At 45.2% G+C, this 60,948-nt stretch overlaps 3 protein-coding genes across 4 annotated transcripts; 2 read left to right on the top strand and 1 right to left on the bottom strand.

Annotated features, from left to right (window-relative positions):
• The first annotated feature begins 19,587 nt into the window (after positions 1 to 19,587).
• Positions 19,588 to 22,081, top strand: LOC127347040 (uncharacterized). Its single transcript, XM_051373269.1, has 12 exons — positions 19,588 to 19,596; positions 19,693 to 19,848; positions 19,943 to 20,033; positions 20,130 to 20,170; positions 20,253 to 20,423; positions 20,485 to 20,812; positions 20,891 to 21,111; positions 21,196 to 21,396; positions 21,494 to 21,622; positions 21,702 to 21,814; positions 21,896 to 21,971; positions 22,055 to 22,081. The coding sequence occupies exons 1-12, from the start codon at positions 19,588 to 19,590 to the stop codon at positions 22,079 to 22,081; spliced, it is 1,563 nt and encodes a 520-aa protein (XP_051229229.1).
• Positions 22,082 to 45,603: 23,522 nt separating this feature from the next.
• On the top strand, positions 45,604 to 48,080 carry LOC127322161 (BEL1-like homeodomain protein 11). Of its 2 annotated transcripts, none has more exons than XM_051351109.2 (5): positions 45,604 to 45,821; positions 45,945 to 46,476; positions 46,559 to 46,977; positions 47,394 to 47,454; positions 47,566 to 48,080. In XM_051351109.2, the coding sequence occupies exons 2-5, from the start codon at positions 46,021 to 46,023 to the stop codon at positions 47,680 to 47,682; spliced, it is 1,053 nt and encodes a 350-aa protein (XP_051207069.1). In that variant the 5' UTR covers positions 45,604 to 45,821; positions 45,945 to 46,020; the 3' UTR covers positions 47,683 to 48,080. The 2 variants fall into 2 exon arrangements, with proteins under 2 accessions (XP_051207069.1, XP_051207070.1); XM_051351110.2 differs by having other exon boundaries at positions 45,954 to 46,476.
• Positions 48,081 to 51,179: 3,099 nt separating this feature from the next.
• LOC127322160 (uncharacterized) lies at positions 51,180 to 57,872 on the bottom strand. The gene is made up of 11 exons (XM_051351108.2): positions 57,610 to 57,872; positions 57,266 to 57,427; positions 56,807 to 56,938; positions 56,168 to 56,307; positions 55,206 to 55,316; positions 54,968 to 55,093; positions 54,152 to 54,304; positions 52,802 to 52,900; positions 51,864 to 52,034; positions 51,693 to 51,772; positions 51,180 to 51,478 (listed from the first exon to the last, which is right to left on the bottom strand). The coding sequence occupies exons 1-11, from the start codon at positions 57,752 to 57,754 to the stop codon at positions 51,415 to 51,417; spliced, it is 1,383 nt and encodes a 460-aa protein (XP_051207068.1). The 5' UTR covers positions 57,755 to 57,872; the 3' UTR covers positions 51,180 to 51,414.
• Between the last annotated feature and the right edge of the window lie 3,076 nt (positions 57,873 to 60,948).

The following is a 60,948-nucleotide window of genomic DNA, read 5'->3' on the forward strand; positions in this document are numbered from 1 at the left end:
CAACCACCTTGGATGGGGCCAATATTTGGCACACTTGTCCATGGTGGTGTGCCCCACCCTTCTTGCATTGCTTTTTCTAGGTTGGTTTTTGCATTCATGGTGATCCCATGGTTGGGGGGTGCCGATACAAGGGTTTTAGGGTCAAAATGGGTCTACCCTGCCCTAAAACATACCCAACCACCTTGGATGGGGCCAATATTTGGCACACTTGTCCATGGTGGTGTGCCCCACCCTTCTTGCATTGCTTTTTCTAGGTTGGTTTTTGCATTCATGGTGATCCCATGGTTGGGGGGTGCCGATACAATGGTTTTAGGGTCAAAATGGGTCTACCCAGCCCTAAAACATACCCAACCACCTTGGATGGGGCCAATATTTGGCACACTTGTCCATGGTGGTGTGCCCCACCCTTCTTGCATTGCTTTTTCTAGGTTGGTTTTTTTACATTCATGGTGATCCCATGGTTGGGGGGTGCCGATACAAGGGTTTTAGGGTCAAAATGGGTCTACCCTGCCCTAAAACATACCCAACCACCTTGGATGGGGCCAATATTTGGCACACTTGTCCATGGTGGTGTGACCCACCCTTCTTGCATTGCTTTTTCTAGGTTGGTTTTTACATTCATGGTGATCCCATGGTTGGGGGTGCCGATACAAGGGTTTTAGGGTCAAAATGGGTTTACCCTGCCCTAAAACATTCCCAACCACCTTGGATGGGGCCAATATTTGGCACACTTGTCCATGGTGGTGTGCCCCACCCTTCTTTCATTGCTTTTTCTAGGTTGGTTTTTGCATTCATGGTGATCCCATGGTTGGGGGGTGCCGATACAATGGTTTTAGGGTCAAAATGGGTCTACCCTGCCCTAAAACATACCCAACCACCTTGGATGGGGCCAATATTTGGCACACTTGTCCATGGTGGTGTTCCCCACCCTTCTTGCATTGCTTTTTCTAGGTTGGTTTTTGCATTCATGGTGATCGCATGGTTGGGGGTGCCGATACAAGGCTTTTAGGGTCAAAATGGGTTTACCCTGCCCTAAAACATACCCAACCACCTTGGATGGGGCCAATATTTGGCACACTTGTCCATGGTGGTGTGCCCCACCCTTCTTGCATTGCTTTTTCTAGGTTGGCTTTTACATTCATGGTGATCCCATGGTTGGGGGTTGCCGATACAAGGGTTTTAGGGTCAAAATGGGTCTACCCTGCCCTAAAACATACCCAACCACCTTGGATGGGGCCAATATTTGGCACACTTGTCCATGGTGGTGTGCCCCACCCTTCTTGCATTGCTTTTTCTAGGTTGGTTTTTGCATTCATTGCGATCCCATGGTTGGGGGGTGCCGATACAAGGGTTTTAGGGTCAAAATGGGTCTACCCTGCCCTAAAACATACCCAACCACCTTGGATGGGGCCAATATTTGGCACACTTGTCCATGGTGGTGTGCCCCACCCTTCCTGCATTGCTTTTTCTAGGTTGGTTTTTGCATTCATGGTGATCCCATGGTTGGGGGGTGCCGATACAAGGGTTTTAGGGTCAAAATGGGTCTACCCTGCCCTAAAACATACCCAACCACCTTGGATGGGGCCAATATTTGGCACACTTGTCCATGGTGGTGTGCCCCACCCTTCTTGCATTGCTTTTTCTAGGTTGGTTTTTGCATTCATGGTGATCGCATGGTTGGGGGTGCCGATACAAGGGTTTTAGGGTCAAAATGGGTTTACCCTGCCCTAAAACATACCCAACCACCTTGGATGGGGCCAATATTTGGCACACTTGTCCATGGTGGTGTGCCCCACCCTTCTTGCATTGCTTTTTCTAGGTTGGCTTTTGCATTCATGGTGATCCCATGGTTGGGGGGTGCCGATACAAGGGTTTTAGGGTCAAAATGGGTCTACCCTGCCCTAAAACATACCCAACCACCTTGGATGGGGCCAATATTTGGCACACTTGTCCATGGTGGTGTGCCCCACCCTTCTTGCATTGCTTTTTCTAGGTTGGTTTTTGCATTCATTGCGATCCCATGGTTGGGGGGTGCCGATACAAGGGTTTTAGGGTCAAAATGGGTCTACCCTGCCCTAAAACATACCCAACCACCTTGGATGGGGCCAATATTTGGCACACTTGTCCATGGTGGTGTGCCCCACCCTTCCTGCATTGCTTTTTCTAGGTTGGTTTTTGCATTCATGGTGATCCCATGGTTGGGGGTGCCGATACAAGGGTTTTAGGGTCAAAATGGGTCTACCCTGCCCTAAAACATACCCAACCACCTTGGATGGGGCCAATATTTGGCACACTTGTCCATGGTGGTGTGCCCCACCCTTCTTGCATTGCTTTTTCTAGGTTGGTTTTTGCATTCATTGCGATCCCATGGTTGGGGGGTGCCGATACAAGGGTTTTAGGGTCAAAATGGGTCTACCCTGCCCTAAAACATACCCAACCACCTTGGATGGGGCCAATATTTGGCACACTTGTCCATGGTGGTGTGCCCCACCCTTCCTGCATTGCTTTTTCTAGGTTGGTTTTTGCATTCATGGTGATCCCATGGTTGGGGGTGCCGATACAAGGGTTTTAGGGTCAAAATGGGTCTACCCTGCCCTAAAACATACCCAACCACCTTGGATGGGGCCAATATTTGGCACACTTGTCCATGGTGGTGTGCCCCACCCTTCTTGCATTGCTTTTTCTAGGTTGGTTTTTGCATTCATGGTGATCGCATGGTTGGGGGTGCCGATACAAGGGTTTTAGGGTCAAAATGGGTTTACCCTGCCCTAAAACATACCCAACCACCTTGGATGGGGCCAATATTTGGCACACTTGTCCATGGTGGTGTGCCCCACCCTTCTTGCATTGCTTTTTCTAGGTTGGCTTTTGCATTCATGGTGATCCCATGGTTGGGGGGTGCCGATACAAGGGTTTTAGGGTCAAAATGGGTCTACCCTGCCCTAAAACATACCCAACCACCTTGGATGGGGCCAATATTTGGCACACTTGTCCATGGTGGTGTGCCCCACCCTTCTTGCATTGCTTTTTCTAGGTTGGTTTTTGCATTCATGGTGATCCCATGGTTGGGGGTGCCGATACAAGGGTTTTAGGGTCAAAATGGGTCTACCCTGCCCTAAAACATACCCAACCACCTTGGATGGGGCCAATATTTGGCACACTTGTCCATGGTGGTGTGCCCCACCCTTCCTGCATTGCTTTTTCTAGGTTGGTTTTTGCATTCATGGTGATCCCATGGTTGGGGGTGCCGATACAAGGGTTTTAGGGTCAAAATGGGTCTACCCTGCCCTAAAACATACCCAACCACCTTGGATGGGGCCAATATTTGGCACACTTGTCCATGGTGGTGTGCCCCACCCTTCTTGCATTGCTTTTTCTAGGTTGGTTTTTGCATTCATGGTGATCGCATGGTTGGGGGTGCCGATACAAGGGTTTTAGGGTCAAAATGGGTCTACCCTGCCCTAAAACATACCCAACCACCTTGGATGGGGCCAATATTTGGCACACTTGTCCATGGTGGTGTGCCCCACCCTTCTTGCATTGCTTTTTCTAGGTTGGCTTTTGCATTCATGGTGATCCCATGGTTGGGGGGTGCCGATACAAGGGTTTTAGGGTCAAAATGGGTCTACCCTGCCCTAAAACATACCCAACCACCTTGGATGGGGCCAATATTTGGCACACTTGTCCATGGTGGTGTGCCCCACCCTTCTTGCATTGCTTTTTCTAGGTTGGTTTTTGCATTCATTGCGATCCCATGGTTGGGGGGTGCCGATACAAGGGTTTTAGGGTCAAAATGGGTCTACCCTGCCCTAAAACATACCCAACCACCTTGGATGGGGCCAATATTTGGCACACTTGTCCATGGTGGTGTGCCCCACCCTTCCTGCATTGCTTTTTCTAGGTTGGTTTTTGCATTCATGGTGATCCCATGGTTGGGGGTGCCGATACAAGGGTTTTAGGGTCAAAATGGGTCTACCCTGCCCTAAAACATACCCAACCACCTTTGATGGGGCCAATATTTGGCACACTTGTCCATGGTGGTGTGCCCCACCCTTCTTGCATTGCTTTTTCTAGGTTGGTTTTTGCATTCATTGCGATCCCATGGTTGGGGGGTGCCGATACAAGGGTTTTAGGGTCAAAATGGGTCTACCCTGCCCTAAAACATACCCAACCACCTTGGATGGGGCCAATATTTGGCACACTTGTCCATGGTGGTGTGCCCCACCCTTCCTGCATTGCTTTTTCTAGGTTGGTTTTTGCATTCATGGTGATCCCATGGTTGGGGGGTGCCGATACAAGGGTTTTAGGGTCAAAATGGATCTACCTTGCCCTAAAACATACCCAACCACCTTTGATGGGGCCAATATTTGGCACACTTGTCCATGGTGGTGTGCCCCACCCTTCTTGCATTGCTTTTTCTAGGTTGGTTTTTGCATTCATGGTGATCCCATGGTTGGGGGTGCCGATACAAGGGTTTTAGGGTCAAAATGGGTCTACCCTGCCCTAAAACATACCCAACCACCTTGGATGGGGCCAATATTTGGCACACTTGTCCATGGTGGTGTGCCCCACCCTTCTTGCATTGCTTTTTCTAGGTTGGTTTTTGCATTCATGGTGATCCCATGGTTGGGGGGTGCCGATACAAGGGTTTTAGGGTCAAAATTGGTCTACCCTGCCCTAAAACATACCCAACCACCTTTGATGGGGCCAATATTTGGCACACTTGTCCATGGTGGTGTGTCCCACCCTTCTTGCATTGCTTTTTCTAGGTTGGTTTTTTACATTCATGGTGATCCCATGGTTGGGGGGTGCCGATACAAGGGTTTTAGGGTCAAAATGGGTCTACCCTGCCCTAAAACATACCCAACCACCTTGGATGGGGCCAATATTTGGCACACTTGTCCATGGTGGTGTGCCCCACCCTTCTTGAATTGCTTTTTCTAGGTTGGTTTTTGCATTCATGGTGATCCCATGGTTGGGGGGTGCCGATACAAGGGTTTTAGGGTCAAAATGGGTTTACCCTGCCCTAAAACATACCCAACCACCTTGGATGGGGCTAATATTTGGCACACTTGTCCATGGTGGTGTGACCCACCCTTCTTTCATTGCTTTTTCTAGGTTGGTTTTTACATTCATGGTGATCCCATGGTTGGGGGGTGCCGATACAAGGGTTTTAGGGTCAAAATGGGTCTACCCTGCCCTAAAACATACCCAACCACCTTGGATGGGGCCAATATTTGGCACACTTGTCCATGGTGGTGTGCCCCACCCTTCTTGAATTGCTTTTTCTAGGTTGGTTTTTACATTCATGGTGATCCCATGGTTGGGGGTGCCGATACAAGGGTTTTAGGGTCAAAATGGGTCTACCCTGCCCTAAAACATACCCAACCACCTTGGATGGGGCCAATATTTGGCACACTTGTCCATGGTGGTGTGCCCCACCCTTCTTGCATTGCTTTTTCTAGGTTGGTTTTTGCATTCATGGTGATCCCATGGTTGGGGGTGCCGATACAAGGGTTTTAGGGTCAAAATGGGTCTACCCTGCCCTAAAACATACCCAACCACCTTGGATGGGGCCAATATTTGGCACACTTGTCCATGGTGGTGTGCCCCACCCTTCTTGCATTGCTTTTTCTAGGTTGGTTTTTGCATTCATGGTGATCCCATGGTTGGGGGGTGCCGATACAAGGGTTTTAGGGTCAAAATGGGTTTACCCTGCCCTAAAACATACCCAACCACCTTTGATGGGGCCAATATTTGGCACACTTGTCCATGGTGGTGTGTCCCACCCTTCTTGCATTGCTTTTTCTAGGTTGGTTTTTTACATTCATGGTGATCCCATGGTTGGGGGGTGCCGATACAAGGGTTTTAGGGTCAAAATGGGTCTACCCTGCCCTAAAACATACCCAACCACCTTGGATGGGGCCAATATTTGGCACACTTGTCCATGGTGGTGTGCCCCACCCTTCTTGAATTGCTTTTTCTAGGTTGGTTTTTGCATTCATGGTGATCCCATGGTTGGGGGGTGCCGATACAAGGGTTTTAGGGTCAAAATGGGTTTACCCTGCCCTAAAACATACCCAACCACCTTGGATGGGGCTAATATTTGGCACACTTGTCCATGGTGGTGTGACCCACCCTTCTTTCATTGCTTTTTCTAGGTTGGTTTTTGCATTCATGGTGATCCCATGGTTGGGGGGTGCCGATACAAGGGTTTTAGGGTCAAAATGGGTCTACCCTGCCCTAAAACATACCCAACCACATTTGGTGGGGCCAATATTTGGCACACTTGTCCATGGTGGTGTGCCCCACCCTTCTTGCATTGCTTTTTCTAGGTTGGTTTTTGCATTCATGGTGATCCCATGGTTGGGGGGTGCCGATACAAGGGTTTTATGGTCAAAATGGGTGTACCCTGCCCTAAAACATACCCAACCACCTTGGATGGGGCCAATATTTGGCACACTTGTCCATGGTGGTGTGCCCCACCCTTCTTGCATTGCTTTTTCTAGGTTGGTTTTTTCATTCATGGTGATCCCATGGTTGGGGGGTGCCGATACAAGGGTTTTAGGGTCAAAATGGGTGTACCCTGCCCTAAAACATACCCAACCACCTTGGATGGGGCCAATATTTGGCACACTTGTCCATGGTGGTGTGCCCCACCCTTCTTGCATTGCTTTTTCTAGGTTGGTTTTTGCATTCATGGTGATCCCATGGTTGGGGGTGCCGATACAAGGGTTTTAGGGTCAAAATGGGTCTACCCTGCCCTAAAACATACCCAACCACCTTGGATGGGGCCAATATTTGGCACACTTGTCCATGGTGGTGTGCCCCACCCTTCGTGCATTGCTTTTTCTAGGTTGGTTTTTGCATTCATGGTGATCCCATGGTTGGGGGGTGCCGATACAAGGGTTTTAGGGTCAAAATGGGTCTACCCTGCACTAAAACATACCCAACCACCTTGGATGGGGCCAATATTTGGCACACTTGTCCATGGTGGTGTGCCCCACCCTTCTTGCATTGCTTTTTCTAGGTTGGTTTTTGCATTCATGGTGATCCCATGGTTGGGGGTGCCGATACAAGGGTTTTAGGGTCAAAATGGGTCTACCCTGCCCTAAAACATACCCAACCACCTTGGATGGGGCCAATATTTGGCACACTTGTCCATGGTGGTGTGCCCCACCCTTCCTGCATTGCTTTTTCTAGGTTGGTTTTTGCATTCATGGTGATCCCATGGTTGGGGGGTGCCGATACAAGGGTTTTAGGGTCAAAATGGGTCTACCCAGCCCTAAAACATACCCAACCACATTTGGTGGGGCCAATATTTGGCACACTTGTCCATGGTGGTGTGCCCCACCCTTCTTGCATTGCTTTTTCTAGGTTGGTTTTTGCATTCATGGTGATCCCATGGTTGGGGGGTGCCGATACAAGGGTTTTATGGTCAAAATGGGTCTACCCTGCCCTAAAACATACCCAACCACCTTGGATGGGGCCAATATTTGGCACACTTGTCCATGGTGGTGTGCCCCACCCTTCTTGCATTGCTTTTTCTAGGTTGGTTTTTGCATTCATGGTGATCCCATGGTTGGGGGTGCCGATACAAGGGTTTTAGGGTCAAAATGGGTGTACCCTGCCCTAAAACATACCCAACCACCTTGGATGGGGCCAATATTTGGCACACTTGTCCATGGTGGTGTGCCCCACCCTTATTGCATTGCTTTTTCTAGGTTGGTTTTTACATTCATGGTGATCCCATGGTTGGGGGGTGCCGATACAAGGGTTTTAGGGTCAAAATGGGTCTACCCTGCCCTAAAACATACCCAACCACCTTGGATGGGGCCAGTATTTGGCACACTTGTCCATGGTGGTGTGCCCCACCCTTCTTGCATTGCTTTTTCTAGGTTGGTTTTTGCATTCATGGTGATCCCATGGTTGGGGGGTGCCGATACAAGGGTTTTAGGGTCAAAATGGGTCTACCCTGCCCTAAAACATACCCAACCACCTTGGATGGGGCCAATATTTGGCACACTTGTCCATGGTGGTGTGCCCCACCCTTATTGCATTGCTTTTTCTAGGTTGGTTTTTGCATTCATGGTGATCCCATGGTTGGGGGGTGCCGATACAAGGGTTTTAGGGTCAAAATTGGTCTACCCTGCCCTAAAACATGCCCAACCACCTTTGATGGGGCCAATATTTGGCACACTTGTCCATGGTGGTGTGACCCACCCTTCTTGCATTGCTTTTTCTAGGTTTGTTTTTGCATTCATGGTGATCCCATGGTTGGGGGGTGCCGATACAAGGGTTTTAGGGTCAAAATGGGTCTACCCAGCCCTAAAACATACCCAACCACCTTGGATGGGGCCAATATTTGGCACACTTGTCCATGGTGGTGTGCCCCACCCTTCTTGCATTGCTTTTTCTAGGTTGGTTTTTGCATTCATGGTGATCCCATGGTTGGGGGGTGCCGATACAAGGGTTTTAGGGTCAAAATGGGTCTACCCTGCCCTAAAACATACCCAACCACATTGGATGGGGCCAATATTTGGCACACTTGTCCATGGTGGTGTGCCCCACCCTTCTTGCATTGCTTTTTCTAGGTTGGTTTTTGCATTCATGGTGATCCCATGGTTGGGGGTGCCGATACAAGGGTTTTAGGGTCAAAATGGGTGTACCCTGCCCTAAAACATACCCAACCACCTTGGATGGGGCCAATATTTGGCACACTTGTCCATGGTGGTGTGCCCCACCCTTATTGCATTGCTTTTTCTAGGTTGGTTTTTACATTCATGGTGATCCCATGGTTGGGGGGTGCCGATACAAGGGTTTTAGGGTCAAAATGGGTCTACCCTGCCCTAAAACATACCCAACCACCTTGGATGGGGCCAGTATTTGGCACACTTGTCCATGGTGGTGTGCCCCACCCTTCTTGCATTGCTTTTTCTAGGTTGGTTTTTGCATTCATGGTGATCCCATGGTTGGGGGTGCCGATACAAGGGTTTTAGGGTCAAAATGGGTCTACCCTGCCCTAAAACATACCCAACCACCTTGGATGGGGCCAATATTTGGCACACTTGTCCATGGTGGTGTGCCCCACCCTTATTGCATTGCTTTTTCTAGGTTGGTTTTTGCATTCATGGTGATCCCATGGTTGGGGGGTGCCGATACAAGGGTTTTAGGGTCAAAATTGGTCTACCCTGCCCTAAAACATGCCCAACCACCTTTGATGGGGCCAATATTTGGCACACTTGTCCATGGTGGTGTGACCCACCCTTCTTGCATTGCTTTTTCTAGGTTGGTTTTTACATTCATGGTGATCCCATGGTTGGGGGTGCCGATACAAGGGTTTTAGGGTCAAAATGGGTCTACCCTGCCTAAAACATACCCAACCACCTTGGATGGGGCCAATATTTGGCACACTTGTCCATGGTGGTGTGCCCCACCCTTCTTGCATTGCTTTTTCTAGGTTGGTTTTTGCATTCATGGTGATCCCATGGTTGGGGGTGCCGATACAAGGGTTTTAGGGTCAAAATGGGTCTACCCTGCCCTAAAACATACCCAACCACATTGGATGGGGCCAATATTTGGCACACTTGTCCATGGTGGTGTGCCCCACCCTTCTTGCATTGCTTTTTCTAGGTTGGTTTTTGCATTCATGGTGATCCCATGGTTGGGGGTGCCGATACAAGGGTTTTAGGGTCAAAATGGGTCTACCCTGCCCTAAAACATACCCAACCACCTTGGATGGGGCCAATATTTGGCACACTTGTCCATGGTGGTGTGCCCCACCCTTCTTGCATTGCTTTTTCTAGGTTGGTTTTTGAATTCATGGTGATCCCATGGTTGGGGGTGCCGATACAAGGGTTTTAGGGTCAAAATGGGTCTACCCTGCCCTAAAACATACCCAACCACCTTGGATGGGGCCAATATTTGGCACACTTGTCCATGGTGGTGTGCCCCACCCTTCTTGCATTGCTTTTTCTAGGTTGGTTTTTGCATTCATGGTGATCCCATGGTTGGGGGTGCCGATACAAGGGTTTTAGGGTCAAAATGGGTCTACCCTGCCCTAAAACATACCCAACCACCTTGGATGGGGCCAATATTTGGCACACTTGTCCATGGTGGTGTGCCCCACCCTTCTTGCATTGCTTTTTCTAGGTTGGTTTTTGCATTCATGGTGATCCCATGGTTGGGGGGTGCCGATACAATGGTTTTAGGGTCAAAATGGGTCTACCCAGCCCTAAAACATACCCAACCACCTTGGATGGGGCCAATATTTGGCACACTTGTCCATGGTGGTGTGCCCCACCCTTCTTGCATTGCTTTTTCTAGGTTGGTTTTTTACATTCATGGTGATCCCATGGTTGGGGGGTGCCGATACAAGGGTTTTAGGGTCAAAATGGGTCTACCCTGCCCTAAAACATACCCAACCACCTTGGATGGGGCCAATATTTGGCACACTTGTCCATGGTGGTGTGACCCACCCTTCTTGCATTGCTTTTTCTAGGTTGGTTTTTACATTCATGGTGATCCCATGGTTGGGGGGTGCCGATACAAGGGTTTTAGGGTCAAAATGGGTTTACCCTGCCCTAAAACATTCCCAACCACCTTGGATGGGGCCAATATTTGGCACACTTGTCCATGGTGGTGTGCCCCACCCTTCTTGCATTGCTTTTTCTAGGTTGGTTTTTGCATTCATGGTGATCGCATGGTTGGGGGGTGCCGATACAAGGGTTTTAGGGTCAAAATGGGTCTACCCTGCCCTAAAACATACCCAACCACCTTTGATGGGGCCAATATTTGGCACACTTGTCCATGGTGGTGTGCCCCACCCTTCTTGCATTGCTTTTTCTAGGTTGGTTTTTTACATTCATGGTGATCCCATGGTTGGGGGGTGCCGATACAAGGGTTTTAGGGTCAAAATGGGTCTACCCTGCCCTAAAACATACCCAACCACCTTGGATGGGGCCAATATTTGGCACACTTGTCCATGGTGGTGTGCCCCACCCTTCTTGAATTGCTTTTTCTAGGTTGGTTTTTGCATTCATGGTGATCCCATGGTTGGGGGGTGCCGATACAAGGGTTTTAGGGTCAAAATGGGTTTACCCTGCCCTAAAACATACCCAACCACCTTGGATGGGGCTAATATTTGGCACACTTGTCCATGGTGGTGTGCCCCACCCTTCTTTCATTGCTTTTTCTAGGTTGGTTTTTGCATTCATGGTGATCCCATGGTTGGGGGTGCCGATACAAGGGTTTTAGGGTCAAAATGGGTCTACCCTGCCCTAAAACATACCCAACCACCTTGGATGGGGCCAATATTTGGCACACTTGTCCATGGTGGTGTGCCCCACCCTTCTTGAATTGCTTTTTCTAGGTTGGTTTTTACATTCATGGTGATCCCATGGTTGGGGGGTGCCGATACAAGGGTTTTAGGGTCAAAATGGGTCTACCCTGCCCTAAAACATACCCAACCACCTTGGATGGGGCCAATATTTGGCACACTTGTCCATGGTGGTGTGCCCCACCCTTCTTGCATTGCTTTTTCTAGGTTGGTTTTTACATTCATGGTGATCCCATGGTTGGGGGGTGCCGATACAAGGGTTTTAGGGTCAAAATGGGTCTACCCTGCCCTAAAACATACCCAACCACCTTGGATGGGGCCAATATTTGGCACACTTGTCCATGGTGGTGTTCCCCACCCTTATTGCATTGCTTTTTCTAGGTTGGTTTTTGCATTCATGGTGATCCCATGGTTGGGGGTGCCGATACAAGGGTTTTAGGGTCAAAATGGGTCTACCCTGCCCTAAAACATACCCAACCACCTTGGATGGGGCCAATATTTGGCACACTTGTCCATGGTGGTGTGCCCCACCCTTCTTGCATTGCTTTTTCTAGGTTGGTTTTTACATTCATGGTGATCCCATGGTTGGGGGTGCCGATACAAGGGTTTTAGGGTCAAAATGGGTCTACCCTGCCCTAAAACATACCCAACCACCTTGGATGGGGCCAATATTTGGCACACTTGTCCATGGTGGTGTGCCCCACCCTTCTTGCATTGCTTTTTCTAGGTTGGTTTTTGCATTCATGGTGATCCCATGGTTGGGGGTGCCGATACAAGGGTTTTAGGGTCAAAATGGGTCTACCCTGCCCTAAAACATACCCAACCACCTTGGATGGGGCCAATATTTGGCACACTTGTCCATGGTGGTGTGCCCCACCCTTCCTGCATTGCTTTTTCTAGGTTGGTTTTTGCATTCATGGTGATCCCATGGTTGGGGGTGCCGATACAAGGGTTTTAGGGTCAAAATGGGTCTACCCTGCCCTAAAACATACCCAACCACCTTGGATGGGGCCAATATTTGGCACACTTGTCCATGGTGGTGTGCCCCACCCTTCCTGCATTGCTTTTTCTAGGTTGGTTTTTGCATTCATGGTGATCCCATGGTTGGGGGTGCCGATACAAGGGTTTTAGGGTCAAAATGGGTCTACCCTGCCCTAAAATATACCCAACCACCTTGGATGGGGCCAATATTTGGCACACTTGTCCATGGTGGTGTGCCCCACCCTTCTTGCATTGCTTTTTCTAGGTTGGTTTTTGCATTCATGGTGATCCCATGGTTGGGGGTGCCGATACAAGGGTTTTAGGGTCAAAATGGGTCTACCCTGCCCTAAAACATACCCAACCACCTTGGATGGGGCCAATATTTGGCACACTTGTCCATGGTGGTGTGCCCCACCCTTCTTGCATTGCTTTTTCTAGGTTGGTTTTTGCATTCATGGTGATCCCATGGTTGGGGGTGCCGATACAAGGGTTTTAGGGTCAAAATGGGTCTACCCTGCCCTAAAACATACCCAACCACCTTGGATGGGGCCAATATTTGGCACACTTGTCCATGGTGGTGTGCCCCACCCTTCTTGCATTGCTTTTTCTAGGTTGGTTTTTGCATTCATGGTGATCCCATGGTTGGGGGTGCCGATACAAGGGTTTTAGGGTCAAAATGGGTCTACCCTGCCCTAAAACATACCCAACCACCTTGGATGGGGCCAATATTTGGCACACTTGTCCATGGTGGTGTGCCCCACCCTTCTTGCATTGCTTTTTCTAGGTTGGTTTTTGCATTCATGGTGATCCCATGGTTGGGGGTGCCGATACAAGGGTTTTAGGGTCAAAATGGGTCTACCCTGCCCTAAAACATACCCAACCACCTTGGATGGGGCCAATATTTGGCACACTTGTCCATGGTGGTGTGCCCCACCCTTCTTGCATTGCTTTTTCTAGGTTGGTTTTTGCATTCATGGTGATCCCATGGTTGGGGGTGCCGATACAAGGGTTTTAGGGTCAAAATGGGTCTACCCTGCCCTAAAACATACCCAACCACCTTGGATGGGGCCAATATTTGGCACACTTGTCCATGGTGGTGTGCCCCACCCTTCTTGCATTGCTTTTTCTAGGTTGGTTTTTGCATTCATGGTGATCCCATGGTTGGGGGGTGCCGATACAAGGGTTTTATGGTCAAAATGGGTCTACCCTGCCCTAAAATATACCCAACCACCTTGGATGGGGCCAATATTTGGCACACTTGTCCATGGTGGTGTGCCCCACCCTTCTTGCATTGCTTTTTCTAGGTTGGTTTTTGCATTCATGGTGATCCCATGGTTGGGGGTGCCGATACAAGGGTTTTAGGGTCAAAATGGGTGTACCCTGCCCTAAAACATACCCAACCACCTTGGATGGGGCCAATATTTGGCACACTTGTCCATGGTGGTGTGCCCCACCCTTCTTGCATTGCTTTTTCTAGGTTGGTTTTTGCATTCATGGTGATCCCATGGTTGGGGGTGCCGATACAAGGGTTTTAGGGTCAAAATGGGTCTACCCTGCCCTAAAACATACCCAACCACCTTGGATGGGGCCAATATTTGGCACACTTGTCCATGGTGGTGTTCCCCACCCATATTGCATTGCTTTTTCTAGGTTGGTTTTTGCATTCATGGTGATCGCATGGTTGGGGGGTGCCGATACAAGGGTTTTAGGGTCAAAATGGGTTTACCCTGCCCTAAAACATACCCAACCACCTTGGATGGGGCCAATATTTGGCACACTTGTCCATGGTGGTGTGCCCCACCCTTCTTGCATTGCTTTTTCTAGGTTGGTTTTTGCATTCATGGTGATCCCATGGTTGGGGGTGCCGATACAAGGGTTTTAGGGTCAAAATGGGTCTACCCTGCCCTAAAACATACCCAACCACCTTGGATGGGGCCAATATTTGGCAAACTTGTCCATGGTGGTGTGCCGCACCCTTCTTGGATTGCTTTTTCTAGGTTGGTTTTTGCATTCATGGTGATCCCATGGTTGGGGGGTGCCGATACAAGGGTTTTAGGGTCAAAATGGGTCTACCCTGCCCTAAAACATACCCAACCACCTTGGATGGGGCCAATATTTGGCACACTTGTCCATGGTGGTGTGCCCCACCCTTCCTGCATTGCTTTTTCTAGGTTGGTTTTTGCATTCATGGTGATCCCATGGTTGGGGGGGTGCCGATACAAGGGTTTTAGGGTCAAAATGGGTCTACCCTGCCCTAAAACATACCCAACCACCTTTGATGGGGCCAATATTTGGCACACTTGTCCATGGTGGTGTGCCCCACCCTTCTTGCATTGCTTTTTCTAGGTTGGTTTTTGCATTCATGGTGATCCCATGGTTGGGGGGTGCCGATACAAGGGTTTTATGGTCAAAATGGGTATACCCTGCCCTAAAATATACCCAACCACCTTGGATGGGGCCAATATTTGGCACACTTGTCCATGGTGGTGTGCCCCACCCTTCTTGCATTGCTTTTTCTAGGTTGGTTTTTTCATTCATGGTGATCCCATGGTTGGGGGGTGCCGATACAAGGGTTTTAGGGTCAAAATGGGTGTACCCTGCCCTAAAACATACCCAACCACCTTGGATGGGGCCAATATTTGGCACACTTGTCCATGGTGGTGTGCCCCACCCTTCTTGCATTGCTTTTTCTAGGTTGGTTTTTGCATTCATGGTGATCCCATGGTTGGGGGTGCCGATACAAGGGTTTTAGGGTCAAAATGGGTCTACCCTGCCCTAAAACATACCCAACCACCTTGGATGGGGCCAATATTTGGCACACTTGTCCATGGTGGTGTGCCCCACCCTTCTTGCATTGCTTTTTCTAGGTTGGTTTTTACATTCATGGTGATCCCATGGTTGGGGGGTGCCGATACAAGGGTTTTAGGGTCAAAATGGGTCTACCCTGCCCTAAAACATACCCAACCACCTTGGATGGGGCCAGTATTTGGCACACTTGTCCATGGTGGTGTGCCCCACCCTTCTTGCATTGCTTTTTCTAGGTTGGTTTTTGCATTCATGGTGATCCCATGGTTGGGGGGTGCCGATACAAGGGTTTTAGGGTCAAAATGGGTCTACCCTGCCCTAAAACATACCCAACCACCTTGGATGGGGCCAATATTTGGCACACTTGTCCATGGTGGTGTGACCCACCCATATTGCATTGCTTTTTCTAGGTTGGTTTTTGCATTCATGGTGATCCCATGGTTGGGGGTGCCGATACAAGGGTTTTAGGGTCAAAATTGGCCTACCCTGCCCTAAAACATGCCCAACCACCTTTGATGGGGCCAATATTTGGCACACTTGTCCATGGTGGTGTGCCCCACCCTTCTTGCATTGCTTTTTCTAGGTTGGTTTTTAAATTCATGGTGATCCCATGGTTGGGGGTGCCGATACAAGGGTTTTAGGGTCAAAATGGGTCTACCCTGCCCTAAAACATACCCAACCACCTTGGATGGGGCCATTATTTGGCACACTTGTCCATGGTGGTGTGCCCCACCCTTCTTGCATTGCTTTTTCTAGGTTGGTTTTTGCATTCATGGTGATCCCATGGTTGGGGGGTGCCGATACAAGGGTTTTAGGGTCAAAATGGGTGTACCCTGCCCTAAAACATACCCAACCACCTTGGATGGGGCCAATATTTGGCACACTTGTCCATGGTGGTGTGCCCCACCCTTCTTGAATTGCTTTTTCTAGGTTAGTTTTTACATTCATGGTGATCCCATGGTTGGGGGGTGCCGATACAAGGGTTTTAGGGTCAAAATGGGTCTACCCTGCCCTAAAACATACCCAACCACCTTGGATGGGGCCAATATTTGGCACACTTGTCCATGGTGGTGTGCCCCACCCTTCTTGCATTGCTTTTTCTAGGTTGGTTTTTACATTCATGGTGATCCCATGGTTGGGGGGTGCCGATACAAGGGTTTTAGGGTCAAAATGGGTCTACCCTGCCCTAAAACATACCCAACCACCTTGGATGGGGCCAATATTTGGCACACTTGTCCATGGTGGTATGCCCCACCCTTCTTGCATTGCTTTTTCTAGGTTGGTTTTTGCATTCATGGTGATCCCATGGTTGGGGGGTGCCGATACAAGGGTTTTAGGGTCAAAATGGGTCTACCCTGCCCTAAAACATACCCAACCACCTTGGATGGGGCCAATATTTGGCACACTTGTCCATGGTGGTGTGACCCACCCATATTGCATTGCTTTTTCTAGGTTGGTTTTTGCATTCATGGTGATCCCATGGTTGGGGGTGCCGATACAAGGGTTTTAGGGTCAAAATTGGCCTACCCTGCCCTAAAACATGCCCAACCACCTTTGATGGGGCCAATATTTGGCACACTTGTCCATGGTGGTGTGCCCCACCCTTCTTGCATTGCTTTTTCTAGGTTGGTTTTTAAATTCATGGTGATCCCATGGTTGGGGGGTGCCGATACAAGGGTTTTAGGGTCAAAATGGGTCTACCCTGCCCTAAAACATACCCAACCACCTTGGATGGGGCCATTATTTGGCACACTTGTCCATGGTGGTGTGCCCCACCCTTCTTGCATTGCTTTTTCTAGGTTGGTTTTTGCATTCATGGTGATCCCATGGTTGGGGGGTGCCGATACAAGGGTTTTAGGGTCAAAATGGGTGTACCCTGCCCTAAAACATACCCAACCACCTTGGATGGGGCCAATATTTGGCACACTTGTCCATGGTGGTGTGCCCCACCCTTCTTGAATTGCTTTTTCTAGGTTGGTTTTTACATTCATGGTGATCCCATGGTTGGGGGGTGCCGATACAAGGGTTTTAGGGTCAAAATGGGTCTACCCTGCCCTAAAACATACCCAACCACCTTGGATGGGGCCAATATTTGGCACACTTGTCCATGGTGGTGTGCCCCACCCTTCTTGCATTGCTTTTTCTAGGTTGGTTTTTACATTCATGGTGATCCCATGGTTGGGGGGTGCCGATACAAGGGTTTTAGGGTCAAAATGGGTCTACCCTGCCCTAAAACATACCCAACCACCTTGGATGGGGCCAATATTTGGCACACTTGTCCATGGTGGTATGCCCCACCCTTCTTGCATTGCTTTTTCTAGGTTGGTTTTTACATTCATGGTGATCCCATGGTTGGGGGGTGCCGATACAAGGGTTTTAGGGTCAAAATGGGTCTACCCTGCCCTAAAACATACCCAACCACCTTGGATGGGGCCAATATTTGGCACACTTGTCCATGGTGGTGTGCCCCACCCTTCTTGCATTGCTTTTTCTAGGTTGGTTTTTATTAATATAGACAATTATGTACGAAATAATTAAAAAAATTATTAATGTTGTCCAAATTTACATATCTTTAAGACTTTATTTTGTAATCGCTGGCGAGACCTCGTGTATCTCTACCATGTACTATTTGTTATTATGAATATATGTGGTATTGGTTGTCAAAAAAAAAACATTGTTCATGATAAGTATATATTCTAATTTTGTTGTTTAATTTCGTTGGACCAAAATGCCATATGCAACAATAATGAAAGTGAAAAAATGTAATTAGAAAAAGGCCCAACCCGAAACGGCGGATGGAAACGCACCATTACGATCTTCACGTGCGCCACGATCTTATCGTGAATGGTTTGCGCATGGCATGTTCCGGAAATGACGGACGACGTCGTCGGCCTATAAAAAGGTGTTCGTGCCGCCGTCATTGAGATCGTGCAAACCCTAGCTAGAGCCGCCGCCACCGCCACCGCCCGCGCAGTCGCCCTCTCTATTCTTCTCGCCTCCTCCGTCTCCAAGGCTCTCATCCCTGCCACCGCCGCCATCTGCAAGGCACCCTCACCTGAGACCGTCGTACCCAGGCCCAACACCGTCACGTAGATCTCATCGGAGACAGACACCAAGACGGTTCCAACACTGCCTCGTCAAGTAAGTACACATCAAGACCTTCGTATCTACATCGTATGAAGCAACTAATATTTGTGTAGTTTAGAGTCGCCGCTCCTCTAGAGTCTATTTGCAGTTGTTAGAATAATTCACTTAAGTGTTGACTCTGATTAGGACTTGGATCGAGTTGTTGTGCTTGTTTCGTGCATGCATGTGCACACCTGTAGTCAATTCATTTAGGTTAAGTAAAATTTAACGTGACTTCATGCCCGAGTACGTCGGATCCAGTCGAGCCTTTCTCAGTAGTTCGCCTATATATGCATTGCTCTTGTAACATGAAAATAGCAAACATTGCAAGTATCGGTTTGTAAGATGTAAATTTTATTGAGGGGTTTCATATATAGGGCAGATGTTTGCTCTCAATTTTTTTGTATAAAATTTCACCATGATTTGTCTGTTGAAAGCATGTCATCTCACACAGCGTAGGTAAAATCATGTCATCTCACGCATTGTATGTAAAATCATGTTGTCTTGAAGTCTCCCTCTTGCACATTTAATTTAGTTTTTTGTACGTGACATATTACTTTCTTAATATACTGTTTTTCCTTGATAGAATGGACGAGCTTAGGGGTGAAATTTGCTGCAACATCGAAAAATGGTGTAGGCTCATGGCCCGTCTTACCGTGGATCAACGTGATAGACTAGCTCTAACTAATTTAAGAAGTATGATGATGATTCCTTCTGTGAAGATGCGTACAATATTGATTAGGTACACCTTCTCACATGTATATTACGTAATATTTCATCACATGTTCATATGTCATTTGTATTTCGTGGATTATTTTAGCATAGTACTTATTGAATCATGTTCATTTTTGTTCCAGGTTCATGCTTGATGTTTTTGACCCTGCCACTGGTACATTCGAAATAGGAGAGAACAATGGCGCGATGTCTCTTGGTTTTGTCGATGTTGAGTGTCTCCTTGGTCTGGTTAATGAAGGTTTTTCAGCTGGGGAAATACTTACCGAGGAAGGTGAAGACGTGAAGCATCGCATCCCACCACAGTTCATAAGCAAATCAACCGGTAACATCATTATCGACGAATTAATTGACGACATCATTAAAAGTAAACTTGCCGATGATGACTTCCTGAGGAGGGTAGTGCTAGTGCTTCTAGGAACAGTACTTGCGCCTATGGCGACGAAGATTGTTCCACACAAGTTCTATGCACTAGTAGAAGATGTGAACCGGATATCAAAAATCAATTGGAATGCATTCACTCTTAGGGTTCCGTTTGATAGTATTAGGCTAGGCTGGTAAGAAAAGGTAGACAAATCCGTCAGTGGCCAAAAGGGAACTTAGGAATGTTGCAGGTATGTATGGTCTTATGTCGGAGTGTTGTGCATAGTACATCTCACTGCATTTTTCACGTATGGATAATTAATTTACTCTCCTTTGTTTACATGCAGTACTTGTACTGGAAAAAATGTCAGCCGCTAGAGGGCGACTGTGCATTTAATCCTAAACTGTCCATGCGCCCTCTAATGAGGAACTGGAATGAAGCAGCTGCCACGCGGAGAGACAATTTTGACTATGAGAATGGTCGAGGTCGTGGTAACGTGAAGGTACTAATTTCAGTGTTACGAGTAGGCACACTTAATTTTGTAAATACTCAATTCAAAACTGTAGTACTTAACTCTTGCATTACATAACATGCAGATTGATGAAAATATCACAGAAGAGTATCGGTTGATGGAGCCAGTTGTGCCAGATCCTGTAGCTGCTCCTCAGAATAACGCCAAGCCCGCGAGTGCTGTTCCAAAAAAGAAATAGGCTCCAAAACCCAGTGATAATGGTCAGACGGAAATTCTGATAAATCGTTTAACGGGTTACCTTGATGCACAAGTGCAGAAGATGTTGGCTACCATCCCTGCCTTATGTGCTCAGGTGAAACGCCTAATTGTTGTGTCATTTTCTTTTGTTATTGAAAATGCAATCATTCATGAACTTATATATTTTTGTGTTGCAGAGAACATTGGAGATGTTTAATAAGGAAGGCGTGACTTACAAACCGGCAGCCACACCGGTTTCCGGTAACATGGAGGACCAGGAAGATGTCAACTCTTTCCGGAACGGGCCTCGTGATAAAAAAGAGTTCATGTACAAGGAAGAGAGTGATTCAGCAGGAGGTGGAAATTCTGTTCATATCATTGACATGAACCTGGCTGATGAAGTTGATAAATTGGAAAAAAAAATTAAAGGAGGCTGCTAAGAATGGTACTGCAAAGAATACAAATGATGTTTTGGGCACACCTGCCAAGGCTAGTGGACTGAAAGGTACTCCACCAGAAAAGCCATTTGGCGATGTTGGTAGCACACCGGATAATCCGTTCATCATTGAAAATGCTGATCCGGTGACATCAGATTCAGAAATTGATCTTGACGCAGTAACTATTAGCAAGTTCATATCTAAATCAAAGGAACATGAGTTGGCTGGGAAGAGGAAGCGAACAATTCCCAAAAAAATTCAATCTCCCTATGCTCTAGACAGACGCACCAAGCGTCAAGTCCGTGGTTCATCCACAAAAGGTAGTTTATTTTTCCCATTATTTTTCATATTCTCTATAAGAAATGTTGTATTTGCTAAACCTTTTCGTATGCATGCAGCTCTGAATTTCGATGACAAACCTGGAGCAGATACAAATGCAAAACCGGATGCATCATGTGAGTTGACGCCTGAACTAGTAGATGCAGCTATAGTCTTCCTCGAGCTTGCATCTCGCTCAGACCAACACAAAAAAAAGAATGTCTACCGGAGTGCCAGGGGTGATGAAGTTAACGCTGAACGTCTACGCGTTGTTATCGACGAAAGATGGCTTTCAGATGATGTAAGTGCATAGAGCACGTCTATTCCATACATTTAATATTTACATGTATGTTATTAACATAAAATGTCATTATGTTATTTGCAGGTCATAGATGCTTACATAGGGCATTTGGAACTCCGTGTTGGGGATGATCGATTCTTGTGTCCAGCATGGAGATCCAAATTTCTAGTAGACCGGGCAAATGCGGGAGACAAACCCAAAGAATCCAGCAAGAACATGGATAGCGCGATGGTAAGATCTGGCTCGGTCGGTAGAGTGGTGACGGAATACACCGTCCGTGACAAGGTACATAATATATGATTGTTATAAAATATTGTAGTATTCTGCTAATAAACATGCCGAATGACATCTCATTTTTTTCATATGTTCTAATTTTTTGCAGGTTTATTTTCCACTCAACATTGGCAATACACACTGGACGACCGTTGTCATGCACACACCGAAGCAAGAATTCCAAGTTCTCGACTCGCTTTATCCTCTAGAGTTTACGTTGGAGACTGTTGAGGCACTTGTAAGTGAAAAATAAATTGTCCACATTACTTATAACACACTGAATTGCGCAAATTAGCATAACTGTTATCTCTATACAGCGGCGCCAAATTGCAGACGACATGCACGTGGCCAACGAAGTCACGAGTGGAAATCATCCCGACGTTTCAAAGTGGCCGATATTAGAGTACGACATGCCGCAGCAACATGACGGGTGAGTTAATGTTACACCAATTTAAGTTTATGATCAATACATGGGAGGATTAACCTTATCGAGATTTTGCATGTACAACAGGAACTCTTGTGGATTGTTTGTGATGGAATGCATGGAGCATTGGGATGGGGATCGGATGACTGCAGAGATATCACAGGTTTGTTAAAAATCGTCTGTATGTACACCCTTGGATTAACAAAAATGTGTTACATCTAACCCATATTTCGTAATATTGTATAGATCAAAATTAATGCAAGGCGAAGATGAGTTGTCGCTGAAATCATGTTATCACCTTCGAACAAGTTAGAGATGGTGAAAGAGAGAATTCGGACCATCGCTTCCAGGATCAACAAGAAGACATAGAAAATGGAAGATAAAAGTTTGAGTGGTTAGGTTTTAGTCCCGAAGAAGGTTTCCTGACCATGAATAGCTTTTTTCCTTCTATCAACTATGTTTTGTTTTATAGTGACCATGAATACTTTCTTTGTTTTGTTCAAGACATATGGCTATCCTATTATTTTGTTTGCTTAATCATATATTCTTGTTTGTTGTTTTATTGAGGTGCACATACAGACACACACCTACATATTTGTTGATCATGTTTTCGTGATGATTTTTTAAGTTGCACAGAAACACTGAAAGTAACATTTAAGCTACATACACAAACACAGTACCAACTCGGTATCATTTTCGTTGAAGAATTTTTCAGGTGTAGACACACGCTTTGCATTTGTAAAGGATCATACACCATAGTAGCCTTTTTTCAGCTACACACTCACACACACTTGAATTTTTCACGTACACACAGCAATTTCGTTGAAGATTTTTTCAGGTGCACACACACACTTTGCATTTAGTCAAATAGTTCAACCCATTTACAAAACCCTAGTATCAACATACACACTTCACAGAACATAGATCTATCTAGGGTGTGTTTGGGGCATCACCACTCCAATCTATCTTCGGCTTCTTCTCCTCTGGCCACTCGTCCCAGTGGCCCCCAGGAAAACGAGGAGGGCTTGTTTGATAAAACGTGGGAAATCTCCAGGACGCGGCACTCCAATATTCATGCCCATCAGTGATGCGAGTGTATGTCCACCCTTCATCCCCACTTGGGCGCTTGGTGCCAGCCAATTCTTTTCCTTTGCTGCTGCTCGATGAAGAAGCCTTTGTGCCGCCCATTGAACTGGGTTGCAATGCAGTTGGTGTTGCTTGCGGAGGTAGCCGGTGGCGCTGTCCATAGTTGCATTGACGGATTATATGGTACAGTTTGTACGCCACAAACCCATCTCTGGCTGCATACTCCAGATTAATTTCATTGAGGGGTTTCTTCTCCCAGAACTTGTGCTGGATAGATGGGAATTCTTTCTTCATTCTTTTGTAGCTCATATCGATGAGTGCGGCTGCCATGTCAGCCATCCCAGTCCTGTCGCGTTCAAGCTGGAACAAGTCCTGCAGATCGATGTGGTACTCAATTGGTATCTCAATATTCCAACTTCGCTGCATTGCTATTCTGTCATTTCTGATATCGACGCTAGCAAAGTGGACACCACTGCGTAGGAAATCCATGAGTTTGGGACACCACGGTTGGCTACTGCTCCACCAAAAAAATGGAAAAGATTAACTGGTAAAATATTGTTGGGAAAAAATGCTGAAATTGAGTTGTGAAATGCAATGAAATTATGTGATAATATTTCATTCCTACGTGTCATTTAACATTTTTTGTCTGAACTTGAATGGAAGTAGATATCATGGTTCATAGCAGTACATTCAAATGGATTTAGAAGTTCAGATTTTATCCTTAAAGATGAATGAGTACCACTACTATGTTTGTGAGGGGGATTTACCATAACTACAGGCACATGAGTAACTAAATAACAACTAACTAACCACATCAAAAAGATCAAATCACAGAAATGAACTAGCATGAAGCATCAGATCTAGATGATAGAGGTTATGTAAAACCGGGTTTCATATTTCAAGTTTGCAAGAGCCACTGTAAAAATCAAATATACATACCTTGACCATTGGTAGACCAATACATGATCTTTCATCGCCAGTTGGACGACGGCGATCCGATAGTCACCTTTGTACTCCGGGTCGCAGTACTCGAAGTCCAGGCCCATGAACTTGTATTCATCCTTGCTCAACCACTGCTCGTACATGTCCACAATCTCGGATGCTTTATGGTTGTCGTCGGTGTAGACAACCTCAATCTCAGTTGGATGTGCGACAATCTTCCGGATTTCAGTTTTGTGACTGGTAACCTCCCATTCCTGATCCGTTTCACTGCTCTGATTGCTAACCTCCCTTTCCTGATCCATGTCAGTGCTGTGATTGCTGAACTCTTTTTCCTGATCCATTTGGAGAGGTAGACGAAGAGGGCAGTGTGGAGAAAGTAGGAGAAAGAAGGGGAGGGAAGATGAATCGGTGGGAAATGCACTGCAGAATAAATGGAAAATGAGGAGGAGAAAGAAGGGGAGGGAAGATGACTCGGTGTGAACTGCCCTGCACAAAAAATGGCAACTGCCCAGCCGAAATTAAACCACCTTATGTGGGAACACACCGAAATGGGCTACCTTTTTACGCGGGCCCTGCACAGCTTGATGCTACGCAATATAGCCTAGATTTGGTGCATGATGACGCCACTTTTTATGCAGTGCTTATGTGATCGATTAATAGCAAACACCACTATGTCATGACAATAAAACATGCGTTAATCATTATTGAAACATAATATGTAGCACACACTAATGTCATGACAATAAAACATGTGTTACCAATTATTCAAACATAATATGTAGCACACACTAATGTCCATGTTTCATGACACAGTTGTCATGTGTAAGCATTTAAAATACGTGGTGATTTCATAGTTGATCAACTAGGAGCTTCAGACCACCCTCCTTGCTACCACGAAACCAGAATATGTAGATGTCACCAACTTGCATCTTATTTTGCTTCACAACATCCATCCAATTTGAGGTAATCATGGCAGTTTTCCCTACTTTGCTCAAGACCATCCTAACTTTAGCAACTTTTCTATTCCTGGAAAAGACTTGAATTTCGGATGGTAATTTCAGATTCTTCACAATGTACTCCATGGTGTAGGCCTTTGAGAAGTACTGCAAAAGGAGTCAATGAGCAATCATTTGTTAGCAAAAAAATTTGACATACGCTTGGACAGTAATGATGGCTTATGATTTATTCAAAAATTGATTACCATTTTGGCTTTGCCCTTGATGATGATTGAATTTTTTATGGTGAAGACATAGAGGGGTCTACTTGGGTTGTGCTTACAAACTACACGCTTCAGTCTAGCAAGTTGTTCATCATCCATCTCCACCAGATTGGCAAACACACAGAAGGAGTCAAAATCTGCATTCTCCATAATTCCTGGACCTGAATGCATAATTTTGGATATTAATGAACAATAATATATGTACTGAAACATTATTGTTGGAAGGATCATTCTTACCTCTCATAGTAATTCTTTTCTGCGCATCCCCAGGAGCAACAACTTCAGGTACATGAGCGTCCATGTTCACCTTCATACCATTACGAGTGATCAAACATAGTTATAAAAAATGCATTTAATGTAACATTCATGATGATCTATGACATATGTTACATGAAAACTTCAATAGTATGACCTCAAAATGTACAAGATTCAATCTTTTAGTACTGCATGTTACTGTAGCAGATCTAGGTGTTGTCGACAAATAGATGAGAAACTGATTGCAGTTACTGTAGCAGATCTAGGTGTTGTCGACAAATAGATGAGAAACTGATTGCAGTTACTGTAGCTGATCTTGGTGTTGTCGACAAATAGATGACAAAACTGAATGCATATTAGGCCCGGGACATCAGATGAAAAACAGATCAAACATGGCGCATGTACTGGGCAATAATTATTGCAACTACTGTATGAGATCTATGTGTTGTCGACAATTTGATCAATTTTCAGAAACAACCGCACGGAGAATAGAGGGGAGATAGATGAGCAACAGAGGGGAGATAGATGATCTACTTCCGGACGGATATGCATAGGGTTTTATCATACCTCTCTCCGACGACAGCTCCACAATGGTACGCAGGGTTCTGAGGCGGCGACGGCAAAAAAATGGGAATAATTTATCAGGCACTCCCACGATTAGGGTATAAGAAAGCGTTGAGCTTGTATATAGGTGCGGGATGGGCCGTCAGGCCATTATTTTTTATCTTTTCCATTTGGGTAATACTGGGCCACCGGAACTATTAAGTTATCCTAATGCGGCCCGACTGACTCAACTCATTTATATTTTTATTCTGTAATTTTCTATTACAACATAAAATTGGGACACCTATGCACATTACAGTGCAGACATAGCTAATGTGGAGAGGAGGGCAACCAAGGCGACGCAAAGTGCTCAAACATGCAACCACCAGCATTCCTAAACCATCAGCATTTTTCTCGTCACAATTATGCAGATGACAAGTTGCACCAGATGACGCAAATGGATGTAACATGCAACCACCATCATTCCAAAGGCAAGACATAGCTAAGCATCAGCACACCAATACATACATTATACTTAATTACATATCTTAGTTCCACACATATTCACAAAATAAGACCATCAATATAATAGATGATCACACTAGGTAAATAACTTAGTTATTCACAAAACTAACTTAGTTCAACACTCATTACTGACATAGTTCAACACCATAAGCAAAAGCAACACCATAAACCCTTGTATCGGCACCTTCCAACCATGGGATCACCATGAATGGAAAAACCAACCTAGAAAAAGCAATGCAAGAAGGGTGGGGCACACCACCATGGACAAGTGTGCCAAATATTGGCCCCATCCAAGGTGGTTGGGTCTGGTTTAGGGCATGGTAGACCCATTTTGACCCTAAAACCCTAGTATCGGCACCTCCCAAACATGGGATCACCATGAATGTAAAAACCAACCTAGAAAAAGCAATGCAAAAAGGGTGGGGCACACCACCATGGACAAGTGTGCCAAATATTGGCCCCATCCAAGGTGGTTGGGTATGTTTTAGGCCAGGGTAGACCCATTTTGACCCTAAAACCCTTGTATCGGCACCTCCCAACCATGGGATCACCATGAAAGTAAAAACCAACCTAGAAAAGGCAATGCAAAAATGGTGGGGCACACCACAATGGACAAGTGTGCCAAATATTGGCCCCATCCAAGGTGGTTGGGTATGTTTTAGGGCAGGGTAGACCCATTTTGACCCTAAAACCCTTGTATCGGCACCTTCCAACCATGGGATCACCATGAATGGAAAAACCAACCTAGAAAAAGCAATGCAAGAAGGGTGGGGAACACCACCATGGACAAGTGTGCCAAATATTGGCCCCATCCAAGGTGGTTGGGTCTGGTTTAGGGCATGGTAGACCCATTTTGACCCGAAAACCCTAGTATCGGCACCTCCCAAACATGGGATCACCATGAATGTAAAAACCAACCTAGAAAAAGAAATGCAAAAAGGGTGGGGCACACCACCATGGACAAGTGTGCCAAATATTGGCCCCATCCAAGGTGGTTGGGTATGTTTTAGGCCAGGGTAGACCCATTTTGACCCTAAAACCCTAGTATCGGCTCCTCCCAACCATGGGATCACCATGAAAGTAAAAAACCAACCTAGAAAAGGCAAGGAAAAAATGGTGGGGCACACCACCATGGACAAGTGTGCCAAATATTGGCCCCATCCAAGGTGGTTGGGTATGTTTTAGGGCAGGGTAGACCCAATTTGACCCTAAAACCCTAGTATCGGCACCTCCCAACCATGGGATCACCATGAAAGTAAAAACCAACCTACAAAAAGTAATGCAAAAAGGGTGGGTCACACCACCATGGACAAGTGTGCCAAATAATGGCCCCATCCAAGGTGGTTGGGTCTGGTTTAGGGCATGGTAGACCCATTTTGACCCTAAAACCCTAGTATCGGCACCTCCCAAACATGGGATCACCATGAATGTAAAAACCAACCTAGAAAAAGCAATGCAAAAAGGGTGGGGCACACCACCATGGACAAGTGTGCCAAATATTGGCCCCATCCAAGGTGGTTGGGTATGTTTTAGGCCAGGGTAGACCCATTTTGACCCTAAAACCCTTGTATCGGCACCTCCCAACCATGGGATCACCATGAAAGTAAAAACCAACCTAGAAAAGGCAATGCAAAAATGGTGGGGAACACCACAATGGACAAGTGTGCCAAATATTGGCCCCATCCAAGGTGGTTGGGTATGTTTTAGGGCAGGGTAGACCCATTTTGACCCTAAAACCCTTGTATCGGCACCTTCCAACCATGGGATCACCATGAATGGAAAAACCAACCTAGAAAAAGCAATGCAAGAAGGGTGGGGCACACCACCATGGACAAGTGTGCCAAATATTGGCCCCATCCAAGGTGGTTGGGTCTGGTTTAGGGCATGGTAGACCCATTTTGACCCTAAAACCCTAGTATCGGCACCTCCCAAACATGGGATCACCATGAATGTAAAAACCAACCTAGAAAAATCAATGCAAAAAGGGTGGGGCACACCACCATGGACAAGTGTGCCAAATATTAGCCCCATCCAAGGTGGTTGGGTATGTTTTAGGCCAGGGTAGACCCATTTTGACCCTAAAACCCTAGTATCGGCTCCTCCCAACCATGGGATCACCATGAAAGTAAAAACCAACCTAGAAAAGGCAAGGCAAAAATGGTGGGGCACACCACCATGGACAAGTGTGCCAAATATTGGCCCCATCCAAGGTGGTTGGGTATGTTTTAGGGCAGGTTAGACCCAATTTGACCCTAAAACCCTAGTATCGGCACCTCCCAACCATGGGATCACCATGAAAGTAAAAACCAACCTACAAAAAGCAATGCAAAAAGGATGGGTCACACCACCATGGACAAGTGTGCCAAATATGGGCCCCATCCAAGGTGGTTGGGTCTGGTTTAGGGCATGGTAGACCCATTTTGACCCTAAAACCCTAGTATCGGCACCTCCCAACCATGGAGCATCCACTAGGTCTTCCAAAATATCTAAAAATGAAAAATATCTTCAAATTCCATGATTGTTTGTGTTACATACCATGTCTACAAAATTTTAGGTGATTTGGAGGAGGTCGAAAAAATCACTTGCTTAAAAAATGGGGATAAAGTTATACCAAAAGGTCCGTCGTAGAGCAAGTGATTTTTTTGACCATCTCTAAATCACCTCAAATTTTTTTTATAGGCTCCCATGTTTGTAATATCAATTATTAATAAAAAAACATTTAAAAATAAAGTGTACAACAATATTGTGGGGTACACCATGGTTAGTTGCACCCAGACACCCGAAACATAGGGTTTTAGGCGAAAACATGCATTTTTTGGGCAAATCAGGTAGATGGGCATGCTAGGGTGAGGCCACACACACTAGCATTTTCAGGTACAAACTCACACACACTAGCATTTTTCAGGTACAAACAAAAACACACTTCCATTTCATCTGAAACCACATTTAATTGTTCATCCACACATAGAAACACGCTTGCATGACATTTTGACATGACCACATCATTGGAAATAAAAAAACTATAGTTGTTTGATGATTTTTTCAGCTCCAAACACAGTACCATTTTTTCATCTCGACATTTCCAATTACACACCTGACTAATTTGAATATGTTGCAAATAAAACAACTATTTGAAATGCTTGCATATTATTCCTACTACTAACCCAAACATTGCAACACACATTGTTGCTAGAAAGCAAATAATATTGTCCTTAGACTTCAACACTTTTCTCTGCATTTTCAATTGTATCTTCAAGGAATTTTCTTTGTCTTCATTTTCGTTCTGCACCTTGTTGATCTTCTCGGATAGTTGCCCTATCACATATCTTTCTCTTCCTTTCCATTCACTGTCAACCCACTCTACATACGCGCATGTATGTATTCCCTGAAAGAAAACATATCATATGAAAACATAGCATATAAATAATGTTCACACATGAAATTATATGGTTTGAAAGTATACCTCATATGGACAACCCAAAAACCGTCTTCCAGTGTCGTAATCGTCGTTGCAAACACGGCGAGCAGGGAACACCGAGTGGCCACACCTGTTCTTTGTGTTCTGCTCAATACCGTAGTACAATGGATCAAACTCATACTGCGGCAAAACATCAACAAACTGAACCATGCCTTCGTCATCATCCTATATTTCATCATATCAGATTATGGGTTATGGAAGAATTCTTTTAAAAAACAGCAAATAATCAGGTACTAACCGGCTCAACTAGGGTATGTGCTACCACAGTCTTCATCTTCCCTCTGTTGTAATGCACAACAGATGTAAGCTTCGCCCATCCGTGGTCGCCGTCCATCGGATCCACTCTATCCGATGAGTTCACGAGCGCGTGCAGCCGCCGATCACCCCCGCGGCGAGACATAGGCAACGCAGACGAACCCTAACGGCGAGTTAGGGAACATTTTGTTAAATAGAAACGGCCCATCGAGTTAGGCTTTATATTTAATTGGGCCGCCAACTCTATCGGCCCAAGACATGCTATACCCAACCACCTAAAGCTCAACGTCCACGCATGCAAAAAAAATTGTTGGTTTATTATTTTAACATCATTTAGGAAAGATAATTCTTTGTGTTATCACAAATTTGTAATGGAATCGAAAATATTACGATTTATTGTGAAACATTATAGGAAAGAATAAAACTATAGTACAGAGAACCAACATGAAAGCAAACAATAATATAGAAACACTTGAAGAAAAAAACAGGATACATAAAAGAGAAGCCACCCAGTACAAGTTAGCTTTAGAAGAATTGAGTTAATTGACTCATAAAAAGAGAACATAGTTCAGTACAATTCACTCATAAAAACATAATAAACACAGTAATCCTTCCATGATTATTGAAGTTCAGAAAAGAACATACAATTCCACATAAAAAGAGAGAGGTAGTTCAAATAGTCGCGACGATTACATAGATTAGCACAAAAGACACCAGAGTGAACATATCCACCACTTTACAAACAGTAGGTTCATCGTCTGAAACTTAAACCCCTACATCTTACTGGAAATATATAACAAAGTACGTGAAGTAATCACTCGATCACATCCTCGATCACATCAACAGACATAAAAAGCATGCCCTCCATCTTAAAGAACAAACACAGGACTAATAGGCCAGCCACCAAGTTATTCTTAACACAGAAGTCAATCCAACCCGACTTAAACCTGATTCTGCCATCAACGGATGTGTAGTAGACAGCATGGCTGTCATCATCATCCTCACCCCTCAGAAAGTAGATATCACCACTAGGACGAACGTCAAGAACAGATACAATAGTCTTCGGGATACGCTGTGATATAATAAAAAAAAACACATCAAAAAGACAATCATTCAAAAATGAACAGAAAAAACATATATCAAGGAAATTACCAGTGCATTGGAAGCAACATCATATGTAGATAGGCGATGTACAAAAACACCGCCAAGGCCCAGACCACGGTCGTAAACACGGCTGTTGATATTGATGATCTCAGAATTTTTAAGTTCAACAGTTTTTGAGATAAAGATGGATTTAGCATCTCCTTCAAAATTAAAAACTTCTGCAGGGAAAAACAATGAGAGAAAAATCCATGAGAAAAAGAGCAGTTTGTTAAACACAAAGAACAGATGAACAAAAAAGTGACAGCAAATTACCTTTGAATAATTCCTTGGGGTAATCTTCAATGTCTAGTGCAGTAACAAACACATTTTCTTCTTCCTCTATGATATCAAATCTTATCTTCTCATTCAGATGCATATCATAATAAGTGAGGAATTTCTTGTAGTCAGGACCGAAAATACGAGTCTTCTTGTCCATCTTGTCAAGCAGAAAACTGTAAACACCCCTGTCCCCAGACTCAACAGTCAAGGCATTACCAGTAGACTTGTTGATATACTTCCTAACATAGCAAGGGATGTTCTGCAACAAAGTTCACATTAGTAATCTTCCAAACCTATTTTCCGTGTATAGCATATTTAGCTGCATGGCAAATTAAGATTGTGGATACTAAATAAAAATGCAAATCTGCTGGTTGTGTGAAGTGATCTCATTTCACATTGTCTACAGTACTGTCTACAAGCTAACACCACAATTTCCAGCAAAGAATGAAGCTAGCAAACCTAAAACAGCCAACCACCAAAATTTTCTTTATTCAAATATATGTGCTATAATACAAAACAATCAGTTCTTCTATCCACCAAAATGATACTGATGTATAACAACAACAGTCACACACTTGTGATGTTTCTTCAATCTGAAAATTAAATGGGGAATGGATTCTAAATACACCAGTAACACAACAAGCATATCAAAATAACTTACAGAGTATTCTTCAAAGTTTGTACGCATAGTAATGCAGAAGAACTCTGGTTCCTTCAGCTTCATGTGGCAACCACCATCACGGTTTCCACAGATTGGACACTTCATCTAATATATGAATACAAAATTATTATAAATGATACAAATGGGCATATCTAAATTCATACAAGAAACCATATTCAACAAATGAACAACACTGTTGAGTACACTGGAAAAAAATGAAATAGCATAATTTTTCTGCATACCAAAAAGAGGTGAACAACATCTGAATGCTTAGTTTACTACATTGTTCATATTGTTACTCAAATAAATCCTAAACCATTATGAAGTGCAAAAAATATAAATTAGACTCAAACCCTAAAGTAACAATCTAATTAAGAATTCATGCAGACCATAATTACTAGAAAGAAATGCAGACCACAATTTAAAATGGTTATAAGTGATGCTATAAAAAAATATTCAAACATACATAATCCCATTAAGAGTAAGAGGAAAAGTAAGAGGAGAAGTTTTAGGATTTTTCTCATCTTAAACATACATGCTGCATACAGAGAACAGCTCCATTAGGACCCAGCATAAATAATAGGGATAGAAAAGTAGGGGAAAGTAATACATAGACAAAGACAAAAAAACAAGTACAAAAGGACCACACCAGTAGGACCGCACAGCACGTGCACATACAAAAAAAGGACTTCCAGATCTGGGTGGTGGATAGAAAAGGAAAGAAAAAAGAGGGCTTCCTCTAACAAGGAATTGATGAAAAGCCTCACAGTCACTAGATCGAGTAGTAAAACCGTCAGATCTGCTTGGATTTACCTTGTTCCTTCTCTGCAACCGCCGGTTCAGACGGCCACCTCCACAAGCTCCGACGTTGACCAGGAGAGGAGAAGAACAGTGGACACGAGGGGATGGAGAAGAACCGACCGGTGCAGGGTTGGGAGGCTTGAAGCAGAGTTAAATATGAAAGGCCCAACAAAACGAAAGACAAGGCCCGCCGGTAAAAAAGCCCAGTAAACACGCAGTCACAAAAAAACCCAACCCAAAAGCCTGTCCCCGGAGCCCAACCCACGAGGTAATGATGAAACATTTGTTGAATTAATGTTTATTTTTCATTTCTGTTTTACTTACTGAATAATGGCTAAACCTTGAAAATATTTCAAAAACTTCAGCTCGCCACGTTAACTGTTTACGTGCATAATTAATTAGTAGTGCTGATTGTAGTTACATGTAGACGTGAAAAGCTATTGATTTTATCACAGTGTACATATATGCATGCTCACTGATACGTCTCCGACGTATCGATAATTTCTTATGTTCCATGCCACATTATTGATGTTATCTACATGTTTTATGCACACTTTATGTCATATTCGTGCATTTTCTGGAACTAACCTATTAACAAGATGCCGAAGTGCCAGTTGCTGTTTTCTGCTGTTTTTAGTTTCAGAAATCCTAGTAAGGAAATATTCTCGGAATTGGACGAAATCAAAGCCCAGGGGCCTATTTTCTCACGAAGCTTCCAGAAGTCCGAAGGAGAGACGAAGAGGGGCCACGGAGGGGCCACACTATAGGGCGGCGCGGCCCCCCCCCTTGGCCGCGCCGGCCTGTAGTGTGGGGCCCCCGTGCCGCCTCTTGACCTGCCCTTCCGCCTATAAAAAGTCTCCGTGACGAAAACCCCAGTACCGAGAACCACGATACGGAAAACCTTCCAGAGACGCCGCCGCCGCCGATCCCATCTCGGGGGATCCAGGAGATCGCCTCCGGCACCCTGCCGGAGAGGGGAATCATCTCCCGGAGGACTCTACGCCGCCATGGTCGCCTCCGGTGTGATGTGTGAGTAGTCTACCCCTGGACTATGGGTCCATAGCAGTAGCTAGATGGTTGTCTTCTCCCCATTGTGCTATCATTGTCGGATCTTGTGAGCTGCCTAACATGATCAAGATCATCTATCTGTAATTCTATATGTTGCGTTTGTTGGGATCCGATGAATAGAGAATACTTGTTATGTTGATTATCAAAGTTATATCTATGTGTTGTTTATGATCTTGCATGCTCTCCGTTACTAGTAGATGCTCTGGCCAAGTAGATGCTTGTAACTCCAAGAGGGAGTACTTATGCTCGATAGTGGGTTCATGCCTGCATTGACACCTGGGACAGTGACAGAAAGTTCTAAGGTTGTGTTGTGCTGTTGCCACTAGGGATAAAACATTAGTGCTATGTTCAAGGATGTAGTCACTAGTTACATTACGCACCATACTTAATGCAATTGTCTGTTGTTAGCAACTTAATACTGGAAGGGGTTCGGATGATAACCTGAAGGTGGACTTTTTAGGCATAGATGCAGTTGGATGGCGGTCTATGTACTTTGTTGTAATGCCCAATTAAATCTCACTATACTCATCATGATATGTATGTGCATGGTCATGCTCTCTTTATTTGTCAATTGCCCAACTGTAATTTGTTCACCCAACATGTTGTTCGTCTTATGGGAGAGACACCTCTAGTGAACTGTGGACCCCGGTCCAATTCTCTTTACTGAAATACAATCTACTGCAATACTGTTCTACTGTTTTCTGCAAACAATCATCTTCCACACAATACGGTTAACTCTTTGTTACAGCAAGCCGGTGAGATTGACAACCTCACTGTTTCGTTGGGGCAAAGTATCTTGGTTGTGTTGTGCAGGTTCCACGTTGGCGCCGGAATCACTGGTGTTGCGCCGCACTACATCTCGCCGCCATCAACCTTCAACGTGCTTCTTGACTCCTACTGGTCCGATTAAACCTTGGTTTCTTACTGAGGGAAACTTGCCGCTGTGCGCATCACACCTTCCTCTTGGGGTTCCCAACGGACGTGCCAACCACACGCATCAAGCAAATTTCTGGCGCCGTTGCCGGGGAGATCAAGACACGCTGCAAGGGGAGTCTCCACTTCTCAATCTCTTTACTTTGTTTTTGTCTTGCTTAGTTTTATTTACTACTTTGTTTGCTGCACTAAATCAAAATACAAAAAAATTAGTTGCTAGTTTTACTTTATTTGCTATCTTGTTTGCTATATCAAAAACACAAAAAAATTAGTTACTTGCATTTACTTTACTTGATTCATCATGTTTCCTTTTAATTTTACCACGAAAGACATACTGGTAGGACGTGGGTCTATAGTTGGGAGAAATAATATAGAGGAATTTTTCAACCATGTTAGTACCATTGACGATATTGAGGATAGACACTTGGTAGACCTTGCTCCTACTTATGAAATTGCTGCTGCTGCTTTAGTTCGCATGTTGGAAACTAAATTCGTTAATCTCAATCCTATAATCCAACACATGTTTCTCACACTTGGCGATATGGAAGAAGGGGAAAAGAAAGATTTTGTTTTAGAAACCCTTCTTAGAGAATTTGGTGGTATAGCAAGGGAGGCTAGAAAGGTCTTTGCTAAATTTGATATGCTTGGTTCTTATACCAATTTTGTTAGTCTCCTTGAAAAGATGGATATGGATAGAATAAAGTACACTAATAATATTAATGATGGTGGGGAGATCAAAGCACCAATACCATGTAAGCTCCTAGCGATGAATGATGCACTAGAAAATAATTATGCTTGGCTTGTTCCTGAAAATTTGTTTGATGAGAGTAGCACGCCTAAGACTAATGAAAAGGGAGATGCTAAAACTTATGTATCTAATATACTATGCCTGGTTGAGAAAACTCCACATCCCGCTGTAGGAGTACCACCCTTCGATAATACTTGATACACACTTTCTGCGCCTAGCTGAAAGGCGTTAAAGAAAAGCGCTTATGGGAGACAACCCATGGTTTTTACCTACAGTACTTTGTTTTTATTTTGTGTCTTGGAAGTTGTTTACTACTGTAGCAACCTCTCCTTATCTTAGTTTAGTGTTTTGTTGTGCCAAGTAAAGTCGTTGATAGAAAAGTTCATACTAGATTTGGATTACTGCGCAGAAACAGATTTCTTTGCTGTCACGAATCTGGGCTGTTTTCTCTGTAGGTAACTCAGAAAATTATGCCAATTTACGTGAGTGATCCTCAGATATGTATGCAACTTTCATTCCATTTGAGCATTTTCATTTGAGCAAGTCTGGTGCCTCGATAAAATTCGTCAATACGAACTGTTCTGTTTTGACAGATTCTGCCTTTTATTTCGCATTGCCTCTTTTGCTATGTTGGATGAATTTCTTTGATCCATTAATATCCAGTAGCTTTATGCAATGTCCAGAAGTATTAAGAATGATTGTGTCATCTCTGAACATGTTAATTTTTATTGTCGCTAACCCTCTAATGAGTTGTTCTAAGTTTGGTGTGGAGGAAGTTTTCAAGGATCAAGAGAGGAGTATGATGCAACATGATCAAGGAGAGTGAAAGCTCTAAGCTTGGGGATGCCCCGGTGGTTCACCCCTGCATATTCTAAGAAGACTCAAGCGTCTAAGCTTGGGGATGCCCAAGGCATCCCCTTCTTCATCGACAACATTATCAGGTTCCTCCCCTGAAACTATATTTTTATTCCATCACATCTTATGTGCTTTTCTTGGAGCGTCGGTTTGTTTTTGTTTTTTAGTTTTGTTTGAATAAAATGGATCCTAGCATTCACTTTATGGGAGAGAGACACGCTCCTCTGTAGCATATGGACAAGTATGTCCTTAGTTTCTACTCATAGTATTCATGGCGAAGTTTCTTCTTCGTTAAATTGTTATATGGTTGGAATTGGAAAATGATACATGTAGTAATTTGCTATAATGTCTTGGGTAATGTGATACTTGGCAATTGTTGTGCTCATGTTTAAGCTCTTGCATCATATGCTTTGCACCCATTAATGAAGAAATACATAGAGCATGCTAAAATTTGGTTTGCATATTTGGTTTCTCTAAGGTCTAGATAATTTCTAGTATTAAGTTTGAACAACAAGGAAGACGGTGTAGAGTCTTATAATGTATACAATATGTCTTTTATGTGAGTTTTGCTGCACCGGTTCATCCTCGTGTTTGTTTCAAATAAGCCTTGCTAGCCTAAACCTTGTATCGAGAGGGATTACTTCTCGTGCATCCAAAATACTTGAGCCAACCACTATGCCATTTGTGTCCACCATACCTACCTACTACATGGTATTTTCCGCCATTCCAAAGTAAATTGCTTGAGTGCTACCTTTAAAATTCCATCATTCACCTTTGCAATATATAGCTCATGGGACAAATAGCTTAAAAACTATTGTGGTATTGAATATGTAATTATGCGCTTTATCTCTTATTAAGTTGCTTGTTGTGCGATAACCATGTTCACTGGGGACGCCATCAACTACTCTTTGTTGAATTTCATGTGAGTTGCTATGCATGTTCGTCTTGTCTGAAGTAAGAGAGATCTACCACCTTATGATTAAGCATGCATATTGTTAGAGAAGAACATTGGGCCGCTAACTAAAGCCATGATCCATGGTGGAAGTTTCAGTTTTGGACATACATCCTCAATCTCATATGAGAAAATTATTAATTGTTGTTACATGCTTATGCATAAAAGAGGAGTCCATTATCTGTTGTCTATGTTGTCCCGGTATGGATGTCTAAGTTGAGAATAATCAATAGCGAGAAATCCAATGCGAGCTTTCTCCTTAGACCTTTGTACAGGCGGCATAGAGGTACCCCTTTGTGACACTTGGTTAAAACATGTGCATTGTGATGATCCGGTAGTCCAAGCTAATTAGGACAAGGTGCGGGCACAATTAGTATACTATGCATGAGGTTTGCAACTTGTAAGATATAATTTACATGATACATATGCTTTATTACTACCGTTGACAAAATTGTTTCATGTTTTCAAAATCAAAGCTCTAGCACAAATATAGCAATCGATGCTTTTCCTCTATGGAGGACCATTCTTTTACTTTCAATGTTGAGTCAGTTCACCTATTTCTCTCCACCTCAAGAAGCAAACACTTGTGTGAACTATGCATTGATTCCTACATACTTGCTTATTGCACTTATTATATTACTCTATGTTGACAATATCCATGAGATATACATGTTACAAGTTGAAAGCAACCGCTGAAACTTAATCTTCTTTTGTGTTGCTTCAATATCTCTACTTTGAATTATTGCTTTATGAGTTAACTCTTATGCAAGACTTATTGATGCTTGTCTTGAAGTGCTATTCATGAAAAGTCTTTGCTTTATGATTCACTTGTTTACTCATGTCATATACATTGTTTTGATCGCTGCATTCACTACATATGCTTTACAAATAGTATGATCAAGATTATGATGGCATGTCACTCCAGAAATTATCTGTGTTATCGTTTTACCTGCTCGGGACGAGCAGAACTAAGCTTGGGGATGCTGATACGTCTCCGACGTATCGATAATTTCTTATGTTCCATGCTACATTATTGATGTTATCTACATGTTTTATGCACACTTTATGTCATATTCGTGCATTTTCTGGAACTAACCTATTAACAAGATGCCGAAGTGCCGATTCTTGTTTTCGCTGTTTTTGGTTTCAGAAATCCTAGTAAGGAAATATTCTCGGAATTGGACGAAATCAAAGCCCAGGGGCCTATTTTCTCACGAAGCTTCCAGAAGTCCGAAGGAGAGACGAAGAGGGGCCACGGAGGGGCCACACTATAGGGCGGCGCGGCCCCCCTTGGCCGCGCCGGCCTGTAGTGTGGGGCCCCGTGCCGCCTCTTGACCTGCCCTTCCGCCTATAAAAAGTCTCCGTGACGAAACCCCAGCACCGAGAACCACGATACGGAAAACCTTCCGGAGACGCCGCCGCCGCCGATCCCATCTCGGGGATCCAGGAGATCGCCTCCGGCACCCTGCCGGAGAGGGGAATCATCTCCCGGAGGACTCTACGCCGCCATGGTCGCCTCCGGTGTGATGTGTGAGTAGTCTACCCCTGGACTATGGGTCCATAGCAGTAGCTAGATGGTTGTCTTCTCCCCATTGTGCTACCATTGTCGGATCTTGTGAGCTGCCTAACATGATCAAGATCATCTATCTGTAATTCTATATGTTGCGTTTGTTGGGATCCGATGAATAGAGAATACTTGTTATGTTGATTATCAAAGTTATATCTATGTGTTGTTTATGATCTTGCATGCTCTCCGTTACTAGTAGATGCTCTGGCCAAGTAGATGCTTGTAACTCCAAGAGGGAGTACTTATGCTCGATAGTGGGTTCATGCCTGCATTGACACAGGACGATGTGAGAAAGTTCTAAGGTTGTGTTGTGCTGTTGCCACTAGGGATAAAACATTAGTGCTATGTTCAAGGATGTAGTCACTAGTTACATTACGCACCATACTTAATGCAATTGTCTGTTGTTAGCAACTTAATACTGGAAGGGGTTCGGATGATAACCTGAAGGTGGACTTTTTAGGCATAGATGCAGTTGGATGGCGGTCTATGTACTTTGTCGTAATGCCCAATTAAATCTCACTATACTCATCATGATATGTATGTGCATGGTCATGCTCTCTTTATTTGTCAATTGCCCAACTGTAATTTGTTCACCCAACATGCTGTTCGTCTTATGGGAGAGACACCTCTAGTGAACTGTGGACCCCGGTCCAATTCTCTTTACTGAAATACAATCTACTGCAATACTGTTCTACTGTTTTCTGCAAACAATCATCTTCCACACAATACGGTTAACTCTTTGTTACAGCAAGCCGGTGAGATTGACAACCTCACTGTTTCGTTGGGGCAAAGTATCTTGGTTGTGTTGTGCAGGTTCCACGTTGGCGCCGAATCATCGGTGTTGCGCCGCACTACATCTCGCCGCCATCAACCTTCAACGTGCTTCTTGACTCCTACTGGTCCGATTAAACCTTGGTTTCTTACTGAGGGAAACTTGCCGCTGTGCGCATCACACCTTCCTCTTGGGGTTCCCAACGGACGTGCCAACCACACGCATCACTCACTACTTAGGCCACCATTAAATGCAACTTAACATGGAAAAATCTTCGTGTACAAGCTATAAGAGTTGCCATTCAACATAAGATGATGCATGAATCCACTGCTGATGCCGCCAGTACATATAATGGTAACAGTTCTTGTACTACCTGGATTGGAAATTACATGCTAATTATAAAATGCTACTTTTGTTGAATTATGTAAGTAGGACAGCTTATAGGCACTCACTTGTTGTTAAGTTTGCATTTCTTGCTGCGTCGGTTGTGAACTGGCTCTTTGCAAGCCCCGCACTTAATTTTGTGCTCGTCGTACGATAGAGGTCTTCCATTTTTAGACTTGGGACGGTTGTCATCATCTGAATTATGTGTACCTTTGCTCGATACTTTAATAGGATCCTGGACCTTAACCATGTTTCCTTCTCGGTCCTCCACATGTTCAACTGCTAATGAGCTTAGACAAATAGGAACAGCACCCACCGTACCCTCCTTGTCGTACTCAACCGCCTTTGCTATCACGTCCTTTAAACTGTCCTGTAACTGAGCCCAAAGTGTTGGGTGTTTGCATGCTGCATGCATAGCTTGCGAGGATAACACACTGACCTTGCTATATTCAATTCTATCCGCTGTACCTGACCAACCTACTCCAAACATATCACTCGTTCGCCTAGCAGGCAGTCCATTTCTTGCGTCTTTTGATAACCGACGAAGAACACAACACTTTGGAATTTCAGATATTTGCAGAACACATAGAACATGGAATATATGTTTGCAAGGGAGTCCTTTTCGAATCATTCTCCTGCAGCTGCACTTTATAGTTTCTTTAGGATTTCCCGGTGTATATTCCACGGTGAACTGCCTCTTTGGTTTATTATGCCATGCCACGACAAAAGTTTCAGACCCACATCCCAGCTTTCTTTCCAAAGTCACTATGCCGCCAACTGACCTCAAATCTAGCTGCAATATATAGAAGTTTGCCGGGGTAAACACGTGGGTAGCAAATACCTCCAGATCCCTGCAGCTTGTTACGGGCACAGGTAATGTCTGTGAGGCCGTGCAGTCATCATGCGCCTCGTTCTCACGGATGCGGGTAATGCAATTCTCATAGTGCAATATCATGTCCACCAAAGTCATTTCTCCATCAAGGTGCAGGTGAAGGCAGGAATTCAGACTTTCACTCCGCTAGTTGCTCTTCATAGCAAGCCAAAAACCCTCTGTCAGAAAAGCTGCAGCCCACAGGTGCCTCTTCCTGTACATCCTCCTCAACCAAATTTCCGTGTTCTCCGTCTTCCATCTTTTTAAAAAAGCCTGCCATCTCTGCTCAAATTCGGCTATGGACGTGCTATAGTACAACATAGACCGGAACTCGCCCAACGACTTGTGACTGAGATGGATCTTCATATTTTTTTCAACATGCCAAGAACATATGCGGTGTCAGACATCGGGAAATACAGTGCGGATTGCCCTAATCATCGCTGAGTCGGCGTCCGTAATTACACTCAAAGGCTTCTTCTGACACATTGCCTTCATAAATGTTTGCAGCAACCACACATAAGTTTCTTCTTTCTCATCTGAAACTATGGCACAACCAAAAACCGTAGTCCTACGGTGATTGTTCAGACCAACAAAAGGTATGAATGGCATACGATAGCGATTCATCTTGTACGTGCTATCAAACACAAGCACATCTCCATAGTCCTCATAGTCCTGTACAGACTGTGAGTCACACCAGAACATTCTCTTCAGCCGTCCTTCTTCATCTAAGTCATAGTCGAAATAAAAACTTGGGTCCTTCTCCTTTCTGCTGAGCATAATGCCTATGGTCGTGGCAGCATCACCCTTCGCAAGTAGTTTCCTCTTTTCCTTGCCGCAAAGGTTGTACAGATCCCGTCGGACGTACCCAACGCCGCCATACCATCCACTTCTGCTAATCATGGAATCCATTATGGTGTGCTTCCTAATACCTGCAGCTCCCATAGCTAAGATCTCAGCCTTCTGATGATCTCTGATTTTTCTATGCGACCAAAGAAAAGGTGTTTCATCCGCTCTTGCTAACGTATGACTGTGCTTGTCATCAAAACTATCAACATACCAGACACCAAGTTTTTCATTCAGCTTCACAGTCATATGCGCCTCACAGTTGCATCGAGACAGTGGTCTGAGCCTCCGGCTATGTCCCTTTTCGGTCATCAACTTTGGATCACGCTCACCTTCCCTTGAACACAAAAAACGCCTGTAACGCCTATGTTTCGTAATTTTTTTTCTATATCTGACCTTATCCAATCTGATGCTGAATCCATTATCGTTGGCATAGCTGTTGTAGAATTCGAATGCAGCTTCTTCACTAGGAAAAGTCATCTCTTTTATCATCATGTACAACTCTATCGTATCCTCTGCCTGACAAGCTTGACTGAGGTTCGCATCATCACCATCATCGACATGGGACTGTCACATAAAAACATAGCAATCAAACTCTAATTTTTTTATGTGGCTATTAAAAAAATTGGTTTCCACAAATAATTAACCAATACGTACCTCCTTGCTCTTCGACGGCTTTGCCTCCACATAATGTTTGCCAACTACTGACTCATCATAAAAACAATTCTCCACGTCGGATTCACCATAATAGTCATACACATTTTCAAGTCCAAATATTTCCTGCAAAAATTAAAGACAACAAGTAAATGTACCTCATTCATGTTTCCCACTTTTTAATGGTAATCTCATTTCATTGCATATCAAATAACAATTACACTCCATGTACCTCATCGCTGTTTTCCTCCAACGCAACATCATCACTAATATCTCTGTCATAATCATTTTCAATGTCGTCCATCTACATATTCAATGATAACATGACAATGTTAAAACATTTATCCATCTGCATTTGCTTTCCATGAAAAAATTGAATATATCGAATACACTTACATTAATAATTGCTTCCATCCCATGCTCTGAGCTCATGGAATTATCTGACCTTGAACCAACGAAAATATTCTCCCTCCCTGACAAAGATTCATTACCAAGCCCCGTTCTAGAATTATCTGACTCATCTCCATGAACTCCAATTCCAGGAACCTTCTCTACCTCACAAACAACAGACATCGTCTCATCCATTTCCTAGCTACAACAAAAATCACAAATTCAGTACATCCGCATCAAATTCTTTCACAAGTTAAAATGACCCAACAAGAGGTGAGTTATCATGTACGTACCTACCAATCGATCGATGCGCCGGCCGGAGTAAACCTACACCCACCACAGGGGTCGATCGATGCGTCCGAGGAGGAAGAAGCCGCTAGGCCACGCTCAAGGGCAAGAGGAGCCGGCCCTAACCCTAGCCGCGCTCGCCAACACTTATCTGGTTGGAGCGATCAACGGCGACGGCGGAGACGGCCGGCGCGCGCGCCAGCGGCAGATCCCACCCGGGAGGAAGAGGAACCCTACCCCCACCAGCTCGGTTGATGCGTCGGGCTCGCGCTAGGGTTCCAACGAGGAGTAAAATGCTCACGGCGATCGCGGCAACAGAAGGGGACGTGCACGACGGCGGAGACGGCCGACGCGCCGGCGGCAGATCGAGATCCCTCCCGAGAGGAAGATCAACCCTACCCCCACCCGCTCGTGCTCGCGCTAGGGTTTCCGACGACGGAGGAGTACAACTTCTTCTCACGACGATCGCGACAACAGAAGACACATGCACGACGATCGGCGAGTTTTAAGCGGATTAGATCTTAATTAACTGCTCACGTGATCACCTTTTTTAAAAAAAAAAACGTGACGTACATATACCGTATCCATACATATGGGTATACACGGGCTGGATATGGGTTCGGGCTAGCCCAACGCTTAAAAAAAAACTCAATATGACCCCTCAACTTCACTTAGGGGGGAGCACCGGAGCAGCCCTCCTTGCGTGAGCTCAAAGCTTGACCTACATATCCTTTCGGCCACCTCAAACGCTTGCACTCAAATCTTTTAAGGTTTGTGGTGCTTTGAGAGACCATCTTTGTGATCCTTTTGCTTTGAGGGTATGCATGTTCATGTAATAAAATTTTAAGAAAGAAACATATTTTTTTCATGTTAACATTTGTTTGTTCATATAACCTAAACTTGGCCTATTTCTATCTTATAATTTACAATACGTTTCAATTTGTGAGATTTAATTTGCACATGGTTTTCACCGAGTTGAATATAGTTTTGGTTTCCACATGACACTTTTAATATAATATTTACTACCACATCTGTCTCTGTGTATAAGACCTAGCTACGCGTATCTCTAGATCATCAATTTGATTAACCGAACATATATCATTAAAGAACTTCAGATGTTATACTTTTTAATGTTAGTATAATTTTTATGCAATTTATATTATATTCGTGAAACTGACGACCTATGATACACGCAGGTGCACGTCGATACTAATGTATTAAAGGCGCGCGTGCGGTAGCAGTGGCACCATATATACAACACACTGGATGGTGATCAAAGGCATGCATTGATTGGTCAAACGTGGTCAGTTCACAGCTCAAATCAGCTCAGTTTGAACGGCACTGTAGGGATCGCCTGCCTGAACAAACAAAGGCACCTCTGCCCCAAAAAAACAAACAGCGTCGCCACCCCAGCCCGGCCAGCTTAGGATCTGTCCAATCAATCACTCCGACTACTCCCCGGCCGATGACATTGACACCTCCCAAAACTGTATTTTGACCTCCTCCTTTCCCTCTTCCTCTCTCCAGAATCTCCCTCCCTCTCCCCCTTTCCTCTCTCCGAAATCTCTTGAAAGCTCTCTCTCTCTCGCTTTCTCTCTCAGCATCTTCTCTGTCTCTCCTCCAGCGTCTGTGTGACTGAATTGAGCACTTGTTGATGTATGATGTATCTATCCATTTATGTGCATGACACACCTGTCAGGTTTGTTACCTTTATCTATCATGCATGGTGCAAGTACGCAGGTTGTAGGCAGGATCAATTGCTGCTTGGTTCCACACCATGTCTTGTCATGTGCACACAACACATACACACACAGAGGCCCTCCAAGCACCAACACCAGAAGTTGCAGGCACCCAGAAAAAGTCACTGGTCTTTCCATAGATTAGGGCAGCTATACAAAGCAGCACTACAACACACTGCACACCGGCCTCTCTCTACCCAGGCCAGCCCGGCCCCTAGCATGTGTATGTGTATACCTTTGCAGCCAGCCAGCACACATACACAGAGCTAGCTAGACAGCCAACACACATACACATATATAGTCATAGAAACAGAGCTAGCCAGCCAGCCAGCATTGCCTGAGGTTGCACTCCCCAAGAAAAGCTGGGCTAGCTACCCAGCAGCACCAGGACCAGCATGAGCACGCAGCTCTGGCCTCTCTGTGGTGGTAGATAGATAGGGAGAGAGAGAGAGAGATAGTACTAGTATAGATGAGGAGACAGGAGGACAAGCAACAGTGCCAAAAGATAGCTACCTTGCACCAAAGTTGCAGAGTTTGAATCCAGCTCCTTCCTATGGTTGGGGTTGTTTCAATGCAAACATGTCCAAGCTCCTCTATACACATACACAGTCGAGTACAGTATATATTGCTTGGGTTCCACAGTAGAGTACTTGTGTGTATGCATGGACTGTGACCACTGACCAGCACTACTCTATATATATGTCTGCATGTAAGGATTACCTCCACTATTACTGCCACCGTCCAATTCAATCAAGGAACAAGGTATGCCCATCTTATCTAGCTGTGTTCATCATCGATCTCTTGCTTTGTATCATCGGTGTACTTGATCGATTCATCTTCTTGCTGATCCTAGATTCTAACTGCTTTTATCTGGTTGCTGAAAAGTGTTTCCAGGACAGCAAGCACATCCTCATTTAATAGGTAGTGGTGGTGGCCATCGGTAGAACGTACACGAGCTGACATGGTGGCCAATCGCCTCCAAGAAAGCAGCTCCCCGCCGAAGCAAGCCACCGACAGCACCAACGGCCCGCTGCTGCGTTTCCAGGAGCAGTGCGGCCACGGCTGCCACCTTCCGGCGATGGCGGACGGGGAGAACGCCCTTGGCCCGCTCGCGCTGACACTCGGCGCCCCAGCGGCAACTGATGACGCCTGCCGGCGCTGCTGCACGGGCGACGACGCCGACGCCCCAGCTCCGGTGCCGGCGATGTTGCCGGAGGTACTGCGCCGCTCGCGCTACCTGAGGCCGGCGCAGGAGCTGCTGCGTGACACGGTGTCCATGGGAAGAGACGTGGCCGTCAACGACGAGAGCGAGGATGCTGGCGATGACGCTTACCAGGAAATGCTTGCGACGAGCCGCCGGCTCCACGGCAAGAACGACGACGGCGTGCAAGCCAAGCTCCTCGGCCTTCTCAGCGAGGTCCGTACTATTCCATTGCAAAACCACAGCTAGCCTGTTCTTCTTCCCTGTATTAATCCATGGCGTTCTCTGTTTATCGCAGCTGGAGAGCCGGCAGGAGCACTACTTCCAGGAGCTCACCCGCGTGGCGGCGTCGTTCGAGCCGGCGATGGGCCCCGCCGCGACGGAAGGGTACACGTCCCTCATGTCGCAGGCCATGTCGCGCCACTTCCGCAACCTGCGCCGCTCCATACTCCGCAAGCTCGCCGCGGTTAGTATGCCGCCGGCGCCGCCGACGCTGTGGGTGGACGCGGACAGCGAGGAGGAGGAGGACGAGGACGACTGCGACTACGACCCCGCGCGGCGTGTCTGCCAGGAGGACGTGGTGAGCAGGCTGGTCCGGCGCACCAAGCAGGCCGCGGCGACGCGGGCGGCGGAGCAGGTCTGCAGGCCGCTCAGGGGCCTGCCGGAGGAGTCCGTGGCCGTGCTCCGGGCCTGGCTCTTCGACCACTTCCTAGATCCGTAAGTACTCGCTGTTCAACACTAGCCGATCCGTGCCTTCCACTGCGATGCTCTCCATGACTTCTTGCTCATGATATTCAGCTTCTGAAACTGACAACTAATATCATTCAGATTGGACACTTCAAATAATGTAAATAGATTTGTCTCAAAAGAATGTTTTTACTTGATTGGTCAAAGTTACACACTGAAACTGAAGAATGTTTTTACTTGATTAGTCTCAAAAGAATGTTGTACTTGGTTTTATACATATATGTCCCGAAAAAAGAGTTACATGCTGAAACTGAAGACTGTGCTAATGTCTAAAACATTGTCTTTTTTAACTGTGCTGCAATAATGCTGGAGCGAGTGGTGACCTGCTTCCGTCTTCAACCTGGATGACTAAAACACTTAACACTCCAGTCTGTAACGTGAAGCAGGTACCCCAGCGACAACGAGAAGCTCAGGCTGGCCGTGAGCACAGGCTTAAGCAGAAGACAGGTGAGCGCCGCACTCTATGCTTACAAACTGAAGACCGTTCTAATGGCCTAATATTGTACTCTACATTGTTATTCTCTTTTTACTTTTGAATCACGATCAACCTACTTGCAGATATCCAACTGGTTCATCAACGCACGGGTCCGGCTGTGGAAGCCCATGATCGAGGAGATGTACAACGACGAGTTCTCCCAGGATTCCAGGGACTACGGTGGCGCGCCGTCTTCTTAGCAAACACCTCTCAAGGAAGAGTCCCAAGGGTTACCGCCGGCTCTCCCCAGCGCACGAACCCTCCACCGTCAGAGGCATGAACTGGTTTCGCTGGTAGTAAGTGTTTTTTGGTCTGGTCTTCATGGGACTGCCTATGTTCCTGTTATAGTTAGCAAGAGAAGCTCTTTTTGTCAGAGCTCGAGTGAGAGTATCAGTTAGTCTGCGATGCCGATTCAGTTCAAGTATCAGTTGTGTTACTAGGACGCCTTATTTGATGAATCCTTTTTTCCTTCTCAAGATTTTACAACAAGTGTGAGGTTCAGGCAAAAATTATTTAGGGTGCTGGAAGAACAGCCTGGCTCTTTTTGTTGGAGCTTGAGTGAGAGTATCAGTTAGTCTGCGATGCCAATTCAGTTCAAGTATCAGTGCACCACGTCAGTAGGGCGCCCTATTTGATGAATTCCCTTTTTTTCTCTTCTGAAGATCTTACAGCATGTGATGTGATGCGAGGTTCAGTAAAACTAGTTCTATCGGAATGATTGTAATACTGTCGATTAATCTATAAAGCTCTCATTCGCAAAAAAAAAATGGTTCAGTCAAATTATTTAGGATGCTGGGTGAACAGCTAGCTAATGGCATCTGGCAATTGAAAGGCTTATTGATTGGTGCTAGAATATCTCTAGTTCGGCTTAACAGCATTACCAACAAACTGACCTGGTAACTGATGATGTAGAAATTCGGACTGAAATTCAGACCAGCTGGACCGTGTTATCGTACTTTACCGAAAGCATACATTCTCGATCTGATTGCTAAAGGTCATTCCTGTGCATCAGAGCCGGTCCATTGGGCTCTGCCCCCTATCAGTAAGTCTGCGATGCCGATTTAGTTCAAGTAGCAGTTGTATTACTAGGACGCCTTCTTTGATGATCCTTTTTTCCTTCTGAAGATTTTACAACAACTATTGTGAGGTACAGTCAAACTGTTTAGGATGCTGGAACAACAGCAAGCTCTTTTTGTTGGAGCTTGAGTGAGAGTATCAATTAGTCTGTGATGCCAATTAAATTCAAGTATCAGTGTATCACGTTACTAAGGCGCCCTATTTGACGAATCCATTTTTTCATTATGAAGATTTTACAGCATACAATGTGATGTGAGGTTCAGTCAAACTGTTCGGGATGCTGGACGAACAGTTAGGGCGATTGACGAGCTTATTAATTGGTGTGATGTCGATTCAGTTCAAGTATCAGTGTATCACTAGGGCGCCCTATTTGATGAATCCTTATTTTTGTTCTGAAGATTTACAACATGTGATGTGAGGTCACTCAAACTGTTTAAGATGCTGGAAGAATAGCTGGTTAATGGCTTTGTAAATAATATGGTGAAATGGAAAAGGGTTTGTAAATCGAAAAATAAAGGTGGCCTTGGGGTTAGGGATTTAAGCAAACAAAACCTGAGCTTATTAATTAAATGGTGGTCGAAGTGGGATACTCAAGATGGGTTGTGGCAAAGAATTGTGAAACCGAAATATTTAAGAAATAAAACGATTGCCTTTGGTTAAAACAAGGTTTAGTGATTCTCCTTGTTGGAAAGAAATTATGCAAGTAAAGGATATATATATGGCAGGAAGAGGTGTTGTGCTAAAAAAATGGCAATATACTTCAGTTTTGGAAAGATGTATGGCTAGATGGTACTAGGCTCATGGAGAAGTACCCGATGTTGTATGATATTTGTCAGGAGGGTGATATTACATTTAAGCAATGTGTCTTGAAGAACTTCGAAATGCATTTTAGAAGAAGATTGCATAACATCTTACTTGATCGATGGAATTATATTACTGGGAAGGCAAGAGAAATCCAGTTATCAGAAGAGGGTCATTCCTTTGTGTGGAAGATGAATTCGAATAAGAACATCACAACTAAGTCGGTGTATGAGTACCTAGAGAGTGATTCTTCTGTTCCAAATTATAAGATCTGGAAAGCAAAGATCCCTCTTAAGATTCAGATCTTTTTTATGGCAAATGATGCAAAATGCAATTCCAACTAGGGACAATATGAGAAAGAGGAGTTGGCCGGGTAATCCGAAATGTTCTTTTTCTGATCAATTGCAAACTAGGGACCATTTGTTTTCTCATTGTGCTTCAGACAAAGTGGTCTGGAGCATAATTGGAGTTGTTCTTAAGACTTCTACTCGACCCTCTTCTATTCGGCAAACTAGGTCTTGATTCTATACCCCCTGCTCATACGAGCAGTGTGCTGGTCTATTTGGTCTACAAAAAAAACCGAGTGACTTTCGAAAAGTAGAATTTGAAATCTCATGTGTCTATCATCTTTACAATTGGTGCTTGCGCAGGGTTGTACAAGAAGGACAAGAAAGAGGCTATACATGCTGGATCTAAGCAGCTGATGCAGGCGGCGAGAGATCTGGTGAGAAGTGATGTGGCTAGAGCTTCAGCCCCTCGACCCGATGTCCTCATGATCACTGGTTGATGATTCAAAGATCGTTTGAAGGCTACTTGTTTGCTTTAGCTGTTATGTTTGTTTTGCTGGAGAACTGAGTTTCAGCTCAGTGGCAAGGCAAGGCGAGTGCGCAGCCAGCCCACCCGGGTTCGAATCCCATCCGTAGCGAGAAATCGCTGGAGGGCGAACTAAACGGGTTATCATCCGTAGCGAGAAATCGCTGGAGAGTCTCATCCTATCTAACAACGTATAGCCAAGGGAGGGATCATTCCCCCGTTGGTCAACGTTTTTTTTGTTTGTTTTGCTGAAGCCAGTTCTTGTATTGTTGAACTTTAAACTAAGTCAGGTTACCAGGTGGTAGCAGGTTTTTGTCCTGTAGGGGTGCTCGAGAGCGAGCTCTCATCGGGTTTCCTGCTACTGCATCAACTCGCTCTTCCATTTTCCTTCTTCTAAACTTGCTATGTAAGACAATTATTTCTGTTCAGCAATTAATGGAAAGGGGTGTGAGCCCGGTTGGAAAAGCTGGTTAATGGCTTTCTGGCAATTGGCAGGCTTACTAATTCGTCACTAGATTATATGTAGTTTGGCTGGCACCATCACCAGCAAACAACCCTGGTAACTGGTGATAAATATTTGCACTGAAATTCAGCACAACTGGACCGTGTTAACGTGCTTTCCTGGAGCATACTTTCTCAGCTATATGGTTAATGGTCATTTTCTTTGATGATGCCGGTCAATAGTTTGCACAAAGCACCAGACCTTGTCCCCAGTTTGCACAAATTGTACTTAAAGAACTCTGATACAATTGAGGTCTAAATCCGGGTCATTTTTTCTGATGATGCCAGGCTAAATTCGGGGAACAATTGAGGTCAACTGTTTTACCATTCCCAGCAATGCAAAGAGCACCGCCTCGCTATGAGAAGCTCTGTGACTACCATTGCCACGGAGCAGAATCGGTTCACCGACACCCAGGGTAACAATGGAGAACAGAAACTTGTCCCAAAGAATGGATCCAAAAAACAGGCCGCACAGACACAAGAATAATACTCATCCAGATCCAGATGAAAAACATGGTGGTCATCTTTTACTGGTCGCAGGAAAGGAAACATCCACTTCCGCTACACGTCGGGTTTACAAGGAAATCCGGCGTTCTGCAATGCCAGGAGCCATTGACAGGCAAACAAGTGCTGCGCATTGGGCATTTTACTAGTACGGTTCCAGAGAGGATATAGGCTAATCCCCAGATTCCTAGCATCAGGATATATACAAAACGGTTAGTGCAATCACCAGATTTCCTCTAACCGGATGGCTTGAAGCCTTTTCTAGCGAAGTGATCTGCCTTCATAGCCTCAACTGCCCCCCTGCAAACGTGAACAGAATTATTAGTGCCCTGTTTGAACAGACTGCAAATATGCATGAACAAACGTGCAGCATCATTTGTTCCGTCTCGCCCTGAATGCATCTTACTGTAGAAAGTAAATAAACCAAACGCTATAAATACAAGTGACAACGAAACACAGAAAAGTTCCATTGCTGGAGTTCATAAAAAATGAAGCATGATTTAGGATAGCTTACCGGAACGCTTTCTCCATCTCGGCACTTCCAGGATCCAGCTGCAGTCCAGCCATGAATGCATCACAAGCTTTTTTGTAGTCCTATAGATGGAAAGTTAGGCAGATCACAGTACATATTAGGGAAGGTGTCATGTAACCAATTGCAAGGTGAGTAAGCTGCAATTTAGCTGACCTTGAGCAACATGAGAGCAGCTCCTTTCCTGTAGTATCCTTTTATCCATTCAGGGCGCAATCTTATGCAAGTGTTAGCATCATGCAGAGCCTTCTCTGCTTTACTCATTTCCAGATGGCAAAGACTCCTATTTGAATACAGCGTCGCGTCACTAGGATCTAGCTCAATTGCCTACATCAAAATGGTGATTGACAAATCATTAGCAGACAAGTTTTTGGCAGAAGAGCAAGACTGTATAATCTTAGATAACTTGTAAAGGCTGCTTATATATGCCTGACAAGAGAAACATTTACCAAAGTTAACAAGACATCATTGGTTCCATATGTCGATGCCTGTCAACTCTTACCAGCAATGACAATGAGACTGTTCACCATGGTTTCTCAAATCATTATACACTTTTTTTTCTAGAGGGCTAATGAACCTGATTTTAACCGTTCCCAGCAGTCATGGCTGTTGCAGGTTTCCATGATACTTGGTGGATCCAACTATAATTGCACTTCACACTTCATAGTTATTTGGCTTATAACCAGAAATATGTTTGCTTGGAAACTGTGGTGGAGCTTCAACAAAGTATGAGAGGGGGCTAAATAAGCTTTAAACAGAGTTGAGGGGCTAATCTTGTCAAATTTTATCCAAATAGTGTTAAATATCAGGTGTCAATCTAAAGTTTTTTTTGCTGGGGGGGCGTGCCCCATATTGGTCCTAACTAATCTCTGTCACTGCCTGAAACAGTGAAACAACTACTCTTGATTCCATCAATGGACATATTATTTTAAAGAGAAACTCCAATTCCAGACACTTTTTAAGCAGATGCCTATTTCTGTATAGTGACAAGGAAAGGTGCACTGTAAAGTTCCATGCATATTCATCTTGTAAAGACCTTAAGAAGAGTATCATAAGTTCATAACTAGTACAATATTCCTCACATCACCACTAACCTCGGTGTAGAACATTGACGCGCCACGATAGTCTTTTCTCTTGACAGCTTCCTCACCATACTTTTTCAACTGAAGTTTTGTATTTTTAACAGGTTTAACCTAAATCACAGAGACAAGTTAAGCCAAGTAAAATTACTGACACAAAATGTACAATAGTCACTGAAGATAATAGAACTTTTTTGCCAAAAGAGAGATGGAGTTCGATGGTTAAAATTTATATAACAATGGATATCTCATAAGGATGTACTGTTTGTTTAAAATTAACCAAGTTGCAGATAATTGAAATGACATGTTTCTGTTATTTGTTCCAAAAAAATGCAATATCGGAAAATACTGGTGCAATAGCGTAAAGTACTACACATATATTTTTTTTTTGAGGGAATAAAGTACTACACATATATAATTGATGTTGTAGATGCAATTCCACATGGTATCAGACCTACAATGTCCTGGGTTCAAATCCTAGCCAACGCAATATAAAAAAAATTGCGGCCTCCCTAAAAAAAATCAAACAATTCACGTCTAAGGCCCATGAGAGTTCTAAAAAAAGGACCACCAGCCTAGACGCGAGAGGAGGTATTGAATATAATTGCTTAGTCGCTTCCATCAGATCGGTCTTATGGTTGAACTGGCTAGAGCATGCAATTCCACAAGCGTGAGCAGCTTTGCAGGTAATAAGCAACCTCATACATTGTCTTATATCTTGTGATTGCAGGTAAAGAATATGGCTAGAACAGAACATGTTTGTCAAGAAATTCAAGGTGGTCTCACAAATTTTCTCCGAGGACTTAATTAATTTAGGGTTTCTCAAAAACATGGACACACGCATTTCCCAAATAACAAATCCACCCTAATAAACAATAGATTGAAGAGAATGCTGTTTATTTTTTACTTAGAATGGTTAAAGGTCAGACCTTCCTCCAAGATGGAATAAGTGGCTGAAGCGGAATCTAATTTCCTCTCTTTTCGTAACTTGGTTGAGGTCAAGATTTTTGGATCCAGGAGATCATATTTTCTAGTGCATTATGTATTTTCATAATATAGGGACAATAATGCTACTGGATTTTGTAAGCAATGTTTTTGCTTCCATTGTGAGGGTTGTGTGACTGAACTGTGGCTTAAGGAGTAAGAACCCCAAAAAACAAAATAAAAAATCTGCATAGTGATAAAAACCATAAAATTGCTACACCATATCCTTAAAAGTAGGCCCTTCACTCCTAGTCACATACTCCCATGTACAAAGATTCACGTGATTAGAGATGCAAAAGTTTATGCCATCACAGTTGAAGACTTGAAGGACAAAAATAACTCAATATAGGGTTATTCAAATTCTAAGAGTTTGATTCATACCGTGGGCTTCAAGGGCTTTGAGTCGGTGTGGGCCATGATATCTTCAACAGTCCAGTTTGGTAAAGATCGAATGGGAGAAGTTAAAGGAAACAGTAACTCCACAAGCTTCCGGCTTCCACTGATTGCAGCGAGTTGTATTGGCTTGGTACCACACTGCCATGTAACAGAAGAAACAAATAGCAACCACATGATTCAGCAACAGAAGTTATTATATACTGTAGCTATCAGGGATTAAAAAACGAATTTAAACCTAGTAAAGAATTTCCGTAGTATTAACAAAATCAAAATTATATATAAAGGAAATAAATAGAAAAATGAAATTGGGCACATAAATTGATGAAGTTATACTAACACCCACCTCAAAATTTCATTTGAGTTGTTGTGTCTCAAAAATTCAGCTTCGCTCAATCAAAAGTCAAAAACATTTTTGTTAAGAAATAATTGCGTAAAGTGAGATGATCATCTAAACTCTATATCATGTCAACTTTCAGTGCCTGATACTAGTAGCCTTAAGCACTATGCAGTATAAATAAAAAAATTAAAGTATACCAGACCAAATGTTCAACAGTCAAGGACTGGAGGGAATGGCACGATCTTGCTCAGTGACAAATCAAAATCTGAGAGGACTATCGTTCATTTGATCATGGGACAGTAAATTATTCCTTGACTGTATATTGGATACCTTGGGGATAGATTTGCATGTTAGAACCGAAGTAGGAAATAGGTGTTCATGGAAGATATGTCCCTAGTCCCGTAGATAATACCAGTGGCTAACAAAATTACAAGCACTGGAAGACAAAATCAAGAGAAACTCACACAACTCCGTGGGATATTTGGGTCAGCACCAGCCTTCAGCAGGTACTTGACACAGTCAGTTAAGCCATAAGTGGCTGCTATCACCAAAGGAGTTGCGGTCTTAGTAGGATTTACATCTGCGCCTGCCTGTAGATATGCATGATACAAAAACTTATGGACTATAAAATTAATGCAATTGATTAATATCATAAGAAAATTATGTGCAGTAAGATGAAGTCAAGGTGGATAGTTACCAGACCTCCACAAGCAGCTTCACACACTTCAATGAAATGGATTCAGGTAGTCCTTTGTCAGTGCCACAAAGTGTTTCAGAGAGAGGAGTACCTCCAATTTCTGAAACCTTGTTTGGCTACATTTTTTATGACAGAATTTCTTAGTGAAAATATTGACTTTTGATATATGAAGAAATTAAATGCTCAAACAAAATACGGAGAGAAATTATAACACAAAGACACAACATGTTTCTGTTCTCATGATTCTCCTTTTACTTGGAGGTGGGAAGATAGAACTATTATAGGACAGGCTCATGACGGTTGGCAACACGTATTTTGTAAATATTGCTAAGCCTCTGCTGCAAAGACAATTCTTTCAAGCCAACCACTACTTAAGTACTTATGACACTAATAGGACGAGACAGAATAACATTATGCTGTCGAGTGACAAATCAAATAAGAAACACATACGTTAAAGCAGGAATCTATCCTGCCTCTGCATGAGGACAAGGGTATTCTAAATCTGTAAATTTGACATCAATATCTTTTAGGACATAACGAAGAACTGAAGATCACACAGCAAGGAAAAAAAAAAGCAATGGTACATAGTAGAATGATGTATGGCATTATGGCCTGCTGAAAAGCCATTTGAATTGCCCATTCCAGCTAACTACTCTGCATATGATTTTGAACTATATATAAATTAGAAATATAGGAGATAAATATCTACAGCCACAATGAAGGGCTGAGACCAGGGCGTGGAACAGCAATCCAACATACTAAATGTTGATGATTTGCATTCTATTAAGGTACTCCCTCAGTCTAAAAATAGGTGTCTCGACTTTATCTAGATACGGATGTATCTTAAACTAAAATACATCTAGATACATCCATACCTAGACAAAAGTGAGACACCTATTTTTAGACAGAGGGAGTAGCATACTACCATATAAAACTCGGATACAAAAGCATGGAATTTACTTATTACATCTGCATGGTGTTCCAGTAGAACTTTCATGACACCAATCTTCCCACGAGCAGCAGCAAAATGTAGTGGTGTCCCATCACAAGAAGCTATATCAACACTAGCTCCAGATGATAGCAAAAGTTTCGCTGCTTCAGCGCGTCCTGGACAAGGTGCACAAAAAGCAGAAGATAATGCTACCATGAAAAATACGCATTTCTCACACAACAAAAGAAGATATCCTTAAAGGTTATTGAGAAGCACCACTTGCCTGGCTGAGCTAGAGGCGAAGCATGAATCAATTGTGTCATAATTATTTTAGTGAAACTATTTAAGAGACATATCAATGGCACATAATTTGTTATCATTTTGTTATAAAGGAGACACGAACATAGTAAGAACTGACTATTAATAGGGAAACCAAACAGAACTGTAATAATGTGGATGCCAACATCTGCTAGCTGACCGCAAGCTAAAAATTTACGTGATTGGGAATTCATCTAATATGCCACAAAAATGGAATTAAAAAGAGCAGGAATACTAGATTGCTAATTATCTGAACCAGACTGAACATGATCTCAATGAGGGCCTTGAACGCAATGTGCAGCCACTTAGCAAAGGCAAGTCCACAGACAGAAAGCTTGGTTAATGCGGAAAAGAGACCTTTTGTTGCAGCACAGTGAAGAGCAGCGAAGCCTGCACTGTATTGCTTATTCGGATCAGCCCCATGGTCGAGAAGATACCTCATAACTTCCATCCTTTCATCCATTGTAGCAGCAACCAAAGCAGTTATACCTGCCAGTAACATTGAAAACAAGTAACTAGTGCAATCGCTGGCATCTCTCTCTCATCTAAGATAACGAATTTACATGAAAACGCTACCAATATACCCATATCTCATCTATGTACGTAGTCCACAGCGACAAGTTTGTACTTATATTATGAATAACCAAGGTAGTGACTTGTGAGAAGACCACAAGTCAGGGTCAACGAATACATGTATGAAATTGGTTTACTGAATCTACTGAAATATGCACAAGTTGAAAGATGGTGTAACAAGCACATATTGCAAAATCGAGCTAACCAAAACATGAATATAATAAGGAGGAAGCGCATACATACCGTCTTGGCTGCCAGCATCGACGTCGAAGCCTAGCTCCTCCACCATGCATTTGACAGCATCCAGCTTCCCCAGGCGCGCCGCCGTCTGAAACGGGCCCCCACCTGCGAGACACACATCGGCAAGCCACGCCTTCCCCTCCGCGTCCCTGCCGCTGGCCAACTCTTCAGCACAGCACCGAGAAACTCGGAAGTGAGACACAGGCACGGGTCGGCATTATTACGAGCGGAAAGAGCGCGGACACGCCGGCGCAGACCCCCAAAACCAAAACCCTAGAAAATGCAGGGCCGCGTCGGGGGAGGTGGGGCGGCGCGTGAGAGATGGGAGAGATGGAGAGGTCGCTTACCTCTGAGGCGGGGAAGGTCGCCCTCGGAGGCCGCGTCGAAAAAGGCCATCTGCGGCGAGTCCTTGCTTGGAAGCCCGCCGTACGGAAGCGCGGACCGAAGATATCTTTCGGCGCTGAGCCGGACGCTGAAGTCCGAGTTGTCCATGGCCGCCGGCGACGGGCTCGGCCGCCCTACCACCGCCTCGTACCACCGTCGGCTTTGTCTCCGCCTGGGGGACTCGGGGGTTGGGGTTTTTGGAAGCGCCGCCGAATGCTGCAAGTTGCTCCAAAGAAATAAAATGTACAGTACACCACCACACATGCTCGCCGGCTCCCTCCCAAAAAGAAGTTAGAGCACCGAAATCCGAACAAAACAACCGCTGGATTGGACGAAATTAATTCGTGGAAAGAACCATATTCCCAGTCGTCCATCCGGAGTTCGTCGGACAAAGTCGAAATTCAAACAAAACGTTCCCGCTACAAATAAGTCGGCAAAAGGATCAGCCACAGATCGGCGATCGGAGGGAAATTACACTGAAACAAGGGCGTCGGCAGTCCCGTCTGGCACGGCGGTGTCTGACGGCCCAGTTTCGTCACACACCGTGGTCGAAGCGGCGGCCGATGTCGCGGCGGCCGTAGTCGACGTCGAGGCGGCGGCAGTCGACGTCGTAGACGGTGAGGGCGAAGCACTGGACGGAGTGGGTCGGAGGATATCGGTGCGGTGACCCTCGTACCAAATCCTCGTCTCCTCGTCCATCAGGGTTGTGTTGCCGCCCATCAGAAACGCCAAGTCTGTGTTCCTCTTCTTCGCCGCGGCCGTCGTCTTCAGCAGGGCGATCCGGGCGCCTTGGTTGGCGAGCATCTCCCTCCACCTGCCGTCGAACTTGGCGTTCATCCCGGCGGCGTGCGTCCTCGCGTCGGCCCAGCACTTGTCGAACGACGCATGCATCCTCTCGGCGGGATGGCCCATCTTTTTCAGATCTTTGAGCTTTTTCTGGCCGAGTTTCGGGCGGCCATCCAACGAACCTGGCGCCGGAGCGTCGGGGTTGTACTGTTCGGTTTTGCTCTTCGAGAGGCTCGTGCGGGTTTCCGTCCACTTCTCGCACTTCTCGATGCGGGAGAAGACGTTGAGAAACTTGAACGTCAAGCCAGTGTCGTCGTGGTACATGTCGAAAGCACGGCGGACCTGGTGAAAAAGAGGACGGCGAGAAGGGTCAGCTCACGGCGATCAGTACATGCAGGGTCGACGGAGGAGCCACGGCGTATGCATACCTTGGCTTCGAAGTCTTCGCCGCTCACCGGCAGTTTTTTGAGCTCCTCATGTATGCCGTGCCATTTGCTGCACGCCGTCTGTATGATCCCCCAGTGCGTCGCCATGGCCTTGTCTTCCCGGTTCATGATCGTCTTGTTGAAGTAGGGATCGACGAGCTTGCGCTCGTCGAATGCCTGCTTCACTCGAAGCCAGTATGTCTCGTAGTTCTGATTCGCCCCGGTTATGCCGTTCATGGACACGGTCATCCAAGCTTCGGCGAGGCACTCCTCCTCCCTCGGCGTCCATTTGATGTGCGGTTCGGCCGGTGGCGAGTCCTTCTTCCTCTTCTTCTTTGCCTTCGGCAGGTTGGCGTCGACGACCCCGCCTTGAGTTGGTTCTTCCTCTTCTTCTTCGACGGCTTGGCTTCCGTCGGCCACATCCTCCACGTATCCGTTGCGCTCCGCGACAGTCGACGTTGCCCTCGCCTCCTCTTGCGTGAAGAACCCCGGGCTCGCAGCGGCGGCCATGGAGCCGGAGTTGATCATCTCGTTCATCACCTCGTCGTTCGGCGCCGCCGTCGCACCGACCGGAAGTGGTCCTCGTCGCATGGCCGGCGAGAAACCCTCCTCGTTCAGGTTGTCGCCGGCGAGATCGGGCGGCGACGGCGTGAACCTGGACGTTTGGCCGTAGGTCGCCTCTTGGAACATGGCAGGCGACGACGGCGAGAAGCTCGAAGGGGAGAAAGCCGATGGGGAAGTGGTTGTACCTTGGATCGGCCACTGGCCGGGGAACATGGTGGCACCGCCGCCGCCGCGAGGATGGCCCATGCTCATGGCCATGGAGACCTTCCTCGCTTGTTCGTCCTCCGACGCCAACGCCGCCCTCTTCGCGTTGAGTTTCTTATCCCTCTCCGCCCTGGCGCTTGTTTTGATCTGTCGCCGAAGCTCGTCCGCCGCCCACTGTGCGTTGGACACACCCGGCGGCCGCTCCTTCTTCGGCTGCGAATTCCTCAGCTTCGGCGGCATGGTGGTGAACGAGAAAGAGGAGGAGGAGGGGAATGGAGACAGCTACACAAATTCGGCGGGAGAGAACGGGGATATGCAAGCAAATTGGAGGGAAATCGACAGGATTTGGCGGTCCAGTCGCCGACTACGAGGGTCCAAAAGCCCCTTTCGCGCTAAATTCTTTCGTCCGGAGTCCCCGAGCGCGCCTCGGGGGACCGGGGGTAGCGTGGGCTCGCCGGATGAATTTAGGGCCAAATCTGGACGAAATCGAGGAACCGGGGGCGCGACTGGGCCGAATTACGCCGTCCGGATGGGAAAAACGTCGCTCGGGGGCCTCGTCGGGGAGACGAGTGGGGATGCTCTTAGGGTCTGTTCGGTTGCGGAATCATATGGAACCGTTCTCGCGTTCGGTTCCTAGATAGAATGGAATGAACTCGTTCCCGAATGAGAATATTCCGGCCAGATGCGGAACACACCAGTTCGGGCAAATCGGATGGACGAGGTGGAACCGAGCGCAATGGAAAAAAAAGAAATCCCGCTGCGTGTCTCACCCTCCATCCCTATTCTCACCCTTCTCTCCACCCCGCACGGTCGGCCCAACCTCCACCACGCACGTTCGCCGCCACCTCCAGCCCGCACGGTCGCCGCCACCTCCACCCGCGTCGGCGCCGAAACTCGCACCCACGCCGGCGGCGCCGCCACCACTTGCACCCACGCCGGCGCCGCCACCGTCTCCAACGCACGCAGCGGCGGGATCGAGCGGGAGCAGGCGGGATCGAGGAGCAAGCGCGACGGGGACGAACGGGGCAGAGGCTGGGAAGAGCGGGAGAAGGCAAGAGCAGGCCGGAGCCGACGCGAAGACGGCGGATTTCGAACCGGCGGTGGCAGATTTTGAAGGTGAGCAACTCGATTTGGATCCAATATCTGACCCGATTTTATTTCCCATCCCTTGAATCAAAAAGTCGCATGAGTGCTGTGAAATACATGAAATTTGTGCACAATATGTGCTGATCTATGATGCTGCTTGAATTTATGATATGAAATACATGAAATTGATGAAAAGTTGCTATGAACTGTATGAAATTTCTTGGAAATATACATCTT

The sequence above is a fragment of the Lolium perenne genome, chromosome 4 (assembly GCF_019359855.2).
Source record: "Lolium perenne isolate Kyuss_39 chromosome 4, Kyuss_2.0, whole genome shotgun sequence".
Classification (NCBI taxonomy): Eukaryota; Viridiplantae; Streptophyta; class Magnoliopsida; order Poales; family Poaceae; genus Lolium; species Lolium perenne.

Bases quoted from the DNA above. Each gene is read 5' to 3' on its own strand.
- LOC127322160 (XM_051351108.2), bottom strand. From the start codon at position 57,754: ATGGACAACTCGGACTTCAGCGTCCGGCTCAGCGCCGAAAGATATCTT. The intron at 55,094-55,205 runs GTCTGGTAACTA...GCATATCTACAG, and splicing joins GTGTGAAGCTGCTTGTGGAG to GCAGGCGCAGATGTAAATCC. The intron at 54,305-54,967 runs GTGAGTTTCTCT...GTTACATGGCAG, and splicing joins CAAATATCCCACGGAGTTGT to TGTGGTACCAAGCCAATACA.
- LOC127322161 (XM_051351109.2), top strand. From the start codon at position 46,021: ATGGTGGCCAATCGCCTCCAAGAAAGCAGCTCCCCGCCGAAGCAAGCC. The intron at 46,477-46,558 runs GTCCGTACTATT...TGTTTATCGCAG, and splicing joins TCCTCGGCCTTCTCAGCGAG to CTGGAGAGCCGGCAGGAGCA. The intron at 46,978-47,393 runs GTAAGTACTCGC...AACGTGAAGCAG, and splicing joins TTCGACCACTTCCTAGATCC to GTACCCCAGCGACAACGAGA.
- LOC127347040 (XM_051373269.1), top strand. The intron at 20,034-20,129 runs GTGCTGTTCCAA...TTGATGCACAAG, and splicing joins GAATAACGCCAAGCCCGCGA to TGCAGAAGATGTTGGCTACC. The intron at 21,623-21,701 runs GTAAGTGAAAAA...ATCTCTATACAG, and splicing joins TGGAGACTGTTGAGGCACTT to CGGCGCCAAATTGCAGACGA.